The 72,089-nt window shown below is 35.8% G+C and overlaps 1 long non-coding RNA gene across 1 annotated transcript; it reads left to right on the forward strand.

The window, feature by feature from the left end:
* The first annotated feature begins 19,985 nt into the window (after positions 1-19,985).
* Positions 19,986-53,764, forward strand: LOC123571100 (uncharacterized). Its single transcript, XR_006695270.2, has 3 exons — positions 19,986-20,137; positions 22,156-22,357; positions 53,597-53,764. It is a non-coding gene; the product is annotated as an uncharacterized lncRNA (long non-coding RNA).
* The last annotated feature ends 18,325 nt before the right edge of the window (positions 53,765-72,089 follow it).

Genomic DNA, 72,089 nt, shown 5'->3' on the forward strand with positions numbered 1-72,089 from the left:
GGGGATCAAATGAGAGATCTATATTTAGTTTTTTTTAGAAATTTCCATAATGTTTTCCAAAGAAGTTGTACTAACTTATATTCGGACCAAGAGTGTATAAGTGTTCCCTTTAATCCACATCATTGCCAACATCTGCTATTTTTGTCTTTTTAATATTATCCCTTCTGACTGCTCTAAGATCATACCTCATTGTGGTTTTATTTGCATTTTCTGATGATTAATGACTTTAAGCATTTTTTTTCATATCATTGCTGGCCATTTGTCTTTCACAAAATGTCTGTTCAGTTCTATTGTACGATATTTTCCTAATTTTTAATTGTTATGGGAACATAGTTGGTGTATATATTTATGAGGTACATAAGATGTTTTGATACTGGCATGCAATACATAATAATCATATTATGGAAGACAGAGTGTCCATTCTTTCAAGTATTTATCTTTTGTGTTACAATCCAATTATACTCTTTTAGTTATTTTTAAATGTGCAATTAAATTATTGACTATAGTCACTCTATTGTACCATCAATTACTAGGCCTTAGTCATTCATTCTAAGTATTTTTATACTCCTCAAACATTCCCAACTCTCCTTGAAACTCCACTACACTTCCCAACTTCTGGTAACCATTCCTCATACATGGGTTCAATTGTTTTTATTTTTAGATTCCACAAATATGTGAGAACTTACGTGGTTTGCTTTGCATCCGTCGCTTATTTCACTCAACTTAATGACCTCCAATTCCATCCATTTTGTTGTAAATAACTGAATCTCATTCTTCTTATGATTGAAGAGTACTCCATTGTGTATGTGTACCACATTCTTTAACCGTACATCTGTTAATGGACATTTAGGTTGCTTCCAAATCTCGGCTATTGTGAATAGAGCTGTATAAAATATGGGAGTGCAGATATCTCTTCAATATATTTATTTCCTTTCCTTTGGGTATATACTCAGTTTGGAAATTTCTGGATCTTATGGTAGCCCTATTTTTAGAGCTACCAAACTATTCTCCATAGTGGTTGTACTTTATTATTATTATTATTTTTGAGACGGAGTCTTGCTCTGCCTCCCAGGCTGGAGTGCAGTGGCGCTATCTCGACTCACTGCAAGCTCCGCCTCCCAGGTTCACGCCATTCTCCTGCCTTAGCCTCGCTAGGAGCTGGGACTACAGGCGCCTGCCACCACGCCCTGCTAATTTTTTGTATTTTTAGTAGAAACAGGCTTTCACCGAGTTAACCAGTATGGCCTCCGTCTCCTGACCTCGTGATCCACCTGCCTCATCCTCCCAAAGTGCTGGGATTGCAGGCGTGAGCCACGGTGCCTGGCCCATAGTGGTTGTACTAATTTACATTCCCACCAACAGTGTATGAAAGTTCCCTTTTCTTCACATCTTTGTCAGCATTTGTTGTTGCCTGTTAATTAGATAAAAGCCATTTTAACTGGGGTGAGATGATATGTCATTGTAGTTTTGATTTGCATTTCTCTGATGATCAATAATGCTGAGCACTGTTTTATATGCCTGTTTGGCATTTTTATATGTTCTTCTGAGAAATGTCTATTCCTAGTCTTTGCCCATTTTTGATTGGATTATAAGATCTTTTGCTATGTAGTTGTTTGAGCTCCTTATGTATTCTGGTTATTAATCCATTGCCAGATGGGTAGTTTGCAAATATTTTCTCCCATTTTGTGAGTTGTCTTTTCACTTTGTTGATTGTTTCCCTTGCTGTGCAGAAGCTTCTTAACTTGACATGATCCCATTTGTCCATGTTGCTTTGGCTGTCTGTGCTTGTAGTTTGTTACTCAGGAAGTCTTTGTGCAGAACAATGTCATGGAGGGGTTTTCAGTTTTTTTGTAGTAATTCCATAGTTTGAGACATTAGATTTATGTATTTAATGCATTTTTATTTGATTTTCATATATGGTGAGAGGTAGGGATCTAGTTTTATTTTTCTGCATATGAATATAGTTTTCCTACCACTAGTTACTGTGAAAAGACTGTGTGTTCCCCAGTATACACTCTTAGCACCTTTGTCTCAAATGAGTTCACTGTAGGGATGTGGATTTTTTTGTTTTGTTTTGTTTTTGAGTTCTCTATTCTATTCTATTGGTCTATAAGCCTGTTTTTATGACAGTACCAGTGTGTTCACTGTAGGTGTGTGGATTTGTTTCAGGGTTCTTTATGCTGCTACATTTGTCTATGTGTCTGTTTTTATGCCAGTATCATGCTGCTTTGTTTACTATAGCTCTGTGGTATAATTTCAAGTCAGGTAATGTGATTCTTCAAGTTTTGTTCTTTTTGCTTAGGGTAGCTTTAGCTGTTTTTTACCTTTTGTGGTTCCATGTAAATTTTGGGATTGTTTTTTCCATTTATATGAATAATTTTATTTGTATTTCAATAGGAATTGAACTGAAATTGTATATTGCTTTAGGTGATATGGACATTTTGACAATATTGATTGTTTCAAATGCGTGAACATAATTTTTTTTTTTTTACTTTTTTGTGTCTTTAATTTCTTTCATCAGTGTTTTATAGCTTTACTTCTAGAGCTGTTTCACTTCTTTAAGTTAATTTCTATGTATTTAATTTTATGTGTGGCTGTTGTAAATAAGATTAAATTTTTATTTTTTTTTCAGATTGTACACTGTTGTCATATTGAAAATCTATAGATTTTTGTATAGTTACAGACATTGTTTCTTAGATATAATGCTATCATATACATAACAATGTACAGTATAGTGTTAACATAGTTTTATATGCACCGAGAAACCAAAAACTTTGACTCACTTTATTGTGATATTTACTTTAATGTGGTGGTCTGGAACTGAATCCACAATATCACTGGAGATTTGTCTGTACCGATAAGTCTTATAATGTCAACAAAACAGAGTATGGGAAGATTACACAAGCATGGTTTGTAAAGAGCGTCATTATACATTTGGTTTTCAGGAAGACTTCTCTGGATGAGTCGAACTTGGAGCTGAGATGAAAATTAGAAATGTATAAAAAAAGATCTTCAAAAATGGTGCTCCAAGAAGAAGAAATAGGAATAGTGAAGTCCTCAAAACAAAAATAAGTTAATATGAGTAACAGAAAAAAACAAGACCAGCGTCCTAGAGTTCACTTAGATAGTTATTAAGTTTGAGATATCTACCACATATCCACTGTGGAGACATATATTAGACAGTTGCATATACAAGGATGAATGCTCTGAGTATGTCCAAAGATAGGGCCAAACCAGAAGTTTTGACTTTATTTAGAACAAAAAGCACCTCTTCCATCATAAAAAGACAGTAGGGAGTATACATGAGTATAGACACTGGTAAGTTTATGACATTTAAGGCAACAAAATAAAGTATTTCTCTAATTGCATAGTTTATTTATGATGTGTGTATGGAGGTTATTAGCTAAGGTAGAAGTAAAAATTGTAGGAGACATAAGCTATTAACTGGACATCTTACACAGTGGAAAAGTGAATATAGTAGGAAAATATGATGGAATTGTCTGGAAAAATCCTATAGTCATTGATAACTTTTGATTGATTATATATTTAAAGTGAGTTTATTTAGAGCAATCATAATTTTCCCTGTCAATATTCAGGTTCATATTAAATGAAGGAATATTATGCCAGAAATAATCTGGATTTATAAAAAAGCAAAAATGTGAAAATGGACAGTTTCAAAACAATGCTACCAATGATGCTATTTAATATAGGCTTTTAATTATCAAGTAATAAAAACTAATGTGTAAGTGTCTACCAATATGGCATCAAGATTTATCTGATGCATAGCAGCAAATTCATTTTCAATAGCATCAAAACTTTCCTCTGTGCCATTCTACTTGGCTCTCTAATATTTTCTCATTCCCCAATCTATGTCTCTCTTTTTTTCCATTTTGATATAGCCATTCTGAAGCTCACAGTGCAGGGTCTTCCACATTTAAACAAGCAGACATCCTTTACACCAGGTTCTTTGGCTATATACACTTCTTTAATGTAATGTGATAAAAGTGTATGTTTTGCCTATCAAATAGTACACCTTAATGTCTTCCCAAACCACATTTTCTTGTTTGTTTTTTGAGACAGAGTCTTGCTCTGTTGCCAGTTTGGAGTGTAGTGGTGCTATCTCAGCTCACTGCAATGTCCGCTTCCTGGGTTCAAGCCATTCTCCTGCCTCAGCCTTCTGAGTCGCTGGGACTACAGGCGCACGCTACCACGCCCAGCTAATTTTTTTTTTTTTGTATTTTTAGTAAAGACAGGGTTTCACCATGTTGACCAAGATGGTCTCGATCTCTTGACCTCATGATCCTCCTGCCTCGGCCTCCCAAAGTCCTGGGATTACAGGCGTGAGCCACTGCACCCGGCCTCACATTTTCTTAATGGAGGAAGATAGATATCACCACTGCTATAATCATAAAACAAGTAAAGATGTTTACAAGTGCGTATGAAACAAAAAATGTTCACAAAGAACTGCGGTGAGTAGCACAAAAGTATAGACTGTTTTCCATAGAACAAGTATATGTACCAGATGGTGGAAGAAAATGAATTCTTAATCCACCTCAGCACACGTCTTTCCAAGTGTTATAAAAAATTTTCCAAGCCTTGCTGGCTAAATATTATGCCCAATAACTCACAAGATGATACATTTTCTAACTTCAACTCTTGGTGGATTAATGTTCAAAAGCCTCTGATTTAGACTCTTATCCACTAATCTTTTTAAGCCTTACACATGCGTGAGAATAAATTTCAACTATGTTTTACTGCCCTGGTGAGGATGGAAGAGAAAAGTAAGAAGGGCTAATTTAGCCTACTTTACTTAAAATATTGCCTTTTAGAAAAGGTAAAGAGTAATTGAAAAATGAAAGCTTTGAAAAGCTTCACTAAATTCAGAAGATGTTTTCAATGGAAAAAGTTTGTAATGTCAATATTGTACTAAATAGATTACTCATCTGTGGTGAGAAGCAAAAGAGTATATTTGTGACTCAGAGATAATGTTAATTAATATTAGACCTTTACAATAATAAGTGTTTCTGGGTTTGTACCACTACTGGAATTAGAGAATCAGTAAGGTAGACATGGCTACTTCAACAACCCCTACATCTCAGTGGGTTGGCACAATGAAGGCCTTTACTCAATTATGAAAGTCAGCAACAGATCCAGGAACCTGTACCAAACACTTGCCCTCTGTCTAGGGATTCAGTAATTTTGGATGTGGGAAGTTTTAAAACACTCTCTGTAGTTGCACTATGTGATATATACAGCTTTCTTGGTTGGAGAGGCATTAAAAAAGATAACATGAGGAAAAGTATTCAACCTTGAGTTCTCCCACACAAAAGTGAGGTATAAAAAGGCTTCAAGATGGGCAACTAGAGGCATCTAATACTTGCCTTCTCCCAAAAAAAGAACAAAAATAGTAAGAAGATCATCCCAGGGAGAACACTGGAATTCAATAGAGAAGTGACAGGAAACACCTAAACCGAAGAAGCAGCAGAAAGTGAGGTAGCTGGCTTAGCCAGGCTTTACTTGGAGCTGGGAGTACCTCCCAAAGGAAGAGAAGATGTGAGAGACCCCTAGAAGCCCACCATTCCCACCATGGACTGCTGTGATCCTAGCCATCGGAGAGACTCTCAACACTAATTGGCCTTGAAACTAACATAGAAAGATTCTGGGACATTGTAAAAGGGGAATGTTCCAAGGGAAAGTGCACACTGAATCCCACACACTCTGAGACCTAAGCATCTAGAGCAACATGCCATTTTAGAGCATAGCCCCCAGTAATTTGCAAATCATCATGGGGCCCAGTGGTTCAGGGTCTGAGGCATGAAAAAAGCATAAACTGCCATTGCCAGGGCTGAAGGGTGAGGAGCAAGTTACACACAGCAGGGCTGAGGCCTGGGGGCCACCAGAGCTGAGGATCAAGCAGGGCCCATGTTTGCCTAGGTTTTCATCACTGAAAGTGTCCTCACCATCCCCAGTTGAAGGGCCACAGTGAGGCTGCTGTAGTCCTTCACTCAAGCATTTCACTCGTGGCTGGGAATCACTGTTTCTGACTACTACAATTGGTGCTTGCACACTCCATCATGAGACCTGAGGACTAACTGCCTGGACTGGTTTTGTACCCCTTCCCTTGCCAAAGCACAGAGTCTAGGGACCTTGGTATTGAGCAGCCCAGAATACAACCATTGACACCTGAGCACTCCTCCTAGGAGGCTGAGGTTAGGCCTACTCACACTGCTGTTATCACCACAGCTGGCACCTACATGAATGTGCCACCTTCAGGCCCAGAGACTGGCCCATCCAGTCTCACATTATTAACACCAGCACACATCATGTGAGACTCAGAGTTTTCATGTCATTGCTACTGTCATCACATATGTTATGCTGTCATCCCTGGGGCCCAAGAACCCAACAACCTGTGTGACTCAACACTACCACTACCAGCAGACCACCTGAAAGGCTAAGAATTGACAAACCTAGACCTTCTAACACCAGTGCCAGTGTACACCACTTTAGGGCCCAAGAGCAGGCATGCTCAGGTCACTCCTGTAACCATTAGAGCCCACAGACTGGTCCATCTGGCATCCCAGTCACCAGGAAAATTTTTCACAATCTCCACTAATAACTGTACCCTAAAATCACTGAGAAAATCACAGCCACCACTGATGTTTACAGTTGAAGAAATTATGCAGAGACTACACTACGGCATGCACCTAGAATCAAAGTCAGTATGTCCTACCCAACAAACACCACAGATACAACTTGAGGAAAATGTTCTCCCATACAAAAGCAAATTCAAAACATTCAAAGAAACAACTGTTATATCAGTGCACAGGTGTCAATGTAAGGATATAGAGAGCATGAGAAAGCAAGGAAATGTGACACCTCCAAAGAAACACATAATTCACTAGCAACAAGAAGCTTAATGAGATACAAAAGAATGCCAGAAAACAATGCAAGAAAATTAGAAAAAAATCATAATATAAATGAGAAATTTACTGAAGAGATAGATATTATAGATATACTGAAGAGTCAAATAGAAATTCTGGAAATAAAGTATTTGAATGAAATACATAACTCATTTGAGAACTTGAACAATAAACTAGATCAAGAAAAAGAAATAATCTCAGAACTTGAAGACAGACATTGAAAATAACCTAGACAAAAATCATAAAAAAAAGAATGAGCAAAGTTTTTGTGATATGTGGGACACCAAAAAGTGGCCAAATATTTGAAATATTATTGTCTCAGAAGAAGACAGAACAAAAGGGTTAAAAATCCTATTTAATAAAATAATAGAACAAAACTTCCCAAGTCTAGCAACAGATGTATACATCCAGATAGAGGAGACTCAGATTTAGCTAAGAATATAATACCCCACAAAATTATCCTACATAAATAAAAGAGAAATAAAATCCTTTTCAGACAGACAATATTTAAGGAATTTATCACCACTAAACTGTACCAACAAGAAATATGTAAGGGAGTTCTAAACCTGAAAGCAAAAGGACATTTACTATAATGAAAACACACAAATTTCTAAATACTGGGTAAGCAGATACACAGAGGAGGAAGAGAAATGACTCAAATGGTACCAGTACAAAAATCACCAAACTACATTGACAAACAATTAGCAAAAAAAGAAGAAAGAAAAGGACCAAGAAACATGCAAAGCCACTGGAAAAGAGAGATTCCACCAAAAAGAAAACAAAACAAAACCTGAGATTTGATAAATTCGGTAAAGTTTCAGGACATGAAAACAACATACAAAAATAAGTAACATTTCTATACAAAGTTCATAGCCTAGCTAAGAACCAAATTAAGAAGGTGATATGATTTACAATTGCTTGCTACAGAAAAATACATAGAAATATATTTAGCTAAGGAATTGAAAAATCTCTGCAAAGAACACCACAAAACACTGATGAGAAAAATTGTAGATGACACAAACAAATGGAGAGACATCCCATGCTCATGAATTGGAAGAATTAAAATTGTTACGATGATCATAATGCCCAAAGCAATCTACAGATTCAATGCAATCTCTATTAAAACACCAGTATATCTTTTCACAGAATTAAAAAAAAGAATCCTAAAGTTCATATTGAACCAACCAAACAAAAAAATCCCAAACAGTCAAAGCAATCTTAAATAAAAAGAACAAAGCAGGACACATAACATTACATGACCTCAGATTATACTACCAGGCAATGGTAAAAAAACAGCATGGTATTGGTATAAAAATATACACTTGGATTAATGGAAAAGAATAAATAGTCCAGAAATAAAGCTACATATCTACACCCAACTGATCTTTGACAAAGTCAACAAGATGATAGACTCAGGAAAGGATACCCTTTTCACTTGATCTTAGTCAAAAGGCTGAGAATCAATAGGACACCCTTTCAATAAACAGTTTGGGGAAAATTAGATTGCCATGTACAGAAGAATGAAAATGGAAACCCATCTCTCACAATATATCAAAATAAACTCAAGGTTTTGTTTTTTGTATTTTTCTTCAAAAGCAAGATGACCAACTAGACACATCCAGGAGGAACATCTGTCACCAAGGGACTGGGACATCAGGAAGGCTGGCATACTTTGAGCAGATCTTCAAAGTAAAGGCATTGAGAGTGTAAAGATGGAGGACACAGGTACTGGACTAAAGGGTGAGGAAGCTGGGAACACTGCGTGGGACTACCATGAATTTATTTCTTGTCCCCAATGACTCCTGGGGAAAGGGTGAGTTGAGCTGACAAGGAGTGACCTCTATTCACCATGGACCTTTGGAATCCTGGTAGCAGGAGATCCCGTGACCTCCATGGACACTTGAACTGGCAGGGATAGCTGCTTTGAGAGGTGGTAGGACCAGAATTCCAGTCAGTGCAGAACCCAAAAGGGTTGGTCCAGGAGCGTCTGCAGTGAAGCACAGCCAGGGATGCCTATCACCCAAGGCTCACCATGCTTGCCTAGAGGACGTTAGCCTTAGGGTAACTGCCAGTCCTGAGCAGAGAAGGGTGATCTTGTACATGAGATGGGACTAGTCCAACCTGAGCATGCCCATGTTTTCTGGCCTCTCCCAAGGTCCCAGCCTGACCATGCCTGCTTGCAGTACAACATTAGATGTCCAGTTGCTGTGCCTCTAGGAACTTGCATTATAGCACCTGCACTGGCAGACCATGCCTGAACACTGGAGAGCTCCAGCAGAGTGGCCCACTTCAGCATGCATCAGCCCACCTGTGTCCTGCCCTCACTGGAGCCTCCCCTGTGCCAGTTTGACAGTACACACTCACCCACAGTCACTCCTCACACCACCTTTCTAGTGCGCAGGCATGTGGGCAGACCTCGTTTTCCCTTCACCAGCTGCATACATATGTGCATGCACCCCACTCTGCCACTGTTGCTGAAGTGATGGCACCTTATCCCGCCATGCCTTGCTATAATTGCTGGCATGAATGCATGCATAGAGGCCAGTGGTCCCACACCTTTCCCTGTGCCATCAGTTTTGCTGGTGTAAAAGTGAAAACAAAAGGTACCAGCACTGCACCTGCCAGCACCACACCCCCATAGTGACAGCACTGGCACCTCCTCAAACATTGGGCCACCTACAACTACTATGAATGCCCATACAGAGGCTGGCACCTTGGTATCTGCCAGTGCCTGACCTAGACTAACAAGCATCCACCCCTAACATGCTGCCACTGCTGCTGGTACCTGTAAATGGGCATGAATACTGCTGCCACTGTCTGACGAAGCACTTTGGCTGGCATCACATGGCATATTCTGACCAGCAGCCTAAGAATGCCCTGGCCCCTCCAGCACAGCAGGTTACTAACATCAAGGGGCCACGGAACATAGCTGGGGGTCTGATATAAGACCCTAGAGTTACAGCATGCAACCCAGGAGTCCTGAGCTGAGCTTTGACCCACTAAAATCTTCCAGAAATAAAGACAGTTACCTCTAAACTACAATCAAACCCCCAAGTACATCAAAGAAGATAAAATAAGGACAGTAACTTCAAAGACTGAAGGAACATCAACTTAAAATGATGAGAAAGAACAAGCACAGAACACTGGAAATTCACAAATCAAGAGTATCTTCTTATCTCCAAATTACCACACTAAGTTTTCCAGGAATGGTTCATAACCAGGCTGAAATGGCAGACAGAATTCAGAATATGGGTAGAAACAAAGAATATTGAGATTCAGGGGAAAACCCAATCAAAAGCCAATGTAAGTGTTTTAAAAAAATTAATACAGGAGATGAAAGATGAAATTGTCATTTAAATAAAGACTCAAACTGATCTGATAGAGCTGAAAAACTCACTTCAAGAACTTCAGAATGCAATCACAAGTTTTAGCAGCAGAATTGAGCAAGTTGAGGAAAGAATATCCTCAGCTGACCCCAGAGTAACTCAGACAAAAAAGAGAAAAAACCCAATAAGGTATAATGAACAAAACTTAAAAAACATATAGGATTATATAAAGAGCAAATCTACAACCATTAGCATCCTTAAAGAAGAAGGAGAGAAAGCAAGCAACTTGGAAAACATTTCATTATATCATCCAGAAAAATTTTCCCAACTTTGGAAGAGAGAACAACATTCAGATTCAGAAAACACAGAGAAGACCTTCAAAATATCACACAAAAAGATAATCTCTAAGACACATAGTCATTAGATTCTACAATGTCAAAATGAAAGAAAATATGTTAAAGACAGCTAAATAGAAGAGGTAAGTCATGTACAAAGGGAGCACCATCAGGCTAAAAGTGTACTTTTTAGCAGAAACCCCAGAAGCCAGAAGAGATTGGGAGAATGTATCCAGCATTTTTAAATAAAATAATTTTCAACCAAAAATTTCATATCCAGAAAAACTAAGCTTCATAAACAATGGAGAAATAAGATCCTTTTCAGAGAAGTAAATGCTAAAGAAATTTGATACCATCAGACCTACATTACAATAGATCCTTAAAGCAGTCCTTTCCATATTCATATGGAAAGGAAAGACTGTTAGCTGTCCTTCACCATTCATGTCAGTGTTGTTGATGTGAATGAGCACATAGAAAGCACCAGCCCTGCAACCACCAGCACCCCATCCCCACACTGACACCACTGATACCTCCTCCAACACCAGGCTGCCACCACAACTGCTGTGAATTCCCACACATAGGCATTTGTGCTGGCAATCAAAGACTGTTACCAGCCACAACAAAATACAAACTTAAGTACACAGATCAGTGACACTATAAAGCAACCACACAAACAAGTTTCCACAATAACCAGTGAACAGCATGATGGCAGGATCAAATCTGCAAATATCAATACTAACTTTAAATGTAAATGAGCTACATACCCCAGTTGAAAGGCACATAGTGACACATTGGATAAAGAAGTGAAAACCAAAGGTATGCTGTTTTCAAGAGATCAATCACTCACACAATGACAGCCATAGCCTCAAAGTAAAGGAATGGAGAAGAGTCTATCAAGCAAACAAAACAAAAAGCAGAAGTTGCCATGCTAATTTCAGAAAAACTAGGCTTTAAACCAACAAACATCAAAAAAGTTAAAGAAGTGCATTACATAATGGTAAAGGTCTCAATTCAACAAAAAGATCTAACTATCCTAAGTATGTATGCATCTAAAACAGGAGCACCCAGATTCATAAAATAAGTTCTTAGAGACCTATGAAAGGGCTTAGATAACCACAAGATAATAGTGAGAGACTACAACACCCCACTTACAGTATTAGACAGATTATTGAGTCAGAAAACTAACAACGACATTCAGGACTTAAACTCAACACTGGAGCAAAGGAATCTAACATATGTCTACAGAACTTTTCACCCAACAACAACAAAATACACATTTTTGTTATCTGCATATGGCACATATTCTAAAATCAAACACACAATTGGACATACAATAAACTTCTGAAAATTAAAAAATCTGAAATCATGCCAACCATATTCTTGAATCACAGCACATGTGCACGTGCACGCACACACACACAATTCTAAGAAAATTTCTCAAAATCAAACTATTACATGGAAAGCAAGCGACATGCTCCTGCATAACTTTTGAGTAAAGAATGAAATTAAGACAGAAATCAAGAAATTCTTTGAAACTAATGAGTACAAAGACACAACATATGAGAATCTCTGGGGCAGAGCTAAAGCAGTATTAAGAGAGAAGTTCAAAGCACTAAATGCCCAAATCAAAAAGTTAGAAAGATCTCAAATTAACAACTTAACATCACAACTACAGGAACTAGAAAACCAAGAACAAACCAACTCCAAAGCTAGCAGATGACACAAAATAATCAAAGTCAGAGCTGAACTGGAGAAAACTGAGATGTGATAAACCATACAAAAGATCAACGAATGCAGGAGTTTATTATTTGAAAGAAAAAATAAGATACTTAGACCAGTAAGGCAACTAACAAAAAAGAGAGAAGTTCCAAATGAAAACAATCAGGAATGGAAAAGGCGACATTACCAATGACCCCACAGAATTTCTTTTTTTAATGCTCAAGACTACTACAAGTATTTCTATGCACATGAACAAGAAAACTTAAAAGAAATAGACAAATTTCAGGAAACATACAACCTCTCAAGACTGATCCAGGAAGAAGTAGAATCTTTGATCAGGCTAATAACAAGTTTCAAAACTTAATCATTAATACAAAGCTGACCAATCATGAAAATTTCAGATCCCGACAATGTGGAATTTTACTAGATGTATAAGGAAGAGCTGATAACATTTGTACTGAAACTATTCCAAATAATTGAGGTGGAGGGACTTCTCCCGAATTCGTTCTATGAGGACAGCATTGTCCTGATACCAAAACCTGGCAGAGACACAACAGCAGCAGCAAAGAAAACTTTGGGCAAATAACGTTAATGAACACAGATGCAGAAATTCTCAGCAAAATACTAGCAAATTGAATTCAGCAGCACATTTAAAAGGTAATCTACCACAATCAAGTAGACTTTCCCCCCTGGGATATAAAAATGGTTCAACATGCACACATCAATAAATGTGACATCATATAAATGGGACTAAAAACAAAAACTAAATGATTATCTCAACAGATGCAGAAAAAGCTTTTGAGAAGATTCAATGTGGTGTCATGTTAAAAGTTCTTAACAAACTAGGCATGGAAAAATAGAATTCAAAATAATGGAGGAGGGTATCAATTGAGACACTGCCTATTGAACACTATGCTTATTATCTGAGTGGCAGAATAAACTGCATATTAAAACCCCGTGACATGCAATTTCTCCATATAACAAATCTGCACATGTACCCCTGAACCAAAAATTTAAGTTAAAACTAAACACCAACTCAAAATGGATTAAGTACTTAAATGTAAGACATAACCATAAAAATATTAGGAGAAAACTTAGGGAAAATTTTGCTGGCATTGGTCTAGGCAAATATTTTGTGGCCCAGACTTCAAAAGAACAGATAACTATAACAAAAATTGACAAACTGGACTATACCAAAAATTTTTGGCACAGCAAAAGAATAATTCAACAGAGTAAGGAGAGAACCTGTTGAAGAGAAGAAAATATTTACAAACTATGACTCCTACAGGGGACTATTATCTAGAATTTACAAGGTACTCAACTCAATGACAACAACAATAAATAAAAACAAATCATTAAAAGTTGGCAAAGAACATAAAAGGGAATTTTTCAAAGAAAAACAAATTTCCAACAGGGAAATGACAAAAAAAGCTCAACATCTCTAATCATCATAGAATTGCAAATTAAAACTACAATGAGCTATCATCTTATGCCAGTCAGAATGGCTACTATGAAAAGGACCAAAAGTAACAGATGTTGGTGAGAATTGGGAGAAAAGGGAACACTTATAAACGTTGTGTGAATGTAAATTAGTACAATCTCCATGAAAAACTGAAGATTTGTCAAAGAGCTAAAAATAGAAATTTGTTCATGTCCATTAGTTCACTACTAGTTATCTAATTTAAGGAAACAAAGTCATTATATTAAAAAGATATCTGCACCCATATGTTTATCCCAGCACCAATCACAATGGCAAATATATGGATGGAATCAACCAATGTGTCCATTAATGCATAATTGGATAAAGACAATGTGTGTACATGCATATATATATGTACACACACACACACACACACATATATATATATATATGTGCATCATGGAATACTATGCAACCACAAAAAGAATGAAATCCTTACGTTTGGAGCAATATAGATGTCACTGGAGGCAATTATGTTGAGCGGACCAAGTCAGGCACAGAAAGACAAACACTGAATGTTCTCACAAGTGACAGCTAAATAATGTGTCCACATGGATGTAGAGTGTAGAATGATAGATAACAGAGATTGAAAGGGTGAGTAGTTGAAATGAGTGAATCGTGGGTAATTACTTAAAAATAAAACGTGTATTAATGGAGACAGATACCCTAAAAGTCCTGACTTTACACTTTGAAATCTACATGTGTTACAAAATTACACTTGGATGCCAAAAATTTATCCAAATAAAAAGACACAAAATTCAATTATATGCTACCTACAAGATATTCACTTTAGCTATAAAGACACACATAGACTGACAGTGAAGGTGTGGAGAATGATCTTCCACGCAAACTGAAACCAAATGGGAACTTAAGTTGCTATTCTTTATGTCAGATAAAATAGATTTTAAGTCAAAAACAGTAAAATAAAAAGAGACGAATAATGTTACTGTATAATGATAAAGGGATAAATTTCGCAAGAGGATAAAACAATTCTAACACTGGGACACCAAGATTTATAAATCAAATATTACTAGTACTAAACAGAAAGATAAACTGCAATGCAATAAGAGTGGGGAAAATCAACCCTCCACTATCAGCATTATATGTATCATTTAGACAGAAAATCAATAAATAAACTTTGAATGTAAACTGGACTTTGGACCACATGGTCCGAACAGACTTTTACAGAATGCGCTATTCAGTAATTGCAGAATACCCATTCTTATCAGAACATAAAACATTCTATAGGGAAAACTCCTCTGGACATTGGTCTAGGCAAATATTTGATTCTGGTTTTTTGTTTTTTAAATTTGAGTTTTGGGGTATATATGCAGGATGTGTAGGTTTGCTACATAGTTAAATATGTTTGCTGCACCTATCAACCCATCACATAGGTATTAAGCCCAGCATGTGTTAGCTATTTTTACCAATGCTCTCCCTCCCCCTGCTTGCCCCAAACAGGACCCTGTGTGAGTTGTTCCCCTCCCTGTATCCATGTGTTCTCATTGTTCAGCTCTCACTTATACGTGAGAACATGCGATGTTTGGTTTTCTGTTTCTGTGTTAGTTTGCTGAGGATAATCTTCCAGCTCCATCCATGTCCCTACAAAGGACATTATCTCGTTCCTTTTTATGGCTGCATAGTATTCCATGTATATGTGCCACAATTTCTTTATCCAGTCTATCATTGGTGGGCATTTGGATTGATTCCACATCTTTGCTATTGTGAACAGTGCTGCAATGAACATATGCATGTATGTATCTTTATAGTATAGTGATTTGTATTCCTTTGGGTATATACCCAGTAATGGTTTTACTGAGTCAAATGGTATTTCTGGCTCTAGGTCTTTGAGGAATCACCACACTGTCTTCTACAATGGTTGAACTATTTACATTCCCAACAACAGTGTAAAAGTGTTCCTATTTCTCTGCAACCTTGCCAGCATCTATTGTTTCTTAACTTTTTAATAATTGCCATTCTGACGGGAGCGACAGGGTATTTCATTGTGGTTTTGATTTGCATTTCTCCGATAAGCAGTGATATTGAGGTTTTTTTCATATGTTTGTTGACTACATAAATGTTTTATTTTGAGAAGTGTCTGTTCAAGTCCTTTGCCTACTTTTAATGTTTTTTTTTTTTATTTTTTCTGGTAATTTGATTAAGTTCCTTGTAGATTCTGGATATTAGACCTTTGTCAGATGTATAGATCTGACACCCACCCCGTAGGTTGTCTGTTCACTATGATGACAGTTTATTTTGCTGTTCAGAAGTCTTTTAATTTAATTAGATCCCATTTGTCAGTTTTTGCTTTTGTCACAATTGCTTTTGGCGATTTTTTCATGAAATCTTTGCAGACCACACGTCTGCAACCATCTGATCTTTGACAAACCTGACAAAAACAAGCAATGAGGAAAGAATTTCCTATTTAATAAAAGGTGCTTGAACAACTGATGGGCACATGCAGAAAATTGAAGCTGGACCCCTTCCTTACACCTTATACAAAATTAACTCAAGATAGATTGAAGACTTAAATGTAAAACCCAAAACTATAAAAACCCTAGAAGAAAATCTAGGCAGTACCATTCAGGACATAGGCATGGGCAAAGACTTCATGTTGTGTTCTATTCTATTTCTAAATAAAGTTTCATTATTTAGAATATAACATATTTTAGGCCACCAGAGAATCTTCAAAACATTCTTAAAAATTGAAATTATATAATGTATCTTCTCAACCTTAATATAATAAAATTGAAAATCATTAACAGGAGAAAATTTGGACACTATAGAAATACATGCAAAGCAAATAATGATAGACTGGATTAAGAAAATGTGGCACATATACACCATGGAATACTATTCAGCCATAAAAAAGGATGAGTTCATGTCCTTTGTAGGGACATGGATGAAACTGGAAACCATCATTCTCAGCAAACTACCTCAAAGACAGAAAACCAAACACTGCATGTTCTCACTCATAGGTGGGAATTGAACAATGAGAATGCTTGGACACAGGAAGGGGAACATCACACACTAGGGCCGGTCATGGGGTCGGGGGAAAGGGGAGGGATAGCATTAGGAGATATACCTAATGTAAATGATGAGTTAATGGGTGGAGCACACCAACATGGCTCATGCATACATATGTAACAAAACTGCATGTTGTGCACGTATACCCTAGAACTTAAAGTATAATAATAATAAAATGCTCCAGAATGATCATTGGTACAATAAAGAAATTAAGATAAAATTTAAACAATTATTATTAAGCAATTATTAAAACAAATGAAAACGGAAGCACACATACCAAAACCTGTGGGATACAACAAAAGCAGTGCACAGAGGAAAGTTGATTGCACTAAATGCCTACACCAAAAAAGTTTTAAAAATTTCAAACAAGCAATCTAATAATGTACCACAAGATATTAGAAAGCAAGAAAAAAAAAAAACCCCAGGAAATTAGCAGAAAAAAAGAAATAATAAAGATAAAGGCAGAACAAAATAAAGACTAAAAATTGGTGCAAAAGGTCAATGAAATGAATAGTTGGTTCTTTGAAAAAATGAACAAAATTGATCAGCCTCTACCTAGACTAACAAAGAAAAGCAAAGAGAATATTCAGATAAACCAAATTAAAAATAAAAAGATGACATTACAACTTACGCCACAGATATCCAAAATATTGTCAGAGACTATTAAGAACAACTTTATGCAAACAAACTGGAAAACCTAGAAGAAATGGATAAATGTGTGGAAATATGCAACATCTGAAGATTAAATCACAAAAAAATAGAAAACCTGCACAGACTAATAAGTAGTGAAATTGTATCAATAATAAAAGTCTCCCAAAAAGAAAAGCTCAGGACTGGATAGATTCACTGACAAATTCTACAAAATGTATAAAGAAGAACTAATATCAATTCTCTTAAAAATATCTGCAAAAAATTAAAGAGGAGGGAATTCTCTTAATTCATTGTATAAAGCTGGCATTACCCTGATACCAAAACCAGATAAGGACAAGCCAAAACAAAAAAAATTACAGGTCATATCCCTGACGAACATGGATAAAAGTAACTTCAGCAAAATACAAACAAATAGAATCCAACATCATATAAAAAAAGATGATATACCATGACCAAGTGGGATTTACATCAAGGATGCAAGGATTTTCCAATACAAGCAAATCAGTAAACATAATAAATCACACCATCTGAATGGAAGACAAACACCATATGATCATCTTAACAGACACAGAAAAAGCATTTGATAAAATTTAACATCCTTCATGATAAAAGCTCTCAACAAACTAGGCATAGAAGGAACATAAAATAATGTAGGTTATATATGACAATCACACAGCCAACATACTTAATGGGGAAAAGTTGAAAGGCTTTCTCCTATTTAACATAGTACTGGAAGTCCTAGCCAGAGCAATCAGGCAAGATACATATATATATATAATCAGGCAAGATACATATATTATATATTATATATATTATATATATAACTTGCCTGATTGATCAAGATAGCTATATATATATATATCTTGTCTGATTGCTCAAGATATATGTGTGTATATATATATATCTTGCCATATATATATCATGTAAATTAAAAATGAACTCAATGTCCTTTTTTGCAGATAAGAAAAAAATATAAGACTCCACCAAAAATCTCTTAGAACTGATAAATTTAGTAAAATTTCAGGATAGAAAATTAATATACAAAAATCAGTAGTGTCTCTATGCACCAATTAAATATACAGCAATAATGAAATAAAAAGGCAATAAATTTACAACAGCTACACTAAAAATAGAATACGTAGGAATACTTTTACAGTGTCAAAATGGTTGGTACTTAACTTCTCCTTTCTAAATCTAATGCAAAACTCTCCTGTGGCAAACAATAAAATACAAGGGAAGGAAATTCTAGGAAATATAGCTCCATTTTAGCTAAATTGACACAGTACAAAGCTACCAGGTCATACCCTGATATATAATTATATAAAATATTTTATTAACTGTTGACCTGCAGGGATTTTCAAAGTACATAATTAAATGTTAGTAATGTTTCTAAATCAGGAGATGGCAATCACAGTTTGTGGGCCAAATTCAATTCTCCAAATGCTTTTGTATATAAAATTGTATCAGACTACAACCACACTCATTCTTTACCTGTTACTTATAGCTGCTTTCACACTTACCTATTCTTTGCCTATTGCTTGTGTCTGCCTTCAGACTATAATAACAGAGTTCAGTTATAGTAACAGAAACTGTATGGCCTAAAAAGCTTAAAATACTTTCTATCTGGACTTTTATAGAAAAACTGTGCTGAGCTCTGTTCTAGAGCAATGTAGTCTGTACACAACACATCAGCAATTGCCCTATATATGTGGCTATGTTTGTACATGCTTTATAAAATGTTAGAATTTTATGGAAGGATTTATATCCAAATATAAATATGTCAGAATATAAATTTGTTTTCTCAGTTTTAATTTTAAGTAAGTAAGCAAGATTATTAGCTTTCTCTGTACTTTTGTTTTTATCATGGACATTTTGTATTTTATCATTTATAAATTAAAGAAAATAAAAAATCATCATGCTCCACCACCACAAAAGGACGAAATAAAGCACAAAATAAAACAAAGCCTTTAACGTCCACATAGAACAAAACTGACAAGAAATACAATTAGATAATACATTAAGACTGAATGGATAACGGAGAAAGCAGGAAAGGCTCTGGTGTATTTTGTGTAATATAAAATAGGTAGGGTACAACTATACTATTCTGTAAAGCATTATCATGTGTAATATTCTGCACTAATTGAAATTTAAGTGACCTTCTGCCCTTGAAATGATTACATGAAGTATCTCTTAATTTTTTTACTTAATATTAAACTAATATTTTGAAAATGGTTAATATTCAAGTAAATTTTAGAATATTAAATTTAGTGAGTTATTCATTCTTTCTGCTGATCAGCATGCATTCTCACCTTCATGGTAACAGAACCCAGATTTTAAGGACTTTCTTCCCATTTTCAGCCTTGTAGTAAGCTGATTAGTCTATTGCACTCTTTTGGCCACAATGCTTGCTTCAGAGAAGACACTTAACACAGTAAGATTCACTAAAAGAAAAAAAAAACAATAATAACTTTTCTGGGGATTCCTGAAAAGACAAGCTTCCTTTCTTTCTACAGGTACTAGAAAGTCCTACTGTCATCCTTCCTGGATAAGGTGGTATGAAAATATGAATTATAGATTTGCTGCAGCCTTTTGTATACCTAAGGGAAGAGTTCAGAGCTACGTATGAAGTCATTTGAAGATGGCGAAACAATTGACTGCATATAACAGGATAGAGAGATGGTGAGAAACTGAATCCTTTTTGACACCATGGTAACCCAAGTCAAGCTTTGCCTAAATAAACTGTGCTTCTAGGATTTTCAATTACGTGAGTGTAGTGTTTTCTACCACAAGTAACCAGTTATCTGATTCACTAGGCACCAACTGAGTGTCCAAAAATTCAATTAAACTTTTGGAGTTAGTGATAGACCCCACATTTCCCACAAGACTGCCACCACTTTCCATATCACTTGAAAGTCTTGAGCCACCTGTACATCTAATTGACTGACTATAAATTAGAGATTACCAGGACCTTCTCCTTGGGTTTGATAATTTCCTTGAATGACTCACAGAACCAAAAAATATATGCTTTCCTTATGTTTACTGATTAATTATTAAGTATAACACTCCAAATAGAAAAATTGCATAGGGCAAGTTATGGTGGCGGAAATGTATAGTTTCCATGCCACCCTCCCAGCACTCCAGTGTGTTCACCAACCCAAAACTTCTGGGTTCTTATAGGTTAGGTGTTTTTTTATTTCTCTCTCTCATGGAGAATTCACTTTGTAGATATGATTGATTATTAACTCAATCTCCAGTTCCTCTCCCCTTTTCAGAGGTTGAGAGATAGATAGGGCTGAAAGTGCCGGGATTCTAATAAAATTATAGTCTTTCTGGCAACAAATCTCCATCTTGAAGCTATCTTAGAGCTAACCAAAAGTCATCACGTTAGATAACGCGATGCTCCTATCATTCATGAAATTCCAAGGAATTGTAGAATTATCTGTCAGAAATCAGAAAAAAAAGACCAAATACATATTTACTATTTCACAGTGAGTTTTCAGCTGGCTTTCTTTCATTTGGAAATGAAGGAGTCATAAAACTATGGAGATGTTTTTATTGTTATATAGTCCTGTGTTGTTTAATGATGGGCTGCATTCTGAGAAGTGTGTTCTTAGGTGATTTCATCATTGTGTAAACATCATAGAGTGTACTTACACAAACCTAGATGGTATAGTCTACTAAATACCGAGGCTATATGATACTCCCTATTGCTCCTAGGCTACAAATCTATACAGCATGTGACCATACTGAATACTGAAGGCAATTGTAACACATTGCTAAGTATTGTGTATCTAAATATAGAAAACGCACAATAAAAATATATTATTATAAACTTATGGAACCACCATAGTATATGTGGTTTATCATTTGCTGAAATGTTGTTTTGGGGCACATGACTAGATTTTTTAGAGTTCATTAAATGCTAGTATACAATATAGATATATAAGAAGAAGAAAGCTTGTGCAGTATTTTTCAAAATAAGTAACCATAAAAATCATTTTGTGGTTCATTTTAATGTTTTAAAATAGAGTTTTAGTAAATAATAAAATGTGTAATATTTGGGAAAATAACACTGAAAAACAATTGGACAAACAGAAACAAGAGAATGAGATTTTCAGTTGTACTAATAAAATCCAAAAGATATCACAAGAGTATAACCAAAAACATGAGAAAATTCCACCCAATAATAGAGAGCTTTCCTAAGAAAACTTATCTACAAATGGTGCAAAATCATATTGCATATCTACTTTGTCATTTGTAAAATCATTCAGAAAGCATTATTTAATTGCTAAAAGCACATTCTTTGCAATCAGATTGCCAGTGTATGAAAAACAACTTCCTCATTTTCAGTGAAATATTTAGCAAATTACAAACATTTTCTCTATTTCACTTCTGTCATCTATTAAATGGGAATGCTGAAGTCAGTAAATAATTTGAAGAGTAATTTTTATGATTAAATTTACATATGCAAACTGCATTAACTGTAGAAGACATAATCAATACTTAACACTATTAAAATAATTTTAATTTTGGTAAAAATTATGTAAAATTACCATCTTAACTATTTTATTTTATTTTATTATTTTTTTTACGGAATTCTATCAGCCTTTTATTTTCACAGCTTAAATATTTTAACATCAAAATTAAATTGGAAATTTTAGAGAGTAAAATGTTAATTTTTGGATTTTTTTAAGCAGATGAAGATGAAATAACCATATTAAATTTGGAGAATTCCAACAAAAGCCTCTCTGCTGAACTCAGAGAAGTTAAAAAGGACCTTCGTCGGTTACAAGAAAACTTAAAGATTTCGGAAGACATGAATTTACAATTTGAAAACTGAGTAAGACAATCAGAAACTTATCTACAGTGATGGATGAAATCCACACTGTTCTCAAGAAGGTGAGAAATTTTGTACTTTTAACATTTTCATAGTTTTTAAAATCTAACTCTGGTGTTTTTAATGTATTTTTTTAATTATTATTATTATACTTTAAGTTCTAGGGTACATGTGCATTACGTGCAGGTTTGTGACATATGTATACTTGTGCGATGTTGGCGTGCAGCACCCATCAACTCTTCAGCACCCATCAACTCGTCATTTACATCAGGTATCACTACCAGTGCAATCTCTCCCCCTCCTCCCTCCCCATGATAGGCCCTTTCCCAAGTCCAAGTTGTATGATGTTCCCCTTTCCAAGTCCAAGTGATCTCATTGTTCAAATCACACCTATGAGTGAGAACATGCAGTGTTTGGTTTTCTGTTCTTGTGATAGTTTGCTGAGAATGATGGTTTCCAGCTGCATCCATGTCCCTACAAAGGACACAAACTCATCCTTTTTTATGGCTGCATAGTATTCCATGGTGTATATGTGCCACATTTTCTTAATCCAGTCTGTCACTGATGGACATTTGGGTTGATTCCAAGTCTTTGCTATTGTGAATAGTGCCGCAATAAACATACCTGTGCATGTATCTTTATAGCAGCATGATTTATAATCCTTTGGGTATATACCCAGTAATGGGATGGCTGGGTCATATGGTACTTCTAGTTCTAGATCCGTGAGGAACCGCCATACTGTTTTCCATAATGGTTGAACTAGTTTACAATCCCACCAACAGTGTAAAAGTGTTCCTATTTCTCCACATCCTCTCCAACACCTGTTGTTTCCTGACTTTTTAATGATTGCCATTCTAACTGGTGTGAGATGGTATCTCATTGTGGTTTTGATTTGCATTTCTCTGATGGCCAGTGATGATGAGCATTTTTTCATGGGTCTGTTGGCTGTATGAATGTCTTCTTTTGAGAACTGTCTGTTCATATCCTTTGCCCACTTTTTGATGGGGTTGTTTGTTTTTTTCCTTGTAAATTTGTTTGAGTTCTTTGTAGGTTCTGGATATTAGCCCTTTGTCAGATGAGTAGATTGCAAAAATTTTCTCCCATTCTGTAGGTTGCCTGTTCACTCTGATGGTAGTTTCTTTTGCTGTGCAGAAGCTCTTTAGTTTAATGAGATCCCATTTGTCAATTTTGGCTTTTGTTGCCATTGCTTTTGGTGTTTTAGACATGAAGTCCTTGCCCATGCCTATGTCCTGAATGGTATTACCTCGGTTTTCTTCTAGGGTTTTTATGGTTTTAGGTCTAACCTTTAAGTCTCTAATCCATTTTGAATTAATTTTCATCTAAGGAGTAAGGAAAGGATCTAGTTTCAGCTTTCTACTTATGGCTAGCCAATTTTCCCAGCACCATTTATTAAATAGGGAATCCTTTCCCCATTTCTTATTTTTCTCAGGTTTGTCAAAGATCAGATGGCTGTAGATGTGTGGTATTATTTCTGAGGACACTGTTCTGTTCCATTGGTCTATATCTCTGTTTTGGTACCAGTACCATGCTGTTTTGGTTACTGTAGCCTTGTAGTATAGTTTGAAGTCAGGTAGCGTGATGCCTCCAGCTTTGTTCTTTTGACTTAGGATTGTCTTGGCAATGCAGGCTCTTTTTTGGTTCCATATGAACTTTAAAGCAGTTTTTTCCAATTCTGTGAAGAAACTCATTTGTAGCTTGATGGGGATGGCATTGAATCTATAAATTACCTTGGGCAGTATGGCCATTTTCACGATATTGATTCTTCCTATCCATGAGCATGGTATGTTCTTCCATTTGTTTGTGTCCTCTTTTATTTCACTGAGCAGTAGTTTGTAGTTCTCCTTGAAGAGGTCCTTGACATCCCTTGTAAGTTGGATTCCTAGGTATTTCATTCTCTTTGAAGCAATTGTGAATGGAAGTTCACTCACGATTTGGCTCTCTGTTTGTCTGTTACTGGTGTATAAGAATGCTTGTGATTTTTGCACATTAATTTTGTATCCCGAGACTTTGCTGAAGTTGCTTATCAGCTTACGGAGATTTTGGGCTGAGATAATGGGGTTTTCTAAATATACAATCATGTCATCTGCAAACAGGGACAATTTGACTTCTTCTTTTCCTGACTGAATACCCTTGATTTCTTTCTCTTGCCTGATTGCCCTAGCCAGAACTTCCAACACTATGTTGAATAGGAGTGGTGAGAGAGGGCACACAGAGATAATGATAGAAGAAATAGTCCTCAAATACAGCCACACTATATCCCCATTTATTATAAGCCTAGCAGAAGAAAAGAAATGCTCACACTGAGGCATAAAACTATTTACCTCAGTCTTCACCGTTCTAAACAAGATGTAAAACTTTCAACAACAACAAAATATTATGAATCATAACACATCAAAAAAGCACACTCCCCAAAGACAAACCAATCATGAGAAGCAGATTCTGATATCACACAGAATGTCGGCACTATTGGACAGAAAATATAATATAATTAAGACTAATGTGATGAAAGTTTTAATGGAAAAGATAGACAATATGCAAGATCTAATAGCCAATATCAGTGGAGATTAAACTACAGTAAAACAAAGTATTGGAATAGCTGTAAATGAAGAAAAATGTAAATGACAGAAAGGTTGCCCTCCACAAATTCATTAGTAGACTCAACACCGTTCAGAAAACCACCAATAAACTTGACCAGAGATCAACACATATTGCTCATCTTGAAAAGCAAAGAAACTCATATACAGCACATCACCGTGTGCCAGGTATTAATGAACATGTTTTATATATGCTAAATTATTGAACTTTTATAGCAATTCTATAAGGTAGGTACTCTAATTATTCCTATTTTAGAGATGAGCATCTGGATAGTCAGATTCCATGATTTTCCAATGTTCATACAGTTAGATAATGATCGAGCTGAGAATTGAACCATGACAAAAACCATGTGATAGTTTGGAAGAATATCACTGGGATAATAACATTCTGCTCATTATTCACAAGGCTGTCTTGAGTACACATCTGCAAATAATTAAAAAAAAAATAGCATGGGTATTGGTGACAGGTCTTCTAGCTCCCAAAATAAATTAGGTTTTTGAATCATTTTTTCCCCATCTACTAACTATGACTTCAAAACTTTACCTAACCTTCAATTCCTTTGGATACTCATCTGCCCAATGATTTAATTATAGGAGTTTTTTAAGAGTTATTGTAAGAATTAAAATATTTAAGCCATTTAAATATTTCGTATGGTACCTGACAGTTAAGCATTCGATAGAAGCTAATTTTAAAAGTGTGAGCCATTACATAAGTATTTTACTTTCATGCACATAATTTTCTTCATCAACTTGTTGATAAGGTAAAAGCAACAGGTGATTTGGCCTCCTGAAAATGTCAATAACTAAATTAAAAATCCTCAGTTTACATTTATTCATTACATTGTACCTTTTTGTTTGAGTCAGCGATTAGAAAATGCATAAGCAAGATTGTTGTTATGCTTGTAAGAATTATCTAAATAATTGCTTCAATTTGTAATTTGTACTTAAATTTGTCCACACAGAGAAAAATCTTGTCATTCTTGAGTGCCTACATTGTAATTATATGAATAATAATATTTGTTTCTCATTTTGTTTCATTGGAAGCACTCTTAATTCTGGCAGCCTTTCCATATAATCAGAATTGTTGCTCATTATCTCTTTCCCTGGAAAAACTGACAGGTCTTCTAGCTCCTAAAATTACAGATTTGAAGTAGATAAGAATAATTTAAGACAATATAACACCAGAGAGCTTAAAAACATAAAGAGTAGAATGAAAAACTAAGAGAAATTAGTTAACACAACAGCTGTGTTGTATAAAAGAAAAAATAAAGGGAAATAAGATAAACAAATAGAGTATAAAACACATAGGGATGGGATAAATATTAAAGAGAGAAGAAAAAAGACAGAAATGGAGCTAAAATATTATTTGCAAAACAGAAAAATAGCAGATTTTTCTATATCAGAAAAGCTCAGTAATAGTAGGCATCTATTGATAAATGTATTTTAATATTTTTCAAGTTAAACAATAAAATTATAAAGACAAAATACTAAGCCAATGTAAATGTAAATTAAACATTTCTAGTACTCAAAATATCAGATGGGCATCTAATTTTTAAGTTATCTGTCATGTTACTCTGTTCTATTTTCTTTGATCCATCAGTACAGCTTAAATTTCACAGGTTGTTTTTTCTGTTACCACTGTGAGAAATTTAGGAATAGAATCTGAAAGCTTCTAATCTCAAGATCTGAAAAGATGACTAATACAAGACTGGAACACAGGGCCTAAAAATGATATTTGCTGGGATAGCAAGCAATACCTAGAGAGATTTGTGAAAATCTAAGCATTTGTAGAAATAAGTGGAAAGAAAATTATTATTAAATATCTAGACATTTAGAGAGAGGAAAGCCTTTTCAAACTATTGTAATATTAAGAATTAACATTACAGGTAATTTACTTAGTGCTCACACTACATTTTGCTACATTCTTTTCTTGCAGTATGACATTTAATACAGCAATGCTTTACAGTATTGCCCACTCATTAGCAGAGTATACATTCTAGGATCCCTAGTGGATGCTTGAAACTGTACAAATAGTATCAAATCTGATTGCTGTCATTTGGAACACATTTCTGTTCATATTTTCCACCCACAAATAATGCCTTTTCCATTTTAACTAAGTGCTTATCGTACACTGTGACTGTAAGTTTTACAGTGTGAGGTGCAACAGCAAGAGTAGCACAACTTTTTTACTTCCTAACAATTTCACAGAAGATTTGTTTTACTATAGATCTCAGCAACCTCTGAATATATATATATGTGTGTGTGTATATGCACATGTTATATAATATATATTTCTTTATTAAGATTACAACTTTCACCTTTTCAATTAAGGAAAGCACTTTATGGCTTTATTTGGCATATCCAAATTGCCACCATTATTGCTTTTGCACTTTAGAGCCATTACTAAGTAAAATATTTTAAAAAGGGTTACTGAAACACAAGCAATGCAAAATCTCGACAGTCAATCTGGTAACTCATACAGCTACTAAGTGTCTAACAGGCGGGTGGCATATGTGGCCTGTATCGCTGAATAAAAACATTATTTGCATATCAAGTGGGACAGAGAAGGGCAGTATGATATTTCATAATGCTACTCAGAACAGCATGCAATTTAAAACTTATTTCTTATTTCTAGAATTTAAAGGAATAATGGCCCCAAACTTTTCACATATGAGGAAGGAAATGGACGTAGGAATTCAAGAAGCTTAACGAGCACTGATTAAGATAGATCTATAGACACTCCCAATGAAACACATAATCTAACTGTCAGAAGTCATAGACAGAAAATATTTAATGCAACAAGATAAAGAGGACTTCTCATGTAAAATGAAGCTCACATAAGATCATCAACAAGTTTCTTAGCAGAAATATTGCAGGCCAGAAGAGAATGGGATAATATATTCAGAAAGTGGAAAATGAGGGAAAAAAAAAAAAAAAACCCTGCCAACCAAGGAAACTGACAAAATTGTCCTTCAATAATGATAGAGAAATTAAGAATTTCCTAAATAAAAAAAAACTGAGGAATTTCATCACCAATATATCTACCTTATAAGAAGTACTAAAAGGAGTTCTTCAAGTTGAAATGAAAGAGACAGCAACTTGAAAGCATAATAAAATACAAAATGAAACTGACACAATCATTCCAAAGATAGTTCTGTTTGATAAACATAGAAATTGACACTTCTGGTCTTAAAGCTTGAAACTTATATTTGCCTTATCTGAGGTCCTTCCTCTGGAAAGAACCCCCAGGTTTCTCAAAAGGCATTAAAGAATGGAAATTCATCAGGTCATCACATCCAGACAATGAGACACCAGGCCCCTTATTCATCATGATTGCTTCCTTGCCTCTTTCTAGTTCCTGTCTTATTATACATTGTTAAATTTTTTTCTTGTTATATAAATTCCTAGTTTTAGTTGGTCAGGTAGATGAATTTGAGACTGATCTCCTATCTCCTCAGCTGCAGCACCTGATTAAAGCCTTCCTTGGCAATTATAATTGTCTCAATCATTGGCTTTCTGTGCTGCGAACAACAGGACTTATATCAAACCCCTGGTGTTTTTGTAACAAAAGCTCTCTGGTAAAGGTAAATGTAGACTTAAAAATAGTATCCTCTGGTATTGTAATATCAGTGTGTAAGTCACTGTTTTAATGCTGATGTAGAATTTAAAATACAAAAGCACAAAAATGACTACAAATCTATATTAATGGATACATGATATGAACAGATGTAATTTATAACATCAATAACATAAAGTGAGAGAATAGAGATGTCTAAAACTATAATTTTTGTATGCAATTGAAGGTAAATTGTTATCACTTTAAAACAATTATTATAATTTTAAGATATTTTATGTAAGCCCCATGGCAACTACAAAGAAAATGCCTGTAAAATATATACAGAAGAAAAGGAGAAAATAATCAAAACATGGCACATAAAACCCAAACCAAACCAAAACACAAACAAAAGCCAAAGGAAGACAGTGGGAGAATAAAACGGACAGACCAGTTACAAAATCTAGAGAACACAATTAACCAAATTGCAATAGTAAGTTCTTCCCTGTTAGTTATTAAATATAAATGGATTCAACTCTCAAATCAAAAGACACAGATGAACTGAATGGATTAGAGAAACAAGATGTATCTATATGCTATCTACAAGAGACTCACTTTAAGATTTAAGGACACATATAGGTTAAAAGTGGAAGACTAGAAAAATATATTGTATGCATTAGTAACCAAAAAAGAGAACAAGGGTAATCATGTTTACATTAGACAAGTTAGACTTTATGTCAATATCTGTTACAAGAGAAAAGAGATATAATGGTAAGTGGTTTAATTTACAAGGAAGATATACCAATTATAAACATATATGAACCAAACATCAGAGTACTCAAACATGTGAAACAAACATTGATAGAACAGAAGGGAGAAATAACAACAGAAAAAGAATAAAATATATTTCAATGTACGAAATTTAATCAATATAAAATACACTATGCCACATTAATAGAATTGTCCTAGTCACTTTGGGCTGCTATAACAGAATACCATAGACTTGATGGTTTAAACAATAGACATTTATTTCTTAAAGGTCTTGAGGCTAAGAAGTCTGAGATCGAGGCAATAACATATCTAATGTCTAGTAAGGGCACCTCTGTTGGTTTGTAGACACCCATTTTTTTATTGAATTTCCAATGGCTGAGAGAAAAGTTGTCTTCCTCTTTTTTCAAGGGCACAAATTCCATTTATAAAGGCTCTACTCTCATGATTTAATTACATTTTGAAGTTCCCACCTCAAATACAATCACAAAATAAGAGCTATTTATGACAAACCCACGGCCAATATCATAATGAATGGGCAAAAACTGGAAAAATTACCTTTGAAAACTGGCACAAGACAGGGATGCCCTCTCTCACCACTCCTATTCAACATAGTGTTGGAAGTTCTGGCTAGGGCAATCAGGCAAGGGAAAGAAATCAAGGGTATTCAGTTAGGAAAAGAAGAAGTCAAATTGTCCCTGTTTGCAGATGACATGATTGTATATTTAGAAAACCCCATTATCTCAGCCCAAAATCTCCGTAAGCTGATAAGAAACTTCAGCAAAGTCTCGGGATACAAAATTAATGTGCAAAAATCACAAGCGTTCTTATACACCAGTAACAGACAAACAGAGAGCCAAATCGTGAGTGAACTTCCATTCACAATTGCTTCAAAGAGAATGAAATACCTAGGAATCCAACTTACAAGGGATGTCAAGGACCTCTTCAAGGAGAACTACAAACCACTGCTCAGTGAAATCAAAGAGGACACAAACAAATGGAAGAACATACCATGCTCATGGATAGGAAGAATCAATATCGTGAAAATGGCCATACTGCCCAAGGTAATTTATAGATTAAATGCCATCCCCATCAAGCTACCAATGAGTTTCTTCACAGAATTGGAAAAAACTGCTTTAAAGTTCATATGGAACCAAAAAAGAGCCTGCATCTCCAAGACAATCCTAAGTCAAAAGAACAAAGCTGGAGGCATCACGCTACCTGACTTCAAACTATACTACAAGGCTACAGTAACCAAAACAGCATGGTACTGGTACCAAAACAGAGATATAGACCAATGGAACAGAACAGTGTCCTCAGAAATAATACCACACATCTACAGCCATCTGATCTTTGACAAACATGAGAAAAACAAGAAATGGGGAAAGGATTCCCTATTTAATAAATGGTGCTGGGAAAATTGGCTAGCCATAAGTAGAAAGCTGAAACTAGATCCTTTCCTTACTCCTTAGATGAAAATTAATTCAAAATGGATTAGAGACTTAAAGGTTAGACCTAAAACCATAAAAACCCTAGAAGAAAACCGAGGTAATACCATTCAGGACATAGGCATGGGCAAGGACTTCATGTCTAAAACACCAAAAGCAATGGCAACAAAAGCCAAAATTGACAAATGGGATCTCATTAAACTAAAGAGCTTCTGCACAGCAAAAGAAACTACCATCAGAGTGAACAGGCAACCTACAGAATGGGAGAAAATTTTTGCAATCTACTCATGTGACAAAGGGCTAATATCCAGAACCTACAAAGAACTCAAACAAATTTACAAGGAAAAAAACAAACAACCCCATCAAAAAGTGGGCAAAGGATATGAACAGACAGTTCTCAAAAGAAGACATTCATACAGCCAACAGACCCATGAAAAAATGCTCATCATCACTGGCCATCAGAGAAATGCAAATCAAAACCACAATGAGATACCATCTCACACCAGTTAGAATGGCAATCATTAAAAAGTCAGGAAACAACAGGTGTTGGAGAGGATGTGGACAAATAGGAACACTTTTACACTGTTGGTGGGATTGTAAACTAGTTCAACCGTTATGGAAAACAGTATGGCGGTTCCTCACGGATCTAGAACTAGAAGTACCATATGACCCAGCCATCCCATTACTGGGTATATACCCAAAGGATTATAAATCATGCTGCTATAAAGATACATGCACAGGTATGTTTATTGCGGCACTATTCACAATAGCAAAGACTTGGAATCAACCCAAATGTTCATCAGTGACAGACTGGATTAAGAAAATGTGGCACATATACACCATGGAATACTATGCAGCCATAAAAAAGGATGAGTTTGTGTCCTTTGTAGGGACATGGATGCAGCTGGAAACCATCATTCTCAGCAAACTATCACAAGAACAGAAAACCAAACACTGCATGTTCTCACTCATAGGTGTGATTTGAACAATGAGATCACTTGGACTCGGGAAGGGGAACATCACACACCGGGGCCTATTATGGGGAGGGGGTAGGAGGGAGGGATTGCACTGGGAGTTATACCTGATATAAATGATGAGTTGATGGGTGCTGACGAGTTGATGGGTGCAGCACGCCAGCATGGCACAAGTATACATATGTAACAAACCTGCACGTTATGCACATGTACCCTAGAACTTAAAGTATAATAAATAAATAAATAAATAAATAAATAAATAAATAAAAAAGAATAATGGTGGTCTTAATAGAATGAATTGGGAAGCATTCTCTCCACCTAAATTTTCTGGAAGAATTTGTGTATAATTGGTATTGTGGGCTCAGTTGTATCCCCCCAAAATTATAAATTGAATCTCTAACTCTCAGTTGCTCTGAATATGACTGTCTTTGGAGACAGAGCCTTTAAAGAGGTGAATAAGTGAAAATGAGGATGAGTCCTAATCCAAAATGAATGGTGTTCTTATAAGATTAGGAAACTTGGAAACTTAAAGAGACTCCAGTGTTGTGGATGCACAGAGGAAAGACCACATGAGGATACAATGAGAAGGCAGCCATCTACAAGTCAAGGAGTGAGAATTAGAGTGAAACCAATCCCTCTAACACCTTCATCTTGGACTTCTAGCATCCAGAACTAAAAGAAAAGAAATTTCCACTTAAGCTTCCCCCCAAAAAGAAAATCCTGACTCATTCAATGAGACTAGCATCACTCCAATATGAAAATCTGAGAGAGATATCTAACAAATTGTTTCTCAATCAATAACACTCATAAAAACACATAAAACATATTCAAATACATTATAATGTAGCAAATCCCATATTACTATATATATATATATATATATATATATATATAGCATGATCAATTAACTTGTAACACAGTAATGCAAGATTGGTATAATATTTGAAAATCAGTCAATATAATTCAGTAGATTACCAGAAAAGAAGGAGAAATCTATTACATGCTGAAAAATATGTTGGTAATAATTGACTCTTATTCCTAAAATTTTTACAAAAAAAGAAAAGAAGGAAAGAAAGAAAAGAAAGGAAAGGAAAAGAAAAAAGAAAGAGAAAAAAGAAGGAAAGAAAGAAAAGAAAAAAAGGAAAGAAAAAAAGAGAAAGAAAAGAGAGGAAAGGAAAAGAAGAAAGAGAAAGAAGAAAGAAAAAAGAGAAGGAAGGAAAGGAAGGAAAGAAAGGAAAAAAAGAGAAAACTCACAATCTGGGAAGCTTGCCACAATCTGGCAAGGGAAGTTTTGGAAAACATACATGTAACACCAAACATAATGCTCAAATGATGAATATATTACATAGAATGTTGAGAACAAGGTGCGGATATCCACTCATCATTTTATCATCATCATTGTGCTGCAAGTTTTACAAGTGAAATGAAAAGTGAGAAAGTATAAAATGGCATATGTATTTGATTTGAAAAATGAAAACTGTATGTACTGATTACTTAATTGGTTTCATAGTTATAAATATATGTCCACAAACCACTTCTAAAAGAAGTCCCTAGATCAGGCACAGTGGCTCACACCTGTAATCCTAACACTTTGGGAGGCTGAGGCAGGTGGATCACCTGAGGTCAGGAGTTCAAGACCCGCCTGGCCAACATGGTGAAAACTCATCTCTACTAAAAATACAAAATATTGTCTGGGCATAGTGTTTCATGCCTGTAATCCCAGCTACTCAGGAGGCTAAGGCAGGAGAATTGCTTGAACCTGGGAAGTGGAGGTTGCAGTGAGCCAACATCGCAACATTGTACTCCAGCCTTGGTGACAGGGTGAGACTTTGTCGCAAAAAATAAATAAATATAAATATAAAAATAAATAAAAAGTCCCTAGCATCTTTGTTCATAATAACTTCAAATCAGAACTAATCCAAACATTCCATAAAAGGAAAATACATAAATTGTGGCATATTTGTAGTAATCAGTAAGAAAAGTGAACACACTGTTGATGCATAAAATGGTAAAATGGTAGGTAATAATATCTACAGTACTATAGCAAGTTTTCCAAATACTTGGCATAAAGCTGTTTATCAATATTTACCTTATTATCTCATTAATTTCTGTAAGGTCAATGTGATGTCTCCTCTTTCTCTCTTATTGTTTCATGTCTCTTTTTTCTTTCTTAATCTAGGTTTATCACTTCTTAAAATTTCTTCAGGAAACAAAGTTTTTGGTTTTTTTATATTATTTTTCTGTTTTCAATTTTATTTATTTTCATTCTGATTAGGAACCTGGTGGGAGGCAGACAGGTTCCTAAGCAGGAAGGAGTGGCTCCCTGGTGAGGCCCAACCTTCAAGCCAGGGATGGCCTGAAGCCTGGGAATTATGCTGCCAGTTCCAGGTGGAGTCCATGGCCTGGAGTGAGACCTTCCTTGATGCCTTTTGGCCAGTTCGTTGGTGCTTTTTCCATGTCTACCCATGCACCAATCAGCATTCACTTCCTCCATTCTGAGCCCATAAAAAAACCCAGACTGAGCTAGAGTCAGACACGCGTCACGACTACCTGCCTGCAGATAGGAGCAGCCCACTTGGGGTCTCCTCGCTGCTGAGTGCCATTCTGTCACTCAGTGAAGCTCTTCTCCACCTTGCTCACTCTCTAGTTGTCCATGTAACTTCATTGGTTCTGCATGCAGGACAAGAACTTGGGAGCTGCGGAATTATGGGCATGAAAAGGGCTGTAACACTTTCCTGGCTGGCTTGTCGAGCTGCGGGCAGGAGTGAAAAGGGCTGTAAAGCATTCCTGGATGACTCACCATTGACACATTCCCATTTGATGGACTGTGAGAGTGAAGAGCAGTGACCCTTCTGGGGGCCAGACCCCAAGATTCCCTGAGCCAGGGTGGTAACACTATAGCCCTCTCTCCCTCCGCCAGCATTGGACAGCTGCCCACAGACAGGAAGTGGCAGTGGGGCCAGGTCAGTCTGGCAGCTGTGGGCCAGAGTGAGGTGGCGGAACTGAATGAGCTGAAAACAGTCCTCCTTCCTCCATTTGTCAAGCTGCAGGTGTAACAGCAGGAACGAGAAAGCTTTAGCATGCCTTCTGCCCCCTTTGGGGCTCTGTGGTTGCTGGCATCTCCGAGTTTTCAGGTTCCACATTGTTCCCCTCATGCAGATGTCACTGCCCACACAGCAGAAGCTGTTTGTGGTATGACTGGCCCAGCCACTGCCTTGCATGAAGCTCGTGCCTGTGCCAGTGACTAGAGCTGCTCACCTCACCACAGCAGCCAGTGTGCCTGGCTGTGTGTAGTAGCCATACCACGTACTCACTCACACACCCCTCACCACTCTGCACCTGGCTCTCCTTTGGCATGCATGGGATCCAAGAATGGGATCCAGGCTGGTAGCACAAGCTGAGGGCAGCCTGCTGGGCCTAGTGGGTGGAATGAGTCCAGCAGGCCAGAACGAAACTCAAGCAGAGGCACCGCCAGCCACAGAAGTTTTTGTTTGCTGAAGTGACACCCAAAGGATCCTGTGACAATGCTCATATATACTGTTTAGTCAGCTTGTTTTGGGTTCTGTTTGCTCTTCCATTTTTAGTTTCTCCAGGTGGTAGTGCAGGTTATTGGTTGGAGATATTTATTTCTTGTTCTTTCATATGTGTATAGAATAAACATCCTTCTAAGTACTACTTTAGGTGCATCCCGTAAATTTTAACATTCTGCATTTTCTTTCGGTTTAAATATTTTCAAGGTTACGTTGTGATTTTTTCCTTTGATCCATGGGTTATTTAAAAGTGTGTTCAATTTCCAAATACTGGTAAATTTTCCAAATTTCTGTTTGTGGTTGATTAGGATATAATTACATTGTGTTCAAAGAACATACTTTCCCTGATTTCAGTTATTTCAAATGTATTGAGTTTTATGGTCCAGCATATGTTCTGTTAAATGTTTCTAAGAGGTAAAGATAAAAAGAAACAAAAATGGTTTTTTTCTCTCTCTCTACTCTGACACTGTATTGGTTAGTTATAACCTATGTATGTTTTATCTCTTTGTTTCTATTATTTCTATTTTTTGCCACCTTTTGTTTTAATTAAGCATTTTCGTGGTTCCATTTTATTATCTTTATTGACTTAGTAATGATAACTTGTTTTGTTAATGATCGTTTTAGTGATATGTATCATTAACTTAACAAAATCTACCTTTATGTGATATGCCATTATATCTATACTACAAAAACTTTACAATAGTATAATTTCATTCTTCCCCTACCAATTATTGTGCTCAAGTTGTGAAATATTTTCTTCTTATTTATGCTATAAAGCAGATACTATATTGCATTATTTTTATATTCCCAAAAATACTATTCTTATTTTTGTATTTTTATCAACTACCTTTTAAAGAGAAATAATAACAAAACACAAATATATTTACTCATGTTGTTATCATTTCCAGTGGACTTCATTTTCTTGTTTAGATACACATTTTCATCTAAAATCATTTTTATTATGCCTAAAGTACTTCCTCTAACATGTCTTGTTGTGTTAATGTGCTAGTAATTATTTCAGCTTTTGCATGTCATAAAAGGCCTTTAATTCACCTTCATTTTTGAAAGGTATTTTTAGTGAGTAAAAAATTCTTGTTTGGAAGTTTACTTTACATTTAGTACTTAAAACACATTGTCCCACTCTCTTCTCACATTGCTTCTAAGGAGAAAAATGCTGTCATTTTTGTGTTTCATCATCATTGTTGGAAGCTACATACTTTGGCCTTTTTATAAACAAACTTTGTTCCAGGCTGCAGTAAAGTTACTTGGAAACAGATTGATCCTATCAGATCTTGCTCATAAGATTTATCAGGATGACCAGAGATTTATTCAATATAGGATTAATTATTTTCTACTAATGAGACACGTCATCATAAGTTTTCTCAGTCTAACTGATAAGAACTGGAATTATTCCTAGCCCTGTGTGAATATAATGTATGTTTACCTGTCATCCTTTTGTGTTTTCTCTCACCACTCTTGCATATCATTCTCATGTACTTATCATTACTTGTCTGAATGCTCTAGGGGACATGTCTGCAGATCTTCAAATTTCTCCAGGCAGCTCTCTCATCTCTGCTACTCTATACTACAACTCTCATTGCCTTGGTCTCTCCAGATGCTCAATTTAATTTCTTCAACTCATAGTTTCCATAATTGTCATTGGATTCTTCTCCCATTACTATGGTTTGGAAACACAGAAGCCTTCATAAGGCAAAACTCATTTGGTTTCTTAATTTGTGGTATTACTGTCTTTTGTTGCCTGATGTGCAGCATTCAAGATGACATCACACTGGGTGTTCTTCCAATTTCTCAAAGAGGGGCTCTCAAAATTTGAGGTCCCACCGTTCTATGCAAAGTGATATGTCTGCCAGGTTAAAGGATCCCAAACTAGATTTTCCAAACATGTGACTATCAAGAGAGAAGGGAGAGAAAGACAGCAGAATAAAAGGTTCTACCAATTATCCCACCTGCAAGGATACCAATTTAACAACCACACACACACACACACACACACAAACACCCCTTCATGAAAATCAAAAATCAGGTGAGCTCTAATACTACCTGGTTTTAATTTCATATCACTAAAAGATGTACTGAAGTGATAGAAAGGACAGTCTTGAACCACAGATGCCATGCCTCCTCTTTCCTCTAGCAGTGGCAACATGTTGTAGAGAGCCTTCTGTGGGTTGGGAAGACAGAGTTTCACACCTTAGGTACCAGCTCATCCACAGGGATGAGGAGCACCAAGCAGGCTCTTGGAATCCCTGTTTCCAGGACTTGACTCTTAGACAGTATTTCTGGACATGCCCTGGGCCAGAGGGGTGCCCAGAGTTCTGAAGGGTGAGTCTTGGATCAAGTAGAATTCACCACAAGCTGACATAAGAGCCCTTGTGCCTTAAGGGAACATTGATGGTAGTCTGGCACCAACCCCCATGACCTGTGGTAGCAATGGCTATGGGATGAAGCTCCTCTGTCTTTGAAAAGGAAAGAGAAGAGTGAGTAAAACTGTGTCTTCTGATTTGAGTGCCAACTCAGCCACAGTACAATAGAACACAAGGTAGACTTCTAAGGTTTTTGATTCTTGTCCCTGACTCCGGAACGGCACCTCTGGACCCATGCCCAACCTGGGGAAACTTGACACCTTGAAGGGAAGGGCACAGATTTGTCTGGTTTTGACATCTGCTGATTGTAGGGTAACAGGGCCTTGAGCAAACATAGGCAGTAGTAAGGGAGTGGTTATAGCAGGCCTTGGGGGAGTCCCAGTGCTGTGCTGTCTTCAGATCTGACGCAGCACATTTATAGTGATGGTGGTCACAGAGGTACTTGTCACTTAACTTCCATCTTTACATGGATGCCTCAGAACAGAGAGAGAGGGATTCTGTTTGGGAGAAAAGGAAAAGAGTATACAAAATTCTCTGCCTGCTAACCCAGATAATTCTCCCACATCCTGTCCAAGACCTCTATAAGTCGGCAAGAACCACAGCATTACTGGAATTTGGGTTTCTCCTAAAGCAGATACACCTTAGATCACAACACCCAAGTCCTTTTGGTATGTGGAAAGTATTTACAAAAAGGCTGGGTGCAAACCAATGCAGACAGTGAAGACTACATTAAATACCTAACATGTCAATGCCAAGACACTGGAGAATATCTAATAGCATCAACATCAGCCAAGAAAACATGACCTCACTAACTGAACTAAGTAAGGCACCAGGAACCAATCCTGGATGAAGAGAAATATGTGACCTTTCAATAGAGAATTCAAAATAGCTGTTTTGAGGAACCTCGGAGAAATTCAAGATAAAGAGAGTAGGAATTCAGAATTCTATCAGATAAATTTAAATGAAGAGATTGAAATAATTTTTAAAAATCAAGCAGCAAGATGGCCGAATAGGAACAGCTCCAGTCTCCAACTCCCAGCGCGAGCGACACAGAAGACCGGTGATTTCTGCATTTTCAACTGAGGTACTGGGTTCATCTCACTGGGGAGTGCCGGACGATCAGTGCTGGTCAGCTGCTGCAGCCCGACCAGCGAGAGCTGAAGCAGGGCGAGGCATTGCCTCACCTGGGAAGCGCAAGGGGGAAGGGAATCCCTTTTCCTAGCCAGGGGAACTGAGACACACAACACCTGGAAAATCGGGTAACTCCCACCCCAATACTGCGCTTTAAGCAAACAGGCACACCAGGAGATCATATCCCACACCTGGCCGGGAGGGTCCCACACCCACGGAGCCTCCCTCATTGCTAGCACAGCAGTCTGTGATCTACCAGCAAGGCAGCAGCGAGGCTGGGGGAGGGGCACCCGCCATTGCTGAGGCTTAAGTAGGTAAACAAAGCTGCTGGGAAGCTCGAACTGGGTGGAGCTCATAGCAGCTCAAGGAAACCTCGCTGTCTCTGTAGACTCCACCTCTGGGGACAGGAAATAACAAACACAGCCGAAACCTCTGCAGACGCAAACGACTCTGTCTGACAGCTTTGAAGAGAGCAGTGGATCTCCCAACACGGAGGTTGAGATCTGAGAAGGGACAGACTCCCTGCTCAAGTGGGTCCCGGACCCCTGAGTAGCCTAACTGGGAGACATCCCCCACTAGGGGCAGTCTGACACCCCACACCTCACAGGGTGGAGTACACCCCTGAGAGGAAGCTTCCAAAGCAAGAATCAGACAGGTACACTCGCTGTTCAGAAATATTCTATCTTCTGCAGCCTCTGCTGCTGATACCCAGGCAAACAGGGTCTGGAGTGGACCTCAAGCAATCTCCAACAGACCTACAGCTGAGGGTCCTGACTGTTAGAAGGAAAACTATCAAACAGGAAGGACACCTACACCAAAACCCCATCAGTACATCACCATCATCAAAGACCAGAGGCAGATAAAACCACAAAGATGGGGAAAAAGCAGGGCAGAAAAGCTGGAAATTCAAAAAATAAGAGCACATCTCCCCAGGCAAAGGAGCGCAGCTCATCGCCAGCAACGGATCAAAGCTGGATGGAGAATGACTTTGACGAGATGAGAGAAGAAGGCTTCAGTCCATCAAATTTCTCAGAGCTAAAGGAGGAATTACGTACCCAGCGCAAAGAAACTAAAAATCTTGAAAAAAAAGTGGAAGAATTGATGGCTAGAGTAATTAATGCAGAGAAGGTCATAAACGAAATGAAAGAGATGAAAACCACGACACGAGAAATATGTGACAAATGCACAAGCTTCAGTAACCGACTCGATCAACTGGAAGAAAGAGTATCTGCGATTGAGGATCAAATGAATGAAATGAAGTGAGAAGAGAAACCAAAAGAAAAAAGAAGAAAAAGAAATGAACAAAGCCTGCAAGAAGTATGGGATTATGTAAAAAGACCAAATCTACGTCTGATTGGGGTGCCTGAAAGTGAGGGGGAAAATGGAACCAAGTTGGAAAACACTCTTCAGGATATCATCCAGGAGAACTTCCCCAACCTAGTAGGGCAGGCCAACATTCAAATCCAGGAAATACAGAGAACGCCACAAAGATACTCCTCGAGAAGAGCAACTCCAAGACACATAATTGCCAGATTCACCAAAGTTGAAATGAAGGAAAAAATCTTAAGGGCAGCCAGAGAGAAAGGTCAGGATGCCCACAAAGGGAAGCCCATCAGACTAACAGCAGATCTCTCGGCAGAAACTCTCCAAGCCAGAAGACAGTGGGGGCCAATATTCAACATTCTTAAAGAAAAGAATTTTAAACCCAGAATTTCATATCCAGCCAAACTAAGTTTCATAAGTGAAGGAGAAATACAATCCTTTACAGATAAGCAAATGCTTAGAGATTTTGTCACCACTAGGCCTGCCTTAAAAGAGACCCTGAAGGAAGCACTAAACATGGAAAGGAACAACCGGTACCAGCCATTGCAAAAACATGCCAAAATGTAAACACCATCGAGGCTAGGAAGAAACTGCATCAACTAACGAGCAAAATAACCAGTTAATATCATAATGACAGGATCAAGTTCACACATAACAATCTTAACCTTAAATGTAAATGGACTAAATGCTCCAATTAAAAGACACAGACTGGCAAACTGGATCAAGAGTCAAGACCCATCAGTCTGCTGTATTCAGGAGACCCATCTCACACGCAGAGACATACATAGGCTCAAAATAAAGGGATGGAGGAAGATTTACCAAGCCAATGGAGAACAAAAAAAAGCGGGGGTTGCAATACTAGTCTCTGATAAAACAGACTTTAAACCATCAAAGATCAAAAGAGACAAAAAAGGCCATTACATAATGGTAAAGGGATCAATTCAACAGGAAAAGCTAACTATCCTAAATATATATGCACCCAATACAGGAGCACCCAGATTCATAAAGCAAGGCCTTAGAGACTTACAAAGAGACTTAGACTCCCATACAATAATAATGGGAGACTTCAACACTCCACTGTCAACATTAGACAGATCAACGAGACAGAAAGTTAACAAGGATATCCAGGAATTGAACTCATCTCTGCAGCAAGCAGACCTAATAGACATCTATAGAACTCTCCACCCCAAATCAACAGAATATACATTCTTCTCAGCACCACATCGTACTTACTCCAAAATCAACCACGTAATTAGAAGTAAAGCACTCCTCAGCAAATGTACAAGAACAGAAATTATAACAAACTGTCTCTCAGACCACAGTGCAATCAAACTAGAACCCAGGACTAAGAAACTCAATCAAAACCGCTCAACTACATGGAAACTGAACAACCTGCTCCTGAATGACTACTGGGTACATAATGAAATGAAGGCAGAAATAAAGATGTTCTTTGAAACCAATGAGAACAAAGATACAACATACCAGAATCTCTGGGACACATTTAAAGCAGTGTGTAGAGGGAAATTTATAGCACTAAATGCCCACAAGAGAAAGCAGGAAAGATCTAAAATTGACACTCTAACATCGCAATTAAAAGAACTAGAGAAGCAAGAGCAAACACATTGGAAAGCTAGCAGAAGGCAAGAAATAACTAAGATCAGAGCAGAACTGAAAGAGATAGAGACACAAAACACTCTCCAAAAAATCAATGAATCCAGGAGTTGGTTTTTTGAAAAGATCAACAAAATTGACAGACCACTAGCAAGACTAATAAAGAAGAAAAGAGAGAGGAATCAAATTGACGCAATTAAAAATGATAAAGGGGATATCACCACCGACCCCACAGAAATACAAACTACCATCAGAGAATACTATAAACACCTCTATGCAAATAAACTGGAAAATCTAGAAGAAATGGATAATTTCCTGGACACTTACACTCTTCCAAGACTAAACCAGGAAGAAGTTGAATCCCTGAATAGACCAATAGCAGGCTCTGAAATTGAGGCAATAATTAATAGCCTACCAACCAAAAAAAGTCCAGGACCAGATGGATTCACAGCTGAATTCTACCAGAGGTACAAGGAGGAGTTGGTACCATTCCTTCTGAAACTATTCCAATCAATAGAAAAAGAGGGAATCCTCCCTAACTCATTTTATGAGGCCAACATCATCCTGATACCAAAGCCTGGCAGAGACACAGCAAAAAAAGTGAATTTTAGACCAATATCCCTGATGAACATCGATGCAAAAATCCTCAATAAAATACTGGCAAACCGGATTCAGCAACACATCAAAAAGCTTATCCACCATGATCAAGTGGGCTTCATCCCTGGGATGCAAGGCTGGTTCAACATTCGGAAATCAATAAACATAATCCAGCATATAAACAGAACCAAAGACAAGAACCACATGATTATCTCAATAGATGCAGAAAAGGCTTTTGACAAAATTCAACAGCCCTTCATGCTAAAAACGCTCAATAAATTCGGTATTGATGGAATGTACCTCAAAATAATAACAGCTATTTATGACAAACCGACAGCCAATATCATACTGAATGGGCAAAAACTGGAAAAATTCCCTTTGAAAACTGGCACAAGACAGGGATGCCCTCTCTCACCACTCCTATTCAACATAGTGTTGGAAGTTCTGGCTAGGGCAATTAGGCAAGAGAAAGAAATCAAGGGTATTCAGTTAGGAAAAGAAGAAGTCAAATTGTCCCTGTTTGCAGATGACATGATTGTATATTTAGAAAACCCCATTGTCTCAGCCCAAATTCTCCTTAAGCTGATAAGCAACTTCAGCAAAGTCTCAGGATACAAAATTAATGTGCAAAAATCACAAGCGTTCTTATACACCAGTAACAGACAGAGAGCCAAATCAGGAATGAACTTCCATTCACAATTGCTTCAAAGAGAATCAAATACCTAGGAATCCAACTTACAAGGGATGTAAAGGACCTCTTCAAGGAGAACTACAAACCACTGCTCAGTGAAATAAAAGAGGACACACACAAATGGAAGAACATACCATGCTCATGGATAGGAAGAATCAATATCGTGAAAATGGCCATACTGCCCAAGGTAATTTATAGATTCAATGCCATCCCCATCAAGCTACCAATGAGTTTCTTCACAGAATTGGAAAAAACTGCTTTAATGTTCATATGGAACCAAAAAAGAGCCCGCATCTCCAAGACAATCCTAAGTCAAAAGAACAAAGCTGGAGGCATCACGCTACCTGACTTCAAACTATACTACAAGGCTACAGTAACCAAAACAGCATGGTACTGGTACCAAAACAGAGATATAGACCAATGGAACAGAACAGAGTCCTCAGAAATAATACCACACATCTACAGCCATCTGATCTTTGACAAACCTGAGAGAAACAAGAAATGGGGAAAGGATTCCCTATTTAATAAATGGTGCTGGGAAAATTGGCTAGCCATAAGTAGAAAGCTGAAACTGGATCCTTTCCTTACTCTTTATACGAAAATTAATTCAAGATGGATTAGAGACTTAAATGTTAGACCTAATACCATAAAAATCCTAGAGGAAAACCTAGGTAGTACCATTCAGGACATAGGCATGGGCAAAGACTTCATGTCTAAAACACCAAAAGCAACGGCAGCAAAAGCCAAAATTGACAAATGGGATCTCATTAAACTAAAGAGCTTCTGCACAGCAAAAGAAACTACCATCAGAGTGAACAGGCAACCTACAGAATGGGAGAAAATTTTTGCAATCTACTCATCTGACAAAGGGCTAATATCCAGAACCTACAAAGAACTCAAACAAATTGACAAGAAAATAACAAACAACCCCATCAAAAACTGGGCAAAGGATATGAACAGACATTTCTCAAAGAAGACATTCATACAGCCAACAGACACATGAAAAAATGCTCATCATCACTGGCCATCAGAGAAATGCAAGTCAAAACCACAATGAGATACCATCTCACACCAGTTAGAATGGCGATCATTAAAAAGTCAGGAAACAACAGGTGCTGGAGAGGATGTGGAGAAATAGGAACGCTTTTACACTGTTGGTGGGATTGTAAACTAGTTCAACCATTATGGAAAACAGTATGGCGATTCCTCAAGGATCTAGAACTAGATGTACCATATGACCCAGCCATCCCATTACTGGGTATATACCCAAAGGATTATAAATTATGCTGCTATAAAGACACATGCACACGTATGTTTATTGCAGCACTATTCACAATAGCAAAGACTTGGAATCAACCCAAATGTCCATCAGTGACAGATTGGATTAAGAAAATGTGGCACATATACACCATGGAATACTATGCAGCCATAAAAAAGGATGAGTTTGTGTCCTTTGTAGGGACATGGATGCAGCTGGAAACCATCATTCTTAGCAAACTATCACAAGAACAGAAAACCAAACACCACATGTTCTCACTCATAGGTGGGAACTGAACAATGAGATCACTTGGACTCAGGAAGGGGAACATCACACACAGGGGCCTATCATGGGGAGGGGGGAGGGGGGAGGGATTGCATTGGGAGTTATACCTGATGTAAATGACGAGTTGATGGGTGCAGCACAGCAACATGGCACAAGTATACATATGTAACAAACCTGCACGTTATGCACATGTACCCTACAACTTAAAAGTATAATAATAATAAATTAAAAGAAAAAAAAAGTGGGCAAAGGACATTAACAGATACTACTCAAAAGAAGATATATAAGTGGACAATAAACATATTTTAAAATGCTCAATATTACTAAATATCAGACAAATGCAAATTAAAACCCAATGGGATACTATCTCGCACTAATCAAAATGGCTATTAAAAAATCAAAAAATAACAGATGTTAATGAGGATGTGATGAAAAGACAATGCTTTTATATTGTGGGTGAAACTGTAAAGTAGCTTAACCCCTATGGCAAACAGTATGGAGATTTCTCAAAAGCAACAAACAGAGCTACTATTTGACCCAGCTCCCACTATTGGGTATCTACCAAAAGGGAAAGAAATCATCATATAAAAAGGAAGCTTGCATTTTTATGTTCACTGCAACACTATTCACAATAATAAAGCCACAGAATCAACCTAAGTATCTATAAATGGTTGACTGGATAAAGAAAATGTGGTATATATACACACCATGAAATAATATGCAGTCATAAAAAATAACAAAATCATATCTTTAGCAGCAACATGGTTGGAGCTGAAGAACACTATTCTAAATGAAATAACTCAGAAACCTAAAATCAAATATTTCATCTTCTTTCTTTCAAGTCAGAGCTAAATGGGCACATGTTGATATAAAGATAGAAATAATAGACACTCGGGACTCCAAAAAAGGGGAAGGTGGCAGGGAGTGAAGGTGGAAATACTATGTTTTTGGTACTATGTTCACCATTTGGATGATGGGTTCACTAGAAGCCTAAACCTCGGCATTATACAATATACTCATGTAACAAACCTACATATGTACCCTGAATCTAAAATTTAAAAAATAATTACATTTATCTTCAGTAACCATATAAGCAAGAAGAGAGTGTATTTTAATATTTAAAATGTTGAAACAATAAAAACACCAACTTAGAATTCTGTATACAGAAAAATTATCTTTCAAAGTGAAGAATAAAGATTTTATCGATATAAAAAGTGAGACAATTAGTCTACAAAAGGCTTTTCTGATGGAAAATGTTAAAAGACTTTTTTAGAAATAATGAAAATGATATACATTATAAATATGGATCTACATAAATAAATGGAGTTAGAGAAGAAATAAAGAAAAAATAAAATACTTTGTCCTAATTGATCCAACAGATAACAGGTTGTTAAACATAATGATACCAACAAAGAATTTAGCGAGTATATTTTGTGGATAAATAAAACCAAGAAGAGCAATAGCATAAAGGAAAGAAAGAAATAATTCATAATACTCTACTGTAAATTACTTGCCCTACCTGTGAACAAGTGTAGTATTATTCGAAAGTGGACTATGAGTAGCTATAAATGTATGTTGCAAACCTTAGAACATCCACTAAAAAAGGGTTTAAAAAGTAGTGTAATTGATATGTTAAGAAAACAGTAAAAATAGAGAATCATATGTTATAGAAGGCTCAATTAAAATCAGCAAAGGCAGGAAAAAAACTAAGATGAAAAAGAGAAACAAAGTAAACAAAAAATGACAAACGTGGCAAGTATCAATCCAAATATATAAATCAACACTGTATATATGTCAGTGACCTAAATGTATCAATTAAAAGACAGAAAACATCAAAGCAGATGATAAACAAGGCCCAACTATACATCTAAAAGAAAGACACTTTAAATATAAAGGTATAGATAGATTAAAAGTGATGGAGAAAGATATAACCTACTAACACACACGCACACATACACACACAGCTGGAGCAGCTATACCAATCACAGACAAAGACTTGAGAGAAAGAAAATTTATCAAGATAGAGATTATTATTACATAATAATGAAGGAGTCAATTCATCATGAAAAAAGACCTTTCATGTGTATGTGCCTAATAACAGTGTCAAATAAATGAGAACAAAACTGATAAAATTGCAAAAAGAAGCAGATTAATTCATATTATAGCTTGGGACTTCACATCCCTTAAACATTAATTGACAGATTCAGAAAAAATCAGCTAGGGCTTACTTGAACTGAATGACACCATCAATTAACTGTATTGAATACAGCAACTTCAGAATACACATTCTTTTCATGCTCACATGGGACATTCACCAATACAGACTGGTCACTGTGGTCTATAAAACACAGCACAACAAATTTTTAAGAATAGAAATCATATAAACTATAGTCTCAGACCACAATGAAATTAAGCTAGAAAACAAGAGAAAGGTGGAAATTTTCCAAAATATTTGGAGATTAAACAATATTCTCCTAAATAACACGAGTCAAAGAAGTCTCAAGAGAAATTTAATATATACTTAACTAAATGAAAATGCAAAATGCAACTTATACAAATGTATGAGATGTAGTGAAATCAAGAGGAAGTGCCAGCTGGGCTTCCCGGGTCGAGTAGGGGCTCAGAAAGCTGTGAAACTCACTCATTTCCTGCATCATGATTTACTTCGGTCCTCGATGAATAATATTGAAGATATATGCTTAAAATATTCCTCACACCAGGATTTGTGCATGTGTTTTCTTCCCCAAGAAAGCTATAAACAGTGAAAATTTTTCTGTAAGCTTCCCAGTGTCCTCTCTCCCTTCCCCCTCCCCTAAAACTAAAAGGAATGTTAAAAGCCCATTTTTTCTATGACCAGTGGACCTTATCCATGCTCCCAATTCCAATTCCTTGTAAACATACTTTGTACAGTCCTGTAAGATCCTGTCTCCTTTGTCATGCCGCTGCAAGATCATAAAGTAGATAAAACCTAAGTTACAATTGGTTTTCCTCAAAATCTAAGATGTCACAAAATAATTTACTGCCTTTGTTTCTCGCTCTGGAAACATCTTCCCGCCGCATGTATTTCCCACGTTAAAGAGTTTAAAAGGCAATCGCCCAAAACCAACAGTGACTACCCACTTGGGACCCCTTCTATGCTGTGGAAGCTTTGTACTGTCACTCTGCTCAATAAAGCCTACAGCTTTTTTTCTCTTGGTTCGTTTCTCCATCACTCGCCGCAGGCAGCCGCCACACCATTTCTTTGGCATGGCTAAGGCAAGAACCTTCAGCGTTACAAAATCAGTGTGTAGTTGAAAATTTATAGCATTGAATGCATATGTTAGAAAATAAGAAAGATCTTAAATCAATAATTGAGATTACACTTTAGGAAACTACAATGGAAGAGAAAATTAAAACTAAAATTGGCCAAAAAATTAATTATAAAATTAGAGTATAACCCCGTGAAATTGAAAACAGGAAACTGATACATCATGACCAACTGGGATTGATTCCAGTTATACAAGGTGGGTTCAAAATTTGAAAATAAGTCAATGTAACCCACCAGTCAAAAAGACTAAAGAAAAAAATTATAAGATATAAATAGATGCAGAAACACCAGTTGACAAAGTTCAGCACACATTTATGATAAAATATCTCAGTAGACTAGAAATAGAAGGAAACTACCTTAATTTGATAAAGAACATCTAGACGCCTTCTCACGAAGATCAGAAACAAGACAAATATGTTCCTTCCCACCACTCCTATTCAACATCCTACATAAATTCTTAGCTAATAAAATAAACAAAACTAGAATAAAGTATATACTGATCAAAAGTATATGTATATTGAGGAGGAAAAAGTAAAACTATTTGTTGATGACAAACTTTTTATGTAGAAAATCTTAAAGAATCAACAACAAAAAAAAACCATGTGGAGCTATAAGTAATTATAGCAAGATTGTAAGATACAAAGTCTTACAAAGATACAAAAAAATTGTGTCTTTTGCAGCAACATAAACAGAACTGGAGGCCATAGACAAATGTTGGTTATTTTCTCACATATCATAAATGATTGAAATTTCAAATGAAAAACAAAATATCATTTAATTTTGCTCTAAGAAAGTGAACTATGTAGGTATGAATCTAAAAAAAAAACATATCCACAAGAACTCTCAGTGGAAAACTATGAAACTCTGATAAAACAAAGGCGATCTAAATAAATGAAGAGATATTACATGTACATAAATAGGAAGATTAATATTGTCACAATGTCAACTCTTGCCAAGTTGATTCATTGTAATCCACTGAAAATTTCAGAAGTTAATTTGGGTATATTGAAAAACGTATTATAAAGTTTGTGTGGAAAGCAAAGACTCAGATAGCAAACACAATATTAAAGGAGAGGAACCAAGTCAAAGAATGGACAATACTTGACTCCGAGACTTACTACATTTGCATGTCTCTGATGATTGCTGATGATGAGCATTTTTTCACATGCTTGTTGCTCATTTGCATGTCTTCTTTTGAAAAATGTGTAGTCATGTCTTTTGCCTACTTTTTAATGGAATTATTTGGGAATTTGTTGTTGAGTTGTTTGAGTTCCACGTAAATTCTGGATATTAATTCGCTGTTAAATGCATACTTGGCTAATATTTTCTTCCATACTTCATGTTGAATCATATCTTTTGCAGCCACACAGAACTGGAGGCCGTTACCTTAAGCAAAACAACTCAGACACAGAAAATCAAATATCATAATTTTCTCATTTATAAGCAGGAGCTAAATAATGTGTACACATTGATGTAGAGTGTGAAAGACAATGGAGACTTGGAAGGTTTGAAGGGTGGCAAGCGAGTGGTCAATGAGCGATTACTTGAACAGTACAATGAGTGTTATTCCAATGATAGATCCACTGAAAGCCCTGACTTCAGCACCGTGAACTATATCCATGTAACAAAATTATACCTGTACCCCTTAAATTCATACAAGTAAAATTTTAAAGAAAGAGTTACTATAAAGCTACATTAATCAAGACAGTGTGGTATTGGCAGAATAATAGACAAATAAAAGTGGGAAAAAATAGAGCCCAGAAAATAGACCTACACAAAATTGTCAAGTAATCTTTAACAAAGGAGCAACAGAATGTAAAAGGAAATTGGCTAGTCTTTTAAACAAATGATGCCAGAACAGAATAGCTAGACCTTCAAATCTAAAATCAAAACAGTATCTACACACTGAACTACACTTTCATAAATATATCAAAATTGATGATTTAACTGTTAATTTCAAAGCTCTAAAACTTCTTAAATATTAAACAGTAGAAAATTTAGGTGACCCCAGGTTTGGTGATAATTTTTTAGATATAATACCCAAAGCATGATCTATAAAATAAAAAATTGATAATTTGGACTTCATTAAAATTAAAAATGTATGCTCTACAAAAGACACTGGGCCAATGGCAAGAGAATGTAAAGACCAGCCACAGTCTGAGAGAAAGTCATGGCAAAACATGCGTCTGATAAAATATTAATATCCAAAATATACAAACTCTTAAAACTCTTAATAAGAAAAAACCCCATTTTAAGAATGGGCTAAAGATCTAAAGAGACATCGCTAAAGAAGATATACAGATAGAAGATGAGAAGATGCTCAACATCTTATATCATTGGGAAATAGCAAATTAAACCAATGATGACTTGCCACCATATACCTGTTAGGATAGCTGAAATCCAAAACACTGACAATGCCTAAATGCTGGCAATGGAAACTCTGATTCATTGCTGATGGAAGTCAGCATAATAACTTCAGTGAATAATTATGTATTGCATATTGGAAATTTCCTAAGAGAGCAGATATTAGGTGCTCTTGCCACAAGAAAGGTAACTATGTGAGATGATGGATATATTAATTTCCTTTACTGTAGTATTTCACTATGTATATACATATCAAAACTTCATGTTTCATATCTTAAATATATACAATAAGTAATATTAAAAATAAAATAGCCATAGTTTTTAAAAATAAAAATTAAATGCTGTTAATTAAAAATAATCTTAAAAGTCATAGTCATTCTTTTCAAAGACATCAGTAATTTTCATCATAAGGAAATCTATTCTCCCTCAAACCTGCATTTAACACCAATAACATTTCAGAAGAATCATGTGGTTTATATGTTTTACAAATTGATTTGATTATAAGAAAATAAATTTATAGAAACTGTATAATCCTCTCACATTTATAGTCCTTTCCCAAAAATTACCAGAATAATCAAATATATTTACTTCAAAGTTCTTTATTTTAAACCCCATACTTACGCGTTAAACTTTGTAAAGAGTCATTAATTTCACAAATATATTCATAAACAGATGTTTTAAGGAATGAAATGACTCCTCATTTAGGAAAATATGCAGTTTGACTGCCACAGAGTATGGAATCTCGAGAATAAAGAAAATGCATTAGATTCTGCTTACAGGGAAGAAACGAAAAAAGAATTCTGGCTTTAATTTTTTTTTTATTTATTCTTTTACCAGTGACCTAACTATGCTAATTCAGAAGAGATTTCTACTTATTTTAAAAATTATGTAACTGTATAGCCAGATAATGAATTCTTATAAGAAACCAAGTTATATGTATCCTGTAAATTTAATTATGCTGTTAGGTTTGGGAAACAAATATATTTTTGTATTGATTAATCATCTATACAACCACCCCACCCCCAACATCATTACCAGACTCTGGTGACTTATCATTCTACTTTGTATCTCCATGAGTTCGTTTTAATTTTAGCTCCCATAAGTAACTGAGAACATGTGATGTTTGTCTTTCTGTGTCTGGCTTATTTCACTTAACATAATAATCTCTAATTCCACACATGTTGCTGTAAATGACAGAATCTCATTCATTCTATGACTAAATAGTACTTTATTGTGAATATATACTGAATTTTCTTTATTCATTCATCTCTGTTGATGAACACTGAGTTTGCTTTGAAATCTTGGCTATTGTGAATAGTGCTGCAATAAACATGGGAGTGTGGATATCTCTTCAATATACTGATTTCCTTTATTTTGGGGATATAACTAACAGTAGAGCTGTTGGATGGTATGACAGCTCTATTTATAGTTTTTTGAGGAAGTTCTAAACTGTCCTCCATAGTGGTTGTGTTGATTTACATTTCTATCAAGAGTGTATAAGAGTTCCCTTTTCTTAAAATCCTCTCTAGCATTTGTTACTGACTGTCTTTTGGATAAAAGCCATTTTAATTGGGATGACATAATATCTCATTGTAGTTTTGATTTTGATTTACTTAATTATCAGTGATGTTGGGTACCTTTTCATATATCTGTTTTCCATTTATATGTTTCCTTTTGATAAATGTATATTCAGATATTTTGTCCATTTTAACTGAATTATTATTTTTTCCTGTAGAGTTGTTTGAGCTTCTTACATATTCTGGTTATTAATCCTTTACGTGGTGGATAGTTTGAAAATATTTTCTCCCATTCTGTGCATTGTCTCTTCACTTAGTCAAATATATCCTTTGCTGGGCAGAAGCTTTTTAGCTTGATGTCATCCCATTTGTCCATTTTTTCTTTGGTTGCCTGTGCATGTGACGTATTATTTAAGAAATCATTGGCCAGTCCAGTATCCCAGAGTTCCTCCAATGTTTCCTTTTACTGGTTTTATTATTTGAGGTCTTATAAATAAGTCTTTAATCCATTTTCATTTTATTTTTCTATATAACGAGAGACAGTAGTCTAGTTTCATTCTTCTGCATATGGATATCCAGTTTTCCCAGCACCAGTTATTGAAGAGACTATCTTTTCCCCACTGTATGTTCTTGGAATATTATTGAAAAATAGTTCACTGTAGATATATGGATTTTTTTCTGGGTTCTCTATTTTGCTGCATTATTCTAAGTGTCTTTTTAAAAATATTATTTCACTTTTTTTATTTTATTAAGACTTTTTTTTGGCCTAGCAAATAACCTAGTCTCGAGAATGATCCACGTGGTGAAGAAACATATTTGTATTCTGCAGCCATTGGATGAAACATTCTGTATATTAGGTCTATTTATTCTATCTTAAAGTTTAAATCTGATGTTTCTTTGTTGATTTTTCTTTCTGAATGATCTCTCCTATGCTGAAAGTGGGGTGTTGAAGTCTTCAGCTATCAGGTCTATCTCTCTCTTTAGCTCTAATAATATTTGCTTTATATATCTGGGTGCTCCAGTTTTGGCTGAATATATATTTAAAATTGTTATATCCTCTTGCTGAATTGAGCCAATCGTATATAGTGAGCACCTGTGATGCTTCTTATAGTTTTTGTCTTAAAATTGGCTTTGCCTGATATAAATATAGCTACTCTTGCTACTTTTCAGTTTTCATTCACATAAAATATCTTTTTCTATCCCTTTATCATCAGTGTTTGTCTTTTAGGTGAAGTATGTTTTTTTGTATGCAACAGATGAATGAATATTGGGTTTTTTAAATCCATTCAGCCAGTCTAGGACTTTTGATTGGAGAGTTTAATCCATTTACATGCAATGTTATAACTGATAAGTAAGGACTTATTCCTGCCATTTTGTTGTTTTCAAGTTGTTTTGTGGTCTTCTTTCTTTCTTTTCTGTCTTGCTTTTACTGGAGGTAATTTTCTCTGGTGGTATGTTTTAATTATTTGCCTGTTATTTCTTATGTATCCATTGTATGTTTTTAGATTTCTTAACTTTTTCAAATAGGACTATGAATGTTTTCTCTGTGTTATCTTGAATTTTATTGAGCTTGCTCAATACAACTATTTTGAATTTTCTGTCTGAAAGGTAACATATCTCTGCCTCTTCTGAATTGTTGACTGGTTCTTTTTAAATTTCATTTGGTGAGTTCATGTTTTCCTGGATGATCTTAATGCTTGTGAGTGCTCATCAGTTTCTGGGCATTAAAATTATGTATTTAATGTATCCTGGCTTTACCTTTTATTTTCTAGGTTGAGCAATTTAAATAATTCTTACACAGCAGAAATAGAAGATTTGGATAAAGTGTACATTTGTATTTATATATTCACATATATCTACACACACATACCTTTATATATAAACATACCCATTTATTTGAAGATATGTAAAAACTAACAAGACAAAAATGTTTGTTTTTTCTCATCAGGATCTAGGAAAAAGAAACCTGAGATGTCACCCTGGAATTTGGTTCACTAGGAAAATCTGCTAACTGCATAACACATCTGAGTGGCTGTAACTATAGAGAGAGATTATAAAGGACTCAGGGCAAAGGGGAACAAATGGAAGTTAAGGGATAATTAAAGAATAAAAAAATTTAAAAAGCACAATCCTTACTATGTCTTGAAATGTTATTAAAGTCATCCTGTTTAATTGTGTATAATTATAACATCATTTAGAACACCAAATTATATCTACAACTTCTTTGTTCAACATCCACTTCACAATAATAAGCATTAAAACATGTCAGGAAAGAAGATATGATCAAATCTAAGAGATTGCTGAAGAAAATTAAAACAGATTCAAATACTATTGTAAATGTATTACAACTACAGGATATAATTAACAAGATAACGAGAAAACTGGGAGATTTGCAAAGAGAAATTTAACCTTTTTAAAAGGACAAATTGGGAATTACAGAAATAAACATAAACTATTTGGAATAAAACATTTATTATATAGACTTAACAGCATACAGAATACCATAGAAGAAGCAGTTATTTAACTTAATAACTAGATAGTATAGACAACATTGAAACTAAATCACAGGGGAATAAAGAAGAGAAATGAAATGTATAGGTGATACCAGTATGAGTAATATCAAATATTTTAATACTGTATATGCATAAATAGATTATCAGCAGGAAAGGGGAGCAGCAATAAAAAAGATCAAATGTTTGAAGACATGATAGCTATGTTTTTCCTACAATTGGAGGGACACAACATGCAAATGTATAAAGCTCAGCAATTCAAAGAATAATAAATTTGGTGAAGACAATACCTAGGTATAGCATTGTCAAACTGCAGAAAACTAAAGATGAAAGAAAATCTTAATGAAAGACAAATGACACTGGATGCAGGGAATTAATAATAAAAAATATTGTTAAATTCTTGTGAGACACAATAACAAGAAGAAGAAAGTATAACAAAAATTTTATAAATGTTCAAGTAGGGCAGAGTTGAGGGAGTATCAACTAAGAATTCAATATCCAGGAAAAGTACTCTTGAAAATTAAAAAAATAAAAAACATACAAATAAAACCTGAGAGAATTAATTCCTAAATTGCCACAACTAAAAGATAATTATGAAAGGCAGTCTTCAGTTTGTAAGAAAATGATCCACATATTAAATTGTATCTAGAAAAATTAATAAAGAGAACTAGAAGCACTATTTATGTGAGTAAATATAAAATAATATCTAAATGACATTTAAAGTGTTGTGAATGTGAAAAAAGAATATTCTAAAGATTATAACTTGCATATTTGGATATAAATATAACTATGGTGCATTTTTTATAAGAGGAAGAAATACTATAGTTATCTAAGGTTCTTACATTGAATGCTATATTAGTCTGTTCCATGCTGCTGATAAAGACATACCTGAGACTGAGTAATTTATAAATAAAAGAAATTTAATTGGCTTACAGTTCCACATGGCTGAGGCAGCCTCACAATCATGGCAGAGGGTGAAGAAAGAGAAAAGTCACATCTTACATGGCAGCAGGCAAGACAGCATGTGCAGGGGAACTCCCCTTTATAAATCCATCAGATCTTGTGAAACTTATTCACTATCACAAGAACAGCATGGGAAAGACCCATCTCCATGATCCAATAGCCCCCCGCCAGGTTCCTCCCATGACATGTGGGGATTATGGGAGCTACGATTCAAGGTGAGATTTGGGTGGTGACATAGTCCAACCATATTATTCTGCCGTGGCCCCTCCCAAATCTCATGTCTTCACATTTCAAAGCCAATCATGCCTTCCCAATAGTTCCCCAGAGTCTTAACTCATTTGCATAAACTCATAAAGTCTGTAGCATAAAGTCCATACTCCAAAGTCTCATCTGAAACAAGGCAAGTCCCTTCTACCTGTAAGGCTGTAAAATTAGAAGCAAGTTAGTTACTTCCTAGAATGGAGGTACGGACCTTGGGTAAATACAGGCATTCCAAATGGTAGAAATTGGCTAAAACAAAGGGGCTATAGTCCCCATTCAAGTCGTAAATCCAGTGGGGAAGTCAAATATTAAAGCTAGCTCAAAAGGAACTAATTTGACTCCATGTGTCACATTCAGGTCATGCTGATGTAAAATATGGGTTCCCATGATTTGGGATAGCTCTGCCCCTGTGGCTTTTCAGGTACAGCTCCCTTCCTGGTTGCTTTCACCAGCTGGTGTTGAATGTTTGCGGCTTTTCCAGGTGCATAGTGCAAACTGTCGGTGGATTCACTATTCTGTGGTCTGGAGTATGGTAGCCCTCTTCTTACAGGTTCACTAAGCAGGGCCCCCGTGGAGACTCTGTATGAGGGCTCCAACCCCACATATCCCATCCACATTGCCCTAGCAGAACTTCTCTATGAGGGTCTTGCACCTGCAGCAAACTTCTGCCTGGACATACAGGCATTTACATACATCCTTTGAAATCTAGGTGGAGGTTCCTAAACTTCAGTTCTTGACTTCTGTCCACCCACAGGCTCAACACCACGTGAAAACTGCCAAGGTTTGGGGCTTGTACCCTCTGAAGCCATGGCCTGAGCTGTACCTTGGCCTTTTAGCCATGGCTGGAGCAGCTGGGATGCAGGGTACCAAGTTCCGAGGCTGCATAGAGCAGGGGGACGCTGGGACTGGCCCATTAAACCATTTTTCCTCCTAGGCCTCCAGTCCTCTGATGGAAGGAACTGGCACACAGGTCTCTGACATGCACTGGAGACATTTTTGTCATTGTCTTGGAGATTAACATTTTGCTCCTCATTTATGCAAATTTCTGCAGTCAGCTTGAATTTCTCCTTGAGAAATGGGTTTTCCTTTTCTATCACGTTGTCAGGCTGCAACTTTTCCAAACTTTTATTCTCTGCTTCCCTTTTAAATATAAGTTCCAATTCCAAACTGTATCTTTGTGAATACATAAAACTGAATGCTTTTAAAAGCACTCAAATCACATCTTGAATGATTTGCTCCTTAAAAGTTTCTTCTGCCAAATGCCTGATATCATCTCTCTCAAGTTCAAAGTTCCACAAATCTCTAGGGCAGGAGCAAAACGCCACCAGTCTCTTTGCTAAAGTATAACAACAGTCACCTTTGCTCCAGTTCCCAACAAGTTTCTCATTTCTATCTGAGACCACCTCACCCTGGACTTCATTTTTCACAACACTATCAGCATTTTGGTCAAAGCCATTCAACAACTGTCTAGGAAGTTCCAAACTTTTCCACATTTTCTATCTTCTTCTGAGCCCGCCTAACTGTTCCAACCTCTGTCTGTTATCCAGTTCCAAAGTCACTTTCGCATTTTCTGTATCTTTACAGCAAGCCCCCTACTACCTTTTATCAATTTGCTGTGTTATTCTGTTCTCACATTGCTAATAAAGGCATACCTGAGACTGGGTAATTTGTAAAGGAAAGAGGTTTAACTGACTCACAGTTCTACATGGCCAGGGAGGTCTCACAATCATAGCAGAAGGTGAAGGAAGAGCAAACTCACGCCTGACATGGCAGCAGGGAAGAGAGCATGTGCAGGGGAACTCCCCTGTGCACAATTATCAGATCTCATGAGACTTGTTCACTGTGAGAACAGCAGAGGAAAAACTCACCCCCCTGATTCAATTACCTACTACCAGTTCCCTACAATTCAAGATGAGGTTTAGGTGTGGATACAGCCAACCCATATCAAATGTAAAACTGAATAATATTAATTAATGACAAATTTTAAGTCAGGGTTAAGGGTGTATATTTTAAACCATAGAACCACCAGTAAAAATAAAGAGTTGAAAGTAAAAAAAGCAATTGAGGTAATAAAATGGGATATCAAATCTTAATTATTGAGAATAACAGGAAACGGATCTTTCTGTCTTGCCTTAAACAGCTACAACACAGGGTAAACTATAAGACACAATTATTTTCAAATCTTGAAGAATAGGCAACTCAAGATAGTGATTCCTGGATGAAGGAAAAGAAACAAGGTAAATGCTACAGCTTATTACTTGAAGAAAGTTTCAAAGCCACAGTGCAAATAGGGAAAACACAGAAGGGTTCAGCACTCTCACTGAAGTGAAAAGACATTTGTGAGTTTGGGGAGGTCAAAGTAGCTAAAATTTTGGTTTGGAGTACTGAAGAGTAGAAAGCTATCCACAGATGAAGCTTAGGAGATCTGTAGAAGGTTCCTTTCAGGTCTTCAGCTAAGTACTAATCATGTGGGTAAATTACCCTAGGTCAGAGAAAGAACTACTGAAAATGCCCAGGCAAAAAATTGGCAGAACTTTATGTGGGACAGATTGATTGTGTTCCATTAAAGTGGAATGGTTTCCTGGGTTTAGTCCTCAGAAGGGTATTACATCACCAATGTGGTCAAAGGAAACCTAAAGTAAGTGCTTTCCTGAGACTTCCCTATAAAATCATAAAAAGAAGCCACAAAAGCATAAAAATGATTACAAAACACTTAATTGCATCCTGGCCTGAGAAGGGCAACTGTATTAACAAGGGTGCAATAACATTCAGTACTGTAAGCTTGGAAACTGAGGTGGAAGAATTGCTTGAACCCTAGAGATTGAGGCCAGCTTGAGCAACATAGCTAGATTTTATCTCTTAAAAAAAGTCAGCGCTAAATTTGTATAAAACAGACAATTAATTTGTAGGGATTAACAAAAAGGCAGCATCTGAAAAGGAATGCAGTTACCTGGATGGGATTTACAGAGATCAGATCTTGTAGAATTAAATATTTGTGAACTTTAAGAAAGCTATCCAGAATGAAACAGAAAAAAAAAAAAAAAAAAGACTAGGAATAAAGACATACTGCATCTGTGAGATATGAGCCAATTTCACAGAGCATTACGTTTGTAATAGGAGTTTCAGAAAAAAAAAAAAAAAACATTAAAGATAAAAATGTTTGTGGAAAGAAGAAAAACATTTCCAGATTTGATAAAAACAAAAACCTACAGAGCCAAGAACTCAACAAATTGCAAGCATGAGGAACATAAAGAAAAGCATATCAAAGCAAATAATAATCAAATTGCTGAGGAATAGTAATAAAAATAAAATCTCAAAAGCAATCAGAGTAGAAAAGCTGCATTATGTATAGAATAGTAAATACAATAATGGCAGTTGACTTCCTGTCAGAATAAGATGTAATACAGTGGACAACACGGTGATGTGTCTAAAGTACTGAAATAAAATTATCAACACAGAATTTTATACCTTGAAAATATATGTCAAAAATAGAGACTTAATTATTTTTCAAGCATATCAAGGTTGAGAGAATTTATTGGCAGGACACCGATTGTACAAGAATTTTCAGGCAGAGGAAAAATAATACCAAATGGAAATTTGGATGAACAAAAATAAATGAAGGGCATTGGAAATTGGAAATATGTAAAGGAATATAAAAAGTTTGTTCTTAACTTTTTAATCTCTTGAGAAGGTATACACTGTTTAAAGCAAAAATATTGTATTTTGGAGTTTATTGTATTGTATACTTCAAAGTACCACAAAGCAAAAATACTGCATAGGTGGGAGGGAGAAATAGAAATATATATGTTAATGCTTTTACAGTACCCATGAAGTGATGTAATAGCATTTCAAACTAGACTGAAATAAGTCAAAAGTGTATTTTTAAACTCCAGAAAAATCATTTACAAAAAAAAGCTGTTATATGTAAAGTTAGTAATAGATAAAAATGACATAATAATTTAATCTTAAAGAATAGTGCCACAAATATATGGTCAATTTTAACTAGTGGTGTTGACAATTACATTAAAATATACACAACTAAAATGTAGAGACTGTCAGATGGGCTATACAATTGGTATTCAATTTTTTGCTAATTATAATAAATATATTTTAAATAGGAAGACACAGACAGGTAAAACATAAAAATACCATGATATGGTAGCACTATTAAAATAAATTGGAGTAAGTATATTCAAATCAGGTGACATAGATGTCAGAGCTGGCTATTTAACAAGAGATAGAGAAAGTCATTTCATAATGATAAATGGGTTAATTGAGAATGTGTAAAAATGTTACATCTATGCACTAATAACAAAGTTTCAATATTTATAAAGCAAACATTAATAGAACTGAAAAAATGGACAAATATAGAGGAATAGAGATTGCAGCATCCCTCTCTAACCTAATTGATAGTAATATTAGACATAAAATCATTAAATATATAGTTGACTTAAAAACTGTTACCAAATAAGTTAACCTATATGTGATTTCGTATAAAGGTCTTATCCCAAAAAAGGCAGAATACAAATTTTCTCACAGACAAATGCAACATTATCCAACATAAGCTATCTTTGGAGTCATAAAACATGCCTCAATAAATTTGCAGGAATTGAAATTATGTGACATAAAGTCTCTGTCCACACGAAAATAAATTAGAAATTAACAACAGTGTGTTATGAAGAAATCCATGTGTTTGGAAATTAAACACACCTCTAAATAATCCATGGGTGGAAAAGGAAATCACAAGGGAAGCTAGGCATATTCTCAACTGAATAAAAATAAAATCCCAACATCTAAAAATTTGTAGGATGCTGCCCAAAAGTCCATAGAGAAAAATTTACAACGTCAAACACATATATTGAAATAAAATGTCTCAAATGATGTAGGCTTCCACCTTAAGACAACCAGCAAAAGAAAACAACTGAATTCTGGCCGGGCGCGGTGGCTCAAGCCTGTAATCCCAGCACTTTGGGAGGCCGAGACGGGCGGATCACAAGGTCAGGAGATCGAGACCATCCTGGCTAACCCGGTGAAACCCCGTCTCTACTAAAAAAATACAAAAAACTAGCCGGGCGAGGTGGCGGGCGCCTGTAGTCCCAGCTACTCGGGAGGCTGAGGCAGGAGAATGGCGTAAACCCGGGAGGCGGAGCTTGCAGTGAGCTGAGATCCGGCCACTGCACTCCAGCCTGGGCGACAGAGCGAGACTCCGTCTCAAAAAAAAAAAAAAAAAAAAAAAAAAGAAAACAACTGAATTCTAAAGTTAACAAATGGAAATAAATAATACCAATAATAGCAGAAATCAATGACATGGGAAACATAACGCACTAGACAAAATCAATGAAAACAACAGCATATGATTTGAGAAGATCAAGAAAATCAGCAAACTATCCAGAGTAGTCTTGGAAAAACAGTCTGAGGAAAAAAAGGGAAAGGTATATATTACCCATACCAAGAAAGAAAAAGTATCAGCATGCATATTAAATATATTTTTAAAAGGTTGTTATTTCACGTTAATAAATGTACCAACATAGATAAAATAAAAATTCCTCAAAAGATCAGAAATGCCAATGCCCACTAAGAAGAAATAGATAAAATAAATAGCCATACATATATTTAAACATATGAATTTACAGTAAAAAAAAAAAAAAAAAAAAACAACTTCTCAGAAAGGAAAAAAGGAGGCCTAGATGACTTGACTTGTAAAATATGTGTGCTAAACATTTGAAAGATAAATAATACACATTTTATGTAAAGTCAACCAGAATATAGGAGAGGTGACAATTCCCAACTCATTCCGTAGACCTATTACCATTATATCAAAAGGGAAAAAAGACAGGAAAAATAACTGCAACGAGTCATGAACATGGATGCAATTTCTTAACAGTACACTTGGAATTTGAATTCAGCTATATATGAAGGATAAGACATTATAACCAAGTTGGATTTATTCCTAGAATGCAAGTTGGTTTTAGGTTTAAAGATTCAACCATCTTTGACAAACCTGAGAAAAACAAGAAATGGGAAAGGATTCCCTGTTTAATAAATGGTGCTGGGAAAACTGGCTAGCCATAAGTAGAAAGCTGAAACTGGATCCTTTCCTTACTCTTTATACGAAAATTAATTCAAGATGGATTAGAGACTTAAATGTTAGACCTAAAACCATCAAAATCCTAGAAGAAAACCTAGGTAATACCATTCAGGACATAGGCATGGGCAAGGACTTCATGTCTAAAACACCAAAAGCAACGGCAACAAAATCCACAATTGACAAATGGGATCTCATTAAACTAAAGAGCTTCTGCACAGCAAAAGAAATTACCATCAGAGTGAATAAGCAACCTACAGAATGGGAGAAAATTTTTGCAATCTACTCATCTGACAGAGGGCTAATATCCAGAACCTACAAAGAACTCAAACAAATTTACAAGAAAAAAACAAACAACCCCATCAAAAACTGGGCAAAGGATATGAATAGACATTTCTCAAAAGAAGACATGCATACAGCCAACAGACACATGAAAAAATGCTCATCATCACTGGCCATCAGAGAAATGCAAATCAAAACCACAATGAGATACCATCTCACATCAGTTAGAATGGCAATCATTCAAAAGTCAGGAAACAACAGGTGCTGGAGAGGATGTGGAGAAATAGGAACACTTTTACACTGTTGGTGGGATTGTAAACTGGTTCAACCATTGTGGAAAACAGTATGGCGATTCCTCAAGGATCTAGAACTAGAAATACCATATGACCCAGCCATCCCATTACTGGGTATATACCCAAAGGATTATAAATCATGCTGCTATAAACACACATGCACACATATGTTTATTGTGGCACTATTCACAATAGCAAAGACTTGGAATCAACCCAAATGTCCATCAGTGACAGACTGGATTAAGAAAATGTGGCACATATATACCATGGAATACTATGCAGCCATAAAAAGGATGAGTTCGTGTCCTTTGAAGGGACATGGATGCAGCTGGAAACCATCATTCTCAGCAAACTATCGCAAAAACAGAAAACCAAACACCACATGTTCTCACTCATAGGTGGGAATTAAACAATGAGATCACTTGGACTCTGGAAGGGGTACATCACACACCAGGGCCTATTATGGGGAGGAGGAGGGGGGAGGGATTGCATTGGGAGTTATACCTGATGTAAATGACGAGTTGATGGGTGCTGACGAGTTGATGGGTGCAGCACACCAACATGGCACAAGTATACATATGTAACAAACCTGCACATTGTTCACATGTACCCTAGAACTTAAAGTATAAAAAAAAGAAGATTCAACCAAAGCAAAGCAGCTTATAAACTAAAAACTAAAATTATGATATTATTTAAATGATGCGGAAAAACATTACAAATAATAATATTTACTCAATAAAAAACTCTCAGCATTCTCGAAATATAATAAAATCTATTTGAACTGACAAAGGGCATCCGTGAAAAACTACAACTAGGATGAGATTTAATGTCAAAACATTGAACAAGTTATACCTAAGATAAGAAGCAAGACAAAGATGTCTCCTGTCACCATTTCTATTCAGCATTGTTTTGGAGATTCTGGCCAGTGCAAAAGGCAAGAAGAAAAATGCATAAGATTATAAGAAGAAAGAATTATATTGCCTTTATTTTCAGATGACACAATTGTATATGCAGAAATTCCTGAAAACTAAAATTTACAAAACAAAAACACTAGAACTAACAACTGAGATTTCCAAGATCATAGGATAGAGGATCAATATACAAAATCGATTTACTTTTATATACTATTGGTGAAAAATAAGAAATTGAAATTTAAAATTTAAAAATACTATTTGTATTACTATAAAAGTCTATGGAATACTAAGTAATATATTAAAAATATTTGTATGGTTTGTAGACTGAAAAACACAAAGCATTGCTGAGATAAATTAAGTATTTAGAGAGACAAAAATGAAAAGAAAACCAAACTCTGTAAAGTATTTCAAAGAAGTTTATTCTGAGCCAATATGAGTGACCATGGTCCAGAGAGAAAATAAACCCAAAAAGCCTAGAGTAGTGGTCTTGAAGTGGTCAGACTGCAATTCTGTTTTATATATTTTAGGGAAGCAGAAGTTACAGGCAAAGTCATAAATCCATACATGGAGGTTATACATAAGTAGGTTCACGGATTTCTTAATTTGCAATTGATTAAAGGAACAAAGCTTTGTCTAAAAACTTGAAAGCAGCAGAAAGAAATGTTTGAGTAAAGATAAGGAAATCTATTAGTTATCCTATGATATTATTCCAGAGTCAAGTTGTGAAAGCAAAACAGTAAAATGAGTCAGAGTGGCCTCAAGGGGTTACCTGACTACACACTTGCCTGGTATGGCCTTAGGTCCTGTTTATAATTTGGTATCCTACTGCCATGAAAGATCTGTTCTATTCTGTCAGTCTTATGATCTTTATTTTAACAATGCTGAGCAGTCATTGTGTCTAAACTGCAAAAGGAAGTGGGTATAATATATATCTAAATTCCTGTCCCAACATAGCCAGGAACTCAATTTTAAGGTTTTTCTGGGGTCCTCTCGGCAAAGAGGGTATTGTGCAAAAGCAATTCTACGAGGGCAATTTACAGCAATCAATGCCTACATCTATAAAGTAGAAAGATCTCAAATGAGAAATACAACACTGCACCTCAATAAACTTGAGAAAAAGAACATAGAAAACCAAAAATTAGTAGATGGAATAATAAAATAAAGATCAGAGCAGAAATAAATAAAATCGAAATAAAAAACAGTAACATCATCAAAAAAGATCAATGAAATGAAGATTTTTTTAAAAGAAAACCAACATAACCCACATTGACAAACTTTTACTTTACTAACAGAGAAAAAAATGACTCAAATAAAATCAAAGATGAGAAAGAAAATATTACAACTGATATTAGATATAAAAAGATTAGAAGAGAATATTACGATCACTGATAGACATGCCAATAAATTTTAAAACCTATAATAAATGAATAGGTTACTGAACACATAAAACCCACAAAGAGTGAATCATAATGAAATAGAAACCCAAACAGACCAGTCACAAGTAACAACATTGAATCAATAATAAGAAGTCTCTCATCAAAGAAAAGCCCAGGTCCTGATAGGTTCACTGCTGAATTCTACAACACATTTTAAAGCTTAACACCATTTCTTCTCAAGCTATGCCAAAATAATAATAATAATAATAATAATAATAATAATAATAATAATAGTGAATAGGAGGAAATTATTTATAACTTATTATTTGAGGCCAGCATTACCCTGATATCAAAACCAGACAAGGACACAACAAAAAAAGAAAACTACTGGCAAATATTCTTGATAAACAGGAAAACAAAGTATTCAACAAAATAATAGCAAACTGAATCCAACAGTGCATTAAAAATATCATTCATCATAATTATGTGAATTCATCTCAGGGATGAAATAATTGTTGATCATACACATCATAATACAAACCCTCGACAAAGTAATTATAGAATAAACATACCTCAAAACAATAAAAGCAATATGTGACAAACCAACAACTAATGTCATACTGAACAGGGTAAAACTGAAAGCTTTTTCTTTAGTATCTATAATAAGACAAGGGTTCCCACTTTCACCACTGTTATTGAACCTAGTTCTGGAAGTCTTAGCCAGAGCAATAAGGCAAGAGGAAAGGAATAAGGGGTATCCAAGTTTAAAGAGAGGAAATTAAATTATCCTTATTTGCATATGACATGTTGTCATGTACAAAAATTCTAATGATTCCTTCAAAAACTATTAGAATTAATAAATTTAGTAAAGTTGCAGAATTTAAAATTAATATCTGAAATCAGTAATATTTCTATACACTAATAGCAAACTATCTGAAATAAAGTCAGAAAGGCAATCCCATTTATAACAGTTACAAAAGAAATAAAATATCAAGGAATAAATTTAACCAAGGAGAAAAATGTCTCTAAATTAAAACTATAAAACATTGGTGAAAGAAATTGAAGAAGACACAAATAAATGGAGGTATTTCACATTTATGGATTAGAAGAATTAACATCTGTACTACCCAAAGCAATCTACAGATTCCATGTAATCTCTGTCAAAATACCAATGGCATTCTCCACAGAAATGGAAAAAATCTTAAATTTTGTATAGAACAACAAAATACCATAAATAGCTAAAGCAATACTGAGCAAAAGGAACAAAGCTAGAGGTATCATACTATGTGACTTCAAAATATACTACATGTCTATAATAACCAAAACAGCATGGTGTGGGCATAAAAAAAAGGCATTGATCAATGGAAGAGAACAGCAAACCCACAAAACAAATTCACACTTCTACAATCAGCTGATTTTCAACAAAGGTACCAAGAATACACACTAGGGAAGGGACAGTTTATTCAATAAATGGTGCTGGGAAAACTGGATATTCATATGCAAAAGAAAAAAATCTAGAATATATTACTGTATGCACAAAGCAACAGAAAATGGGTTAAAGACTTACATGTAAGACCTAAGAGTGTACAATTATCAGAACTAAATATAAAGAAAGTGCTTCCTGACATTGGTCTGGGCAGGGATTTTAAAAATAAGACCTGAAAAGCACAGTCAACAAAAGGAAAAATAAACAAATGAGATTTCATCAAATTAAAAGGATTCTTCACAGCAAAGGAAACAACAAGCAGAACAAATAAAAAACCTATAGAATGGGGAAAATACTTGCAAACTATGTATCTGACAAGGGGTTAATATCAAAAATATATAAAGTAATCAGGCAAATCAAGAGCAAATAAGCAAATATTTTGATTTTAAAAATGGGCAAAAGACCTAAATAATCATGTCTCAAAAAATACATATAAATGGCAAACAGTTCTATAACATATAAAGCTAAATATCATTAATAATCAGGGAAATACAAATCAAAACCAAAATGCTGTATCATCTCACCCCAGTTAGAATGGTCTATTAGTGCATTTTCACACTGCTGATAAAGACATATCCAAGACTGGGAAATTTACAAAAAATAAAAAATAAAAAAAGAAAGGGTTTATTGAACTTACAGTTCCACATGGCTGGGGAGGCCTCACAATCGTGGAGGAAGGCAAGGAGGAGTCAGTCACATCTTATATGTATGGCAGCAGGCAAGAAGAGATCTTGTGCAGGAAAATTTTCATTTTTAAAACCATCAGAACTCATGAGACTTATTAAATATCCTGAGAACAGCACAAGAAAGACCCGTCCCCATGATTCAATTACCTCCCACCAGGTCCCTCCCACAACACGTGGGAATTCAAGATGAGATTTGGGTGGGGACACAGCCAAACCATATCATTCTGCCCTAGCCCCTCCCAAATCTCATGTCCTCACATTTCAAACCAATCATGCCTTTCCAATAGTCTCCCAAAGTCTTAACTCATTTCAGTATTAACTCTAAGTCCACAATCCAAAGTCTCGTCTAAGACAAGGCAAGTCCTTCCACCTATGAGCCTGTAAAATCAAAAGCAGGTTAGTTACTTCCTAGATACAGTGAGAGTACAGGCATTGGGTAAATACAGCCATTCCAAATTAGAGAAATTGGCCAGAACAAAGGGGCTACAGGCCCCATGCAAAACTAAAATCCAGTAGGGCAGTCAAATCTTAAAGCTCCAAAATGATCTCCTTTGACTCCATGTCTCATATCAAGGTCATGCTGATGTAAGAGATTAGTTCCCATGGTCTTGGGCAGCTGTGCCCCTGTGGCTTTGTAGAGTACAGCCTCACTCTTGGCTGCTTTCATGGGCTAGCATTGAGTGTCTGCAGCTTATACAGGTGTATGGTGCAAGCTGTCGGTGAAGCTATCATTCTGGGGTCTGGAGTGTGCTGGCCCTCTTCTGACAGCTCCACTAGGCAGCACCCCAGTGGGAATTCTCTGTGGGGGCTCCAACCCCACATTTCTGTTCTGCACTACCCTAGCAGAGGTTTTCCATGAGGGCCCTGACCCTGCAGCAAACTGCTCTGGCATCCAGGCATTTCCATACATCCTCTGAAATCTAGGCAGAGGTTCCCAAACCTTAATTTTTGACTTTCGTGCACCCACAGACTCAACATCTCATGGAAGCTGCCAAGGCTTGGGACTTCCACCCTCTGAAGCAACAGCCTGAGCTGTACCTTGGCCCCTTTTAGTCATGGCTGGAGCAGCTAGGATGCAGGGAACAACATCCCTAGCCTGCACACACAGAGGGACCCTGCACCCAGATCAGGAAACCATTTTTTCCTCCTAAACCTCTGGACCTATGATGGGAGGGGCTGCTATGAAGACCACTTACATGCCTTGGAGATATTTTCCCCATTTTCTTGGTGATTAACATTCAGCTCCTTGTTACTTATGCAAACTTCTGCAGCTGGCTTGAATTTCTCCTCTGAAAATGGGATTTTCTTTTCTATCACATTGTCAGGCTATGAATTTTCCAATCTTTTATGCTTCCCTTATGAATCTGAATGCCTTTGACAGCACCGAAATCTGTCTTGAATGCTTTGCTGCTTATACATTTTTTCTGCCAAACACCCTAAATAATCTCTCTCAAGTTCAAAGTTCTGCAAATCTCTAGGGCAGGGGCAACATGCAGCCAGTCTCTTTACTAAAAGATAACAAGAGCCAACTTTATTCCAGTTCCCAACAAGTTCCTCATCTCCATCTGAGAACACCTCAGCCTGGACTTTATTGTCCATATTGCTATCGGCATTTGTGAGAAAGCCTTTGAAAAGTCACTAGGAAGTTCCAAACTTTCCCATATTTTTCTGTCTTCTTTGAGCCCTCCAAACTGTTCCAACCTCTGCCTGTTACCCAGTTCCAAAGTTGCTTCCACATTTTTGGGTATCTTTTTAGTAGTGCCCCATTCTACTAGTACCAATTTACCATATTAGTCCATTTTCATGCTGCTGCTGAAGACGTACCTGAGACTGGGCAATTTACAAAAGAAAAGGGTTTAATGGACTTACAGTTGTACGTGGCTGGGGAGGCCTCACAATCATGGCAGGAGACAAGGAGGAGCCAGTCACATCTTACGTGGATGGCAGCAGGCAAAAAGAGAGCTTGTGCAGGGAAACTTTCCTTTTTAAAATCATCAGAACTCATGAGACTTATTCACTATTGGGAAAATGTCATGGGAAAGCCCTGCCACCCCACTCCCCCCGATTCAATTACCTCCCACCAGGTTCCTCCCACAACAGGTAGGAATTCAGGATGAGATTTGGGTGGGGACACAGCCAAACCATATCAAATGGCTATTACCAAAATTAACAAAATAAAACCACAGGCAATGATGTGGAGCAAGGAGATCTATCATACACTGTTGGTGTCAATGAAAATTAGTATAGTCTTTATAAACAAATGGATATTCCTCAAGAAATCCAAAATAAAGCTACCATAGGACCCAGAAATCCTACTACTGGGTATATATCCAAAGGTAATGAAGTCAGCCTAGCAAAGAGATAGCTTACTTCCATGATTATTGCAGCACTATCCACAAATGTCAACATATGGAATTAAGCTAAATTTCCATTAATGGATTAATGGATAAACAAAAAGTGGCATATGTAGACAATGGAAAACTATTGGTCCATAAAAAATAATAAACTCCTGTCATTTATGACAACATGGATAGTGTATAGGGCATTATATTAAGTGAAATAAAGCGGGCACATAAGGGCAAATACCATGTAATTTCATATTTTGAAAAAAATAGAAGAAAGGAAATTAAATGTTTTTACCACAGAGAAATAAATGTTGAGGTGATGGGTATATTAATTACTCTGATTTGATTATTATACAATGTATAGATGTATCAAAACATCACACTGCACCACATATATATGTACAATTATTATACCAATTGAAAATGAAATAAAACATAAAGAACAAGATAGAAACATTAAACAACAGAGAAGATTCATAAATCTGGTTCTTTTAATCATTTAGAAGTAAAACCTCTGATAAAACTGATCAAGAATAAAAAAATAAGATACCAATGAATGTAAAGAAATTTTAAAAATTTAGAGAAATCACAAAAGTTAAACTATAATACACAAAAATAGTCATTTTGAAAATAAGATTAAAATACTTGTATAAAAACAGAAACCTTCATAAATATAAAACGTGAATTGTCCTATTACTATTACAAAATTATATGACAATGAATAACTTGTCTATCAAAAAATATGTTCAGAATAAATGCAAAAATAACAGAAATCCAAGTCCATACAATTTAAATGAAGGCTTACAAGCTGTTCCAAAAGATAGAAATCAGTATAAAGGCTCCCAACTCATTCCATAAACCTCATTTAACTGATAATATAAATATACAATGACATTTTTAAAAAGCAAATGAGAAATAAGCAAAACCAGAAGACAGACACTTAAAAGTTAAAAAATAACAAAGACCAAAGAAAAAATCCAAAGGCCCCTGATGCCAACGAACACAGATGTGAAAAACATACATTAAATAATACATAACTGAATGCAACATTGAATTAAAATATGTATCTTGATCTATCATAATTACCACAATTAAGCATGACTTTCATCATAAAAATGAATTAATATATCTTAAATATTACTGAACCAAAGTATCAGAGAAGGAAGGAAAAAATAAATATATATATGTGTGTACCTTGGAGATATTGTAGGTTTTGTTCCAGATCTCTGAAATAAAGCAAATATTAAACTTAAGTGAGTCATATGATTGTACTGATTTCCCAGTGCATATAAAATTTGTGATTACACTATACTATAGTATATTAAGTGGGCAACAGTATTATTTCTTAAAAAATGTTCACACCTTCACTAAAATATACTTTAAATTATTGCTAAAAAATGTTAACAATCATCTGAAAATTAGTATCATTTTCTGGTGGAGGGTGTTGCCTTGATATCGATGGCTGTTGGCTGATTAGGGTGGTGGCTAATGAAGGTTGGAGTGCTGGTGGAAATTTCTTAAAATAAGACTAAAATAAATTTTGTCACATCATTTGACTCTTTCTCAAAAATATTTCTCTGTAGCATGTGTTGCAGTTTTACAGCATTTTACCCATAATAGAACTTCTTTCAAAATTGTAGTGAATCCTCTCAAACCCTGCCACTACTAAGTATATGTAATATTCTGAATCTGTTGTCATTTCAACAATGTTCACAGGATCATCACCAGGAAGATTCCATTTCAAGAAACCATTTTCTTTGTTCATTCATAAGAAGTAAATTCCTATCCATTAAAGTTTAATTATGAGATCTAGCAATTTAGTCACATCTTCAGGTTTCACTTCTAGTTCAATTGCTATTTCTACCACATCTGCAGTTACTTCCCCCACTAACGTCTTCAACCTTTAAAGTCATCCATAAGAATTGGAATCAATTTATTTCAAACTCCTGCTAAGGTTTATATTTTGACCTTTTCTCATGAAGTATGAATATTTTTAATGGCATCTGGAGTGGTGAATCCTTTCCAGAATATTTGTTTGCCACTTATTTTGCCCAGATTCATCAGAAGAATTACTGTCTATGGCAGCTATAGCCTTATCAAATGTATTTCTCCAATAATAAAACTTGAAAGTCAAATATACTCCTTGATCTATGGGCTGAAGAACAGATGTTGTGTTAGCAGGCACGAAAGCAACATTAATCTCCTTGTACATCTCTATTAGAGCTCTGTGTGACTAAGTTCATTGTCAATACTTTAAAAGAACCTTTTTCTGCACAGTAGGTCTCAATAGTGGCCTTAAAATATTAAGTACACCATGCTGTTAACAGATGTGCTGTCAATTAGGCTTTGTTGTTTCATTTACACAGCACAGAAAGAGTAGATTTAGAACAATTTTTAAGAGTCCTAGGATTTTCAGAATGATAAATGAGCATTGACTTTAACTGAAAGTCACCAACTGCGTCAGCCCCTAATAAGAAAGTCAGCCTATCTTTGAAGTTTTGAGGCCAGGCACTGACATCTGTCTAACTGTGAAAGTGCTAGATGGAATCTTCCAATATTACGTTCTTTTGTTTGCATTGAAAATCTATTTTTTATTGTAGCTGCCTTCAATAATTACCTTAGCTAGTTCTTTTGGATAACTTGATGTAGTTTATACATCAGCACTTGCTGCCTCATCTTGCACTTTTATGTAATGGAGATGGTTTATTTCGTTAAACCCTATGAACCAAAGTACCCTAGCTTCAAACTTTTCTACTGTGGCTTACTCATTTCTCTCGGCCTTTATAGAACTGAAAAGAGTTAGAGTCTTTCTCTTGATTAGGCTTTGGCTTAAGAGAATGTTGTAGCTCATTAGATCTTCTATCCAGACCACTAGAACTTTCTTCATATTGGCAATGAGGCTTTTTCACTTGTTTATCATTTGTGTGTTCACTGGAGTAGTACTTTTAATTTTTTAAAAACTTTTTCTTTGCAGTCACAATTTTTCTAACTGCCACAAGAGACCTAGATTTCATCCTACTGGACTTTTGATATGCCTTCCTCACTAAACTTAATCTTATTTCTAGCTCTTGATTTAAAGTGAGAAACATGTAACTCTTCCTTTCACTTGAACACTTAGAGGCATTTTAAGTTTTATTAATTGGCTTAATTTCAATGTTGTTGGGTCTCAGGGGACAGGAAGGCCCAAGAAGCGGAAGAGAGGCAGGGGAATGACTGGTCCTTGGAGTAGTCATAAAACAT

This window comes from Macaca fascicularis, chromosome X (assembly GCF_037993035.2).
Source record: "Macaca fascicularis isolate 582-1 chromosome X, T2T-MFA8v1.1".
NCBI lineage: Eukaryota > Metazoa > Chordata > Mammalia > Primates > Cercopithecidae > Macaca > Macaca fascicularis.